The 72,089-nt window shown below is 37.5% G+C and overlaps 2 protein-coding genes and 1 non-coding gene across 3 annotated transcripts; all 3 read left to right on the top strand.

The window, feature by feature from the left end:
• The first annotated feature begins 44,961 nt into the window (after positions 1-44,961).
• Positions 44,962-45,068, top strand: LOC127077077 (small nucleolar RNA R71). Its single transcript, XR_007787061.1, has one exon. It is a non-coding gene; the product is annotated as a small nucleolar RNA R71 (small nucleolar RNA).
• A 1,807-nt stretch (positions 45,069-46,875) lies between these two features.
• LOC127137296 (probable fructokinase-6, chloroplastic) lies at positions 46,876-47,724 on the top strand. The gene is made up of 3 exons (XM_051063766.1): positions 46,876-47,103; positions 47,223-47,420; positions 47,536-47,724. Exons 1-3 carry the CDS (start codon positions 46,915-46,917, stop codon positions 47,722-47,724), a joined length of 576 nt encoding a protein of 191 aa, XP_050919723.1. The 5' UTR covers positions 46,876-46,914.
• Positions 47,725-48,536: 812 nt separating this feature from the next.
• LOC127075331 (ribonuclease H2 subunit A-like) lies at positions 48,537-49,680 on the top strand. The gene is made up of 5 exons (XM_051016822.1): positions 48,537-48,793; positions 48,875-48,962; positions 49,060-49,180; positions 49,359-49,438; positions 49,608-49,680. The coding sequence occupies exons 1-4, from the start codon at positions 48,638-48,640 to the stop codon at positions 49,363-49,365; spliced, it is 372 nt and encodes a 123-aa protein (XP_050872779.1). The 5' UTR covers positions 48,537-48,637; the 3' UTR covers positions 49,366-49,438; positions 49,608-49,680.
• The last annotated feature ends 22,409 nt before the right edge of the window (positions 49,681-72,089 follow it).

Below are 72,089 nucleotides of genomic sequence, written 5' to 3'. Positions count from 1 at the left end.
ATTTCATTATATTTTTGCCCACGGGTTTAATTATGCATGAATGGGTGAAACCTATGCCTTGAATGTTTAATCACATGATTTCTAAAATGTATGCCGCAGGGTTTGAGGTTTCTGAAACCATACTGTTATCCATGAAAAAAATGCTTATCGTGTTTCACTAACCCTTTTGTTGAGTTTTTGTGAGGGCTCACAGACTCTTGCAGAGATGGTTTGCGTGGTTTTCCCACTTTATTTGTGGGATACCCCCTGGAGGTTCATTCCAATTACCTGTACTGACTCACCTTTCTTTGATGGCATTAACTTGGGAGATCCCTGGGTTTCTTACTCCTTTAATTGCTGTTACTTCGGATCTTTATCCGTGTGGTACTTTTACCTCTTTTCCGCATCTTATCGCTTTCTTAGCTGGAAGACCTCGATAGGAGGCATTTGTTTTCTTTTGTTTATTTACTTCTGAGCCCTTTGTTGGCCCATTTACTTTATACATGTTTGTTTTGTATGTGTTCGTATCCCTGCAGGTAGCGCGGTTCCTTCGTCAAGGACTGCCTTTTGCCCTTGAGCATCCCAAACCCTAAAACCCAAAGCAACACGTTAACTCCTTCTACTACAGGCGAGTAAGTCTCCAAAGGTCGAGCATCCGGTAGATTGCGTAGTGACGTCGTTCGTCCAAAACCCAATCCATAACCCCGTAGTTAGCCGAACTACAATTTGCTCTGATTCTCAGGCCAGATGAGATACGTAGGCATAATAAGCGATGTCTTAGCGAGCACAATTACCCAACCCATAGGTCAGCCAAGCTACGAAGACTCTGATTCTCATATTCAGATGAGATACGTATGCAGTGGATGCGATATCCGCGCGGGTCATTTTCATTTAACCCTTTTTTTTTTGGTAAACAGCACAAGATAAACTCACACCCTTTAGACAAGAACTACAAAATTGGATCCCGTAGAGTACTACGGATGCGTAGGGGTGCTAATACCTTCCCTTCGCATAACCGACTCCCGAACCCAAGATTTGGTTGCGAGACCCCGTCTTGTCCTTTCCTTTTTCAGGTTTACTTCGAGCGTTTCCTTTCCCTCCTTTGGGACAAATAACGCACGGTGGCGACTCTTCTGTCATTTTCTTTCGCCGGTTGTTTTTTCGCGTACTGTATTTTTCAGGTTGCGACACATACATAAGTTCCTATAAGCATGATGACACTGGTCTACGGTTGAAACAAGGCTAATCACGCCAACAATTATGTTATCATTCATTTGTTTTCATGTGTAACTTTCTTGCTTGTCATTGTAATATTCACTCTTAAAAACTTGTTTTTGCAACAATGAAATGAATATGTATGTTTTAAGACAATCCAATCGTGTTCACTCTTATCTTACTTTTGTTTAAAAACGAAACTTAGAAGGAGAATGATGAATATAAGGTACAATAGCTCATTGCATGTATGCTTTTGAATAAACACCTTGCTGATGATGTAAGGCATTGCTTAAAATCCCCAAACAGTGGAGGTATAAGGATGATAATCCCTAGTCAACCCCTTTGAGCATAGAAGTAGGAGTTTTCTTCAAAAAAAAAAACTCACATCTTAAACCCGAGGCAGGGTAGTCTTCAGCTAATTTGACCACATGTTCAATTCTTAAAAGACAAAGTAGGGAGTGTCCCATTTGAGGATCAACCACATCCTAGGGAGCGTCTTGTCTAAAGGACAACCACAAGAGTTCTCTCACGAGATGTCGAAATCACAAATCCAGTGGTTGTCCCTCGCCAACAAAACAAGTGAGACAATCACAAATCCTTTCAAACCAAATAAACAAACGTCACACGATTTGTTCCATAAAAAAAACTCTAAAAAGAGAGAGAAAGTCGAAACTTGAAAACAAGTGGCTTAGGCAAAAATTAGGGTATCTCGTTGGACTGTAAGCAAAATAAAAATCAGTCCAGGCAAAATAAGGGAAGTTAAAAAAAACAGAAGGGGAATCGAAAACAAAATCCTCAACAAGAACAAATTCGTGTGACAACACACACAAAAACAAAGAGGCAAGTGACTGTCACTCCCAAAACCTAATGGGTTCTCTTACTACCACTCTCATCATTCCAAGAGACGAACGTCTGTGTCAAACTAGTTAAACGTACGACTGAAGGGTATCAAGAAGAATGGGCGGGCTAAATAAATTTTTGAGCCATAAATCCTTTGTTTCTTAAACCATGAACCGTCCCACATTACAACCCTCAAAAGTCCTAATTGAAGCAAGTTCTATTTTGAAAGCATATTGCATTGGAGCTTGTGTCAAAACTGACTCCTATTTGTTTTGCTAAGTATCAGTATGACTTTTGTAACTAGTGATCCATTCACTCTATGTCATCTTTTCAGTGGACATACTTGGATTTCTAAAACTGACATAAACATAACATTAGCATAAATAGTTTTACTTGTGAACGAGCATTGACATCAAGAGCGTTTTCACAATGAGCATGACTTGAGAAGTTTTGGTCACCCAAAAGTGGCAAATTTCCTGAGGACTCCGATGAGCAAAGGTCATCCCCCTAGATTAATCTCACCAGGGGGAAAGGCATCTGATAACTCCGTTGAGCAAGCCACTTCAAGATTCGGTCAGTCTTGGACAACCACGTCGAGATTAGACAAATCTCTCCAAAGGCAGTTGGCCAGGGGCATTCCCTCAAAGATCAACTAGTCAGGGGAAAAATCCATTCAAGGTTTCATACCAGGGAAGACCACCTCAAAAGCATGAGAAAGTCAAAACACTCCAAGAGATGGATAAATAGGGGTAGACAGACCCAGGACGCTGAGGTATATCAGATCAAGATCACTCTACCCATGGTTTGCTTCATAGCTTGTAACCGGGGCAGTCCATGTAGATACCTAACATATTGGGGTAGGACTGGCCATGGAGAGGAAGCATTTCCTTATATTTTGGATTTTCTTTCTCAGATGAAGCATGGGGCATCAGTGTTGGTGTAAGCCCTAGAGGCCAATACTTTTGGTACTTGTATCGAATTATTTATTAATAATAAAAGGCATTTTTCTTTATTATGTTTGTTTAATAAAGTCCCTGGAATAGATAGTCCATTTAATGTATCAAGTATGACTTAATCATGAGATCACATTAAACATAAGGACACTATTCTTAAAGTGTCCGTAGTCAAGCTTTATTATGAAACGGGATAACATTAAAGCATGGAGACTATTATGTTTGTAGACTGATGATCACGTCTCATGGATCATGGATAAAGAGTTATCAAGTCTTAAACATAGGTATGAATATTAAGAGTAATATTCATACTGGATTGACCCGCTATGAGAATACTATATAGAAAGTTATGCAAAGTGTCATAAGTTATTCTCATGGTGATAATAGTGTATACCACTCTTCGACCTGAAACCACTATGGATCCTAGATGTATAGTCGAGTGCTTTATTGCTGATCCAACGTTGTCCGTAACTGGATAACCATAAAGACAGTTGATGGGTACTCCACGAAGCATGCTGAGGGACATGAGTGTCCTAGATGGAATTTGCCAATCCTGCTTAACAGGATAAATGTCTATGGGCCCAATATTGAACTGGACAAGGGTGACATGGTCTATACCTTGTGTTCAATATAGACATAAGGGCAAAGGGGTAATTATACACATAATTATTATCACAGGAGGTTTTGTCAGATCACATGACATTTTCGTGACTTGGGTAGCAGTGATGTGTTGCTAGATACCGCTCACTGTTTATTATGTTAAATGCGTGATTTAATATAATTGCCAGCGTCGCGAAAACCTATAGGGTCACACACAAAGGACGGATTGATGAGAGATAGAATAATTAAGGAACATCGTAAGGTACGGTGTACTTAAGCTGAATACGAAATATGGTAAGGTACCAAATACTTAAGTGATTTTGGCATATTATGAGATATAGGCCAAAATGCACTTAAGTGGGCTTTTTGGCTTGAAGCCCACACAAGTGGTTCTATAAATAGAGCTCTTCTGCAGAAGCTTTGTAAGAAAAGACAACACAACTGAAGAGTTGGAATTTCGTATCTCTCTTTCCCTCACTCAAAGCCTTCAGTCACAAACAGCTAGCACTGCGATTGAAGGAATCCGTTCGTGTGGACTGAGTAGAGACGTTGTCATCATTCGACGTTCGTGATCGCCCCGTAGATTTGCCTCAAAGGATTCGATCATTATCAGAGATCTGCACCAAAGGTTTGAATCGCCACAAGAGGTAACGATTCTATCACTGATCATGCTCATTCGTAAGGATCACTAAATGGAGAATTTTTTATATTCCGCTGCGCCATGGATGGCAATTCTCCTTCAATCAGAATATCCAGACCAAGCTCACTATGTCAGCCAAGTTCAAAGCAAATGTCGGGAAGTCATGCTAAACACATCATCTCATAATTTGTCAACAATGAGCCTTGAAGCCAAGCAAAAATATTTCTCAGTTCCAACCATTCTTGACCCACCTCAAGGACATTTGTTGAACTATCCAAAACAATTGCATCAATCATTATGCACCAACCTTGTTGCTTCACTCATACATATCATGCGTCATGCATAACATGAAGCCCTTCCCCAACAAGAATAATGAAGCCAAGCCTCACTTGATACCTTCCAAAATTAAAGCCTACTTGGCAAACCCAAAAATCTAATCATCATCAGATCCAACCTGATCCTGTCCAAACCAAAAAACCGTAAAGCCCAATCGTTATTGGCACCTCCCAAAACAAATCTCTATCAAAATCCAAAAGCCCAATCATTATTGGCACCTCCCAAAAAAATCTCTATCAAAATCCAAAAGCCCAATCGTTATTGGCACCTCCCAAAACAAATCTCTATCATTAACCATAAAGCCCAATCGTTATTGGCAACTCCCAAAACAAATCTCTATCATTAACCATAAAGCCCAATAACTATTGGCATCTCCAAAACCGAAAGCCCACTCCATATTAGCCATCACTAGAAATAAAAGCCCACTTCGCTGGCATCTTCATAAACTCAAATCCAATCAACATTGGTACCCAAAAAGTCTCACCTCCCAAAATGGAGATCAATCCAAAGACAATCAATATTCATCTTGCATTACCACATGCACTGCATACAATAAACACACATGACCTTCTTTCAAAATAAGGAAGTTGCATATCAAAAAGTTCTCACAAAAAATGAGAAATTTCATTGACATGCATCATATGCATACATAACATAATAAGTCCTTTCCATCAACCCTTTGATAAGGACATAACCTGACTTTCTATTTCCTTCAACCCTTTGACGTAGAAAAATTACCTTTCCGTCAACCCTTTGACGATGACAAACTCTTTTCCGTCAACCCTTTGACGAAGACAAATTACCTTTCCGTCAACCCTTTGACGAAGACAAATTACCTTTCCGTCAACCCTTTTACGAAGACAAATTACCTTTCCGTCAACCCTTTGACGATGACAAATTACCTTTCCGTCAACCCTTTGAGGAAGACAAATTACCTTTCCGTCAACCCTTTGACAATGACAAACTTTTTCCCATCAACCCTCTGATGACGACATTTTATTACAATACCTTTCCGGCAACCCTTTGACGAAGACAAAGTCTTTTCCTTCAACCCTTTGACGATGACAGTTTCTTTTCCGTCAACCCTTTGACGAAGACAAATTACTTTTCCGTCAACCCCTTTGACGAAGACAAGTTAACTTTCCGTGAACCCTTTGACAAAGACAAATTCTTTTCCGTCAACCCTTTGACGAAGACAAATTACCTTTCCGTCAACCCTTTGACGATGACAAACTCTTTTCCGTCAACCCTTTGACGAAGACAAATTACCTTTCCGTCAACCCTTTGACAATGACAAAATTTTTCCATCAGCCCTCTGATGACGACATTTTACAACAGTTTCTTTCCGTCAACCCTGTGACGAAGACAAATTACCTTTCCGTCAACCCTTTGACGATATCAAATTCTTTTCCATCAACCCTTTGACGAAGACAAATTACTTTTCCGTCAACCCCTTTGACGAAGACAAATTACCTTTCTGTCAACCCTTTGACGAAGACAAATTCTTTTTCGTCAACCCTTTGACGAAGACAAATTACCTTTTCGTCAACCCTTTGACGATGACAAACTCTTTTCCGTCAATCCTTTGACGAAGACAAATTACCTTTCCGTCAACCCTTTGACGATGACAAATTTTTTCCATCAACCCTCTGATGACGACGTTTTACAACAGTTTCTTTCCGTCAACCCTGTGACGAAGACAATTACCTTTCCGTCAACCCTTTGACGATGACAAACTTTTTTCCATCAGCCCTCTGATGACGACATTTTACAACAACTCTTTTCCGTCAACCCTTTGACGAAGACAAATGACCTTTCCGTCATCCCTTTGACGATGACAAACTCTTTTCCGTCAACCCTTTGACAAAGACAAATTCTTTTCTGTCAACCCTTTGACGAAGACAAATTGTTTTCCGTCAAACCTTTGACGAAGACAAATTCTTTTTCGTCAACCCTTTGACGAAGACAAATTACCTTTCCGTCAACCCTTTGACAAAGACAAATTACCTTTCAGTCAACCCTTTGACGAAGACAAACTCTTTTCCGTCAACCCTTTGACGAAGACAAATTCTTTTCCATCAACCCTTTGACAAAGACAAATTCTTTTCCATCAACCCTTTGATAAATACAAATTCTTTTCCTTCAACCCTTTAACTAAGACAAATTCTTTTCCGTCAACCCTTTGACGATGACAAATTACCTTTCCGTCAACCCTTTAACGAAGACAAATTCTTTTCCGTCAACCCTTTGACGAAGACAAATTCTTTTCCGTCAACCCTTTGACGAAGACAAATTCTTTTCTGTCAACCCTTTGACAAAGACAAATTACCTTTCCGACAACTTTTTGACGAAGACATATTACCTTTCCGTCAACCCTTTGACGAATTCAAATTATCTTTCCGTCAACCCTTTAACAAAGACAAATTACCTTTCCGTCAACCTTTTGACGATGACAAACTCTTTTCCGTCAACCCTTTGACGAAGACAAATTACCTTTCCGTCAACCATTTGACGAAGACAAATTACCCTTCCGTCAACCCTTTGACGAAGACAAGTTACCTTTCCGTCAACCCTTTGACGAAGACAAATTACCTTTCCGTCAACCGTTTGACGAAGACAAATTACCTTTCCGTCAACCCTTTGACGAAGACAAATTACCTTTCCGTCAACCCTTTGACGATGACCAACTCTTTTTCTTCAACCCTTTGACGAAGACAAATTACATTTTCCGTCAACTCTTTGACAATGACAAATACTTTTCTGTCAACCCTTTGATGATGACACCCTTTTCCATCAACCCTTTGATGACGATGTTCCAAACCATTTTCCATCAACCCTTTGATGATGATCTTCACCAACAATCTCTCATTGGAAACAAAAATAAATCCCTACAAAAATCCAAATACCTAGTTGCAATCCCACATGCATTGCATGCATCACTTCATGCATAATTTTTCCCGAGGAAACGAAAAGTTCCACTAAAGCCCAACCATACTTGGCACAATCCATAGACCATGCATTTGCATACCCTAGCAGCCCGAGCATACATCGACTTTCAGCATACATCGACATTTTACATACATAACATTACATCATAACATACTTTACATACTTGGGCAAGTATGTTTAGCATAAGTTGGATTCAAGCCTTTCTCGAAAGTGCAAGGGTCCCCGTGAACAACCCCAATAGTTTTCCCCAAAGTATCTCTTTTTATTTTCCTTTTGAAAATATTATTGCAAGCCTCCTTGTTGCCTTTCGCACGAGAGAGTTTACCTTTATCAACTTTGCATGTTAAGCAAAAATGAGAGATTGGACGATTGACCTATTCTCTTATCGTTTGTCTTATAACACCTGATGTAGGTTTGACAAGTCCCAAGTGGTAGCCATATTTCAAAAAATTCATCCCCGCCGTTGTGCCTGAGGGATATAATGAGTTTTTCGTGCCTACCGTAAAACTTCCTCTACCTTGTGTATGATAACCACCATATATATTCACCTGCCTTTTACAAGTACTCTTGTGCCTTTTGCACACTTTCAAAAATCAAACCTTCCTAACCGTTGCTAGGGATTGACACTTTTCAAACTCAAATCTTCCCAACCGTTGCTAGGGATTGATATTTTTCAAATTCAAACCTTCCCAGCCATTGCTAGGGATTGACACTTTCAAAATTCAAATCTCCCCAACCGTTGCTAGGGACTTACACCTTTAGATTTTAGGTATTCCAGCCATTGCTAGGAAGCGTCACTGAACTAAAATTTCCCCAATCGTTGCTAGGGACTTATACCTTTAGATTTCAGGTATTCCAGCCATTGCCAGGAAGCGTCACTGAACTAAAGTTTCCCCAACCGTTGCTAGGGACTTACACCTTTAGATTTCAGGTATTCCAGCCATTGCTAGGAAACGTCACTGAACTAAAACCTCCCTAGCCGTTGCTAGAGATCTAAACCTTTAGATTTCAGGTATTCCAGCTATTGCTAGGAAGTGTCACTGAAATAAAACCTCCCTAGTTGTTGCTAGGGATCTATCTTTAGATTTCAGGTATTCCAGCTATTGCTAGGAAGCGTTACTGAACTAAAATCTTCCCAATCGTTGCTAGGGATTTTCACTATCTTTTACATAAGAAACTTATCCCCAAGGAAGTCATATTCCCTCTCATCTTTCTTCTTGACCTTTTATCATGAAGCTTTTCTCTTTGTTTTCCATTTGAAGAGATATTTATGTTACACACCATAACATACATTGCATATCATACACATCATGGCATAACCATCATACAGCTGACCCATGTCCTCCCCACATAATACCATAAACTATCCTCAACAGATGATTTCATATCAAATTTATTTTCCATCCCATGAACAACCTTCACAAATATCCATCACTTCATATCACATTCATTTCATTCCCAGTAGGGTGAATTTTTGGATATTTTTATTTATTTAATCCTCTCTTACCTTGGATGTGTGGAAGTCGTTGCTATCTAAACATTCAGGTTCGAGAAGATTAAATAGGGGCAGCTGTCATACCCCAAAATTTACCCTACCCCGATACAATTTTCATCTGATCCATGACCCTACTGCACATGCATACATTCATTATTTAAAAAAAAAAATTTAAAAATTATTTTTAAAAAAAATTTTAAAAAAATTTTAAAAAAATTGGGTAACCGGTTACCCTAATTAGGGTAACCGATTACCCAGACCAAAAACTGCTTTTTTGGCCATTTTGGCACTGTGTAACTGATTACCCTAATCAGGGTAATCGATTACACCTGCGCAGACAACAGAAATGGCTCTATTTTTTACACAAAGGACCCTTTGGTTCACCCCCTTCAACCCCTTTGCTTCCCCTATAAATAGAGCACTATCCCCACTCATTTTTCAAGCTTGAAAGCCACAAAACCTCTATCCAAATCACATTCAAGCTCCCTCTTTTCAACCTAAACCCTAACTCACCCAAACCCTTTTTTCTTCTTTGAACTACCCAACCACCATGAAAAAAATCCACAATCTCCACACAACCAAAACAGTAACAAATTCTAACCTTCACTTACATAATCATTCACCATCACCATATAAACATACAACTCTCTTCCCTTCCATTTTTCTACCACAACAACCATAGCCACCCTCTTCCAAGCTTTTTGCTTCATTCTCAAACCCAAACACAACAACAACCTAGTTTTGACACCATAATCTTGGTAATATTTTGGACTCAAACTCCTTGATATTTTTGGTTTTGTTTTGTGTTTGAAAAATGGATTTTTACTCTTGGGTTGTGTTTTGAGAGAGATTTGAGTCAACTTTGAGACAAGTGTTTTTGTTGGGTTTACACCCTTTTGGGGATTTTTTTGCTCTTACTACTTTTTATCCACCATTTTCAATCAAACTTTGTTTCTTGTTATCATTTACATTTATTTGGTTGATGAGATCTATTAGATAAAACCTTCAATGTTTCAAACCTATTAATGATTGATCAATAGATCCTTCATGATACTTTGAGGCATTGATAGGTTGCCTCTATTTCAACCATATTTGGGTCATTTGATACATAGATGAAACCATTTCCTTTACATTTTTTCTTGTTATCATTTAACATTTATTGTTAACTTGTTGTTACATTTATTTGGTTGATGAGTTCTATTAGATTATGACCATGGTTGTTTAGAGTTGATTGAATCTTCAATACTTCAAACCTATTAATGGTTGATCAATAGATCATTCATGATACTTTGAGGCATTGATAGATTGCCTCTATTTCAACCATATTTAGGTCATTTGATAGATAGATGAAACCATTCTCTTTACATTAACTTGTTATTCTATTTGCTTATTGTTATCCTACTAACCACTAACCATTAACTACTAACTTCTAACATTTACATTATTGCACTTTACTTCCTTGCAATTTATTTTATTGTTCATTAAGTACTCATTATCATCATCATTGTACAAACTCATCATGCATGTTTATTTACTTGTTATTTAATTTATTGTCATCATACATTAAAAATAACAAAAATATGATAAAATGATAAAGACAAAAAATATTCACTCCACTCTTAATCAACTTAGACTTAGAGGATTTCATCTTTGGACCTTTGCTTGGAGGCTTTTCATTACTCTTTGTGATACTTTGTAAGCACTTGGATTTTCATCTGTAACTTACATGCATGTTGTAAGGATGGCATCATGGCACCACCTTAAGGGGACATGTTTGTAAGACCATTATCATTTTTTTAGCTTAGGTCACTTTTGCACACAAAAGGCTTTCTCTTGGGCTACCTTACAATGAGACTCCTTAATTTCTTGTTGGTTACTTTGCATTCATGTTGCATAAGCCAAATTTCATAATTAAATAAAACAAACCATTGATTCAACGTCAAGTGGCATTTTTATAATCAAATTCAAAACACTTAATAATTACGATTATTATTGTGCGTCACGAGCCTTAAATGGTGGAGAATGAGTGAGAATGAAGCATTCCTACCCTTACTCTTATTATTTTGGACGCAAGACGATTGGCTTGTTGACTAGAATAATCACCTCCGCCCATAGACTTTAGTACAAAATAATCACAAACATTCTTTCATAAAACCCTTATTGAAGGTAAAAATAATACAACTCATCAAACTCATTTTTGTGCCTTAGGGCATCATCCCGAAAACCCTTTTTTCAAAGGTAAAATCAACCAACACACAAACATTTTCTACTCCGAACTATGGAGCTCTAATTCCTCATCCCCGAATGAGTGATACGTAGGCACAAGGGCCTCAATCCTTCACTAGCACTATAATAACAAAAACACCCCCTTCTTTTCACACATTCTTTTGAAAATAAAACAATAATAGATGAATCCCATGTATGTAAAATAACCCAAATGGTTCCCATGGAGTACCATGGACGTAAGGGGTGCTAATACCTTCCCCTTACGTAACCGACTTCCGAACCCAAATCTCGGTTGCGAGACCGATTCCTTATTCTCTTTTAGCACTTTCCGTGCGCATCTCTTTTTCGATGGTTTTATCGACTATTTCTCCTTTCCTCTCCGATAGAGGTAAACTAAATAAAATTCGGTGGCGACTCTTCTGACTTTGCCTCTCGTTGGCATCTCTTTAGTTCCGGTTTCGTTATCGTGAAATCCCGGTAGCGACAACGTTATTGTTGGTGTTGTTGTTGCTGAATTGAAACTGATTGATTGTTGGAATTGTTGGGAAAATCTGGAATTACTAAAGAAACTTGATGCTGATGTTGACGTGGTTGAGAACTTTTCTTGACATGAGGCCCTCTCTGCCTCCCCACTGACACTGAATTAGTTTCTCCCTCTTTCCTCTTAGAAAAACTTCCACCATACTTCTTGCTAACTGACGCCTCCTCTTTAGTCAAACGTCTTTCATATACTCATTCTTCTAGCCTCATCCCCATGTTTACCATTTTGGTAAAATCATTAGGGGCACTTGTAATCATGCATTCGTAATAAAATGAACTAAGTGTTTTCAGGAAAATCTTAGTCATCTCCTTCTCTTCAAGAGGCAGACTTATCTGAGCGGCCAATTCTCTCTATCTTTGAGCATATTCTTTGAATGTCTCTTTGTCCTTCTGAGACATAGACCTCAATTGGTCCCTATCAGGCGCCATATTAATGTTGTACTTATACTGCTTGACAAAGGCCTCACCTAAGTCATTGGAAGTACGAATGCTAGCACTATCCAGGCCCATACACCATCTTAGGGAAGCTCCGGTTAAATTATCTTGGAAATAGTGAATCAACAATTGATCATTATCAGTTTGAGTAGACATTTTCCTAGCATACATAACAAGATGGCTCAGCGGGCAAGTATTCCCTTTGTACTTATCAAAGTCTAGGACCTTGAATTTCACCGGAATCTTAACATTGGGGACAAAACAGAGTTCAACAGAACTCTTCCCAAACAAGTATTTCCCTCTCAGAGTCTTCAACTCTTTGTGCAACTCAAGGAATTGATTCTTCATCTCATCCATCTTCTCATAGACATTTGGACCTTCAGACGACTCATAGTGGAAAATAGTTTCCTCAACATGAGAAAGAGTGTGGACAACAGGAGGCGGCACAGACATGACCGGGGTAGATGCCGGTAGAGAAACAAATGTGGGTGCATAAGCATGAAGTTTGATGGCATTCCGCAAGGGAATCCAGCAAGCATAGCAGGAATGGATTGGTTTGCAGCAACAACTTGAACATTTGAAGAAACAATCTCAGAAATAACAGTCATCCGAGGAGGAGGAGGAGTTGCAGGAGACGGTGACGGCTGATTCTGAGCAACAATCACAGATTCCATTAACGCCGTAAGTCTGGCGATCTCATCCTTCAGCTCTCTGTTTTCTTGCTCTAGATGCTCCATTATCTTCGGTTAATTAGCACGAGTCTTATAGCGGTGAGTCAGCTTGGCTGAATGCATAAAAGAAGAACTGATAAGACATCTGGCGGAAGAAAACCTGTTGGGCAAATGATGTATGAAATGCAATGTTTTAATTGTTTTTAATTTCAAGGAAATATATGAAGTCCTATTTATAAATATATAATAATAACAATTTGATTAACCATAAAATATATTTTTATTCGTAAAATTGGAAGGATTACACTGAGTATATTTTCAGAAACCAAAATACAAATACAAGAGAAAGGGAAATTATCATCCTAGGATCCCTAGCGTCTACATCAGATGATATGACTATGGGTGCATACTTCCTTCAGATGCGTCAAATCTAGGACTCAAAGGATGTCTTCATCTGAGCTTTCTCGAGGACAAGCTGATCAATAATCTTCTTCCAAGCACCAGAAGGATGAGGCATACTAGAGGAAGATAAACCCTCTGGCTCTCTCTGTCTCTTCATTGCTCGGTCTTCAAAAATATCAATAAGTGCATCCTTGTCTTTCGACTCAAGCTGCAACTTTTCATGCTTTCGGCTCAAAGCATGGAACCGTTCTTCCCACATATCTCTCTCTTGCTTCATCTTGACGAGTGCGTCTTCCAACTCCTCTACATCTTGGTTAGGGAGAGTTGATGGCTCAGCCACAACCATAGATAAAGGTCTTTCATAAGCGTACGACATCTTCAGCTCCAAAGATCTCTTCTTCGCCCAAATAGCATAAGCTTCCAAAGCTACACAGTTGTGCGGACCAAGCTCGGATGTTCCCTTCCTATGCACATTATACCAAGCATGTACCATCCTTTTCTTCAAATGTTAGGGATCTTTACCCTCTTGATAAAATAGACCCTCTAACTAAGTGTTATTAGGCTTACCTCTCAAGGGGAACCCAAGCTGACAATGAGCCAATATTGGGTTGTAGTTGATTCCTCCTTGTGTACCAATGAGAGGCACATTAGAGAACTCACCATAACTATCAATAACATCCAAGCTACCCAGTGCAGAATCATACCAAACAATATCATCATTAGTGAGAGACATGAGTCTCTAGGACCACCGTAGACATTGTTGGTTCTCCATGAAAGCAAGCATCTGAGGCAAGTGCGAAATAAACCACTTGTCCAGAAGAGGAACACAACACACAATAGTCCCACTACCTTTAGAATTCCTCAAAATGAAAAGATAAATACATGTCACCCAACAGAGTCGGAACATAATTCCCAATCAAGAAAATTCTAATGGCGTTAACATCAACAAAACCATCAATGTTAGGGAACAAGGTTAAACCATAGATGAGCAATACCAAGATAGCTTCAAAAGCATCCATGCTACCGGCTTGAGCAAAGACAATAGCTTTACCAATGAGAAACTCATAAGTCAACCCCAGAATTATTCCTTTCTGTACCAAATGAGCATCAATCTCAAATTGCTTCAAATGAAGAGCTTCAGCTATGATATGAGGTCTCGGGATCTCCTCCAATCCACTGAAAGGTACTTTGTCAAATACGGGTGTACCCAAGAGATGGGCATACTCCTCCAACATGGGCACAAGCTGATAATCTGGAAAAGTGAAGCACCGGTAGAGAGGGTCATAGAACTGGACCAAAACACTCAGAAGTCCTTCAACCACATCAATAGATAACACAGACAAGAGCTTCCCATGACGCTGCTTGAAGTCTAAGGGATCTAATACAAAGGATGACAACTTCCTTAGCTCTTTCAAGTTAGGACATCTGAAACTGTACTTCTTAGTGTTCCTGCAAATAAGACCTTATTTCCTTGAAATTTATTTTCTATGATCAATGTCATGATGTGCATGTATGCATGAATGCAACAATCACACACAAGGAAAACACAAACAAAGGTCAAGGGATGGATCAAGTCATCAACAAGATCAATCATCCATTTTGGTGAATTATGGTTTTCACCTTATCAACACCCAAGTTCCATTGATATTGACAAGACTTGATCGGATGAACCGAGATCAAAGGGTTTGTTATAAGTCACGAGCATGAATTCAGGTTAAGAACCATCCCAAAGGAGTGTACTAAGGCTAAAAACCTGTAAATCATGCTCTAAAAAAGTGACCAAAGTCTTAATCCAATCTATTGGATATTACAGATTAGGATGACTGACTCATCAACCCATAATATTTTCAAGAGAAACTCGTCTGAGTGTAGTATCGTGTAACAACTGTTATCAAGTCTACACTTGGACAGTCTTTGAACTACATCCTAAATAGGCCAAGTTAGGTTAAATGTTCTACGATCCTCAGCTTCTCAGACCCCAGATTTAGAGAAAGTAATGCCTATCCACAAATAACTTGTGTGACATCATTAACTCCAAAGAGGTCTCCACTAAGTAGATGGGTCTCAAGCCAACTTGTTAAGGACTACTCCATACAAGTTGAACATGACTATACCATCCTCATATCTTAATTGCACTGAAGATCGGGTTAGAACTTATCTCACCACTCAAAGATCACCAAGCATAAAAGACAGATCATATCACACAAACAAAACATACAAACATCAAATATACAAATATATACACACAAAAAGTAGGCTAAACCCACTGAGGACTACTCCCTAACAGAGTCGCCACTTGATTTTTGTAACGGTAAATTCATGACCATCAAGCTATGGATAAAATTAACGTCAATAAAACCAGAGTCTCCACCGCACTTTTTATGTGTTCCAAAGGAAAAGGGAAAAGTATGTGTAAGACCCCAATTTTGACCCTAAGATCCCTCATGCTATCTCATCATATGCATTGGCATTGGGATCACACCTTGGCATCCTCCTTACCCCTATTTCATGGGTTTGCATTGGGAGATATCACCAAGAACATCTTGATTGTATCGTACTTTGTTTTTCACTATTTACTAACCAAAATACCAAAAATATGTAAATGTATAGTTTGTTGCTTTTGTAGGTAGTGTGCATGCTCACCTATGCTCTATCAAGCCCATATCTAGGGTTTAAGACCCTAAATGTAAAGAGTGAAATCAAGAATTGGTTCACATTGGCATTAAGAATCATATATGGATCCCCATGATCTTCACATATCATTTTGATCAAGAAATCATCAAGAGTTTGGAGTTTGTTTACCTTGGAAACCCTAATTCATCTGGATATCTTGTGTGACTTCTTCAACAAGTTTCTTCAAAATTTGATCAAATATTTCAAGGGATACTTAATATTCCATCATCCTACACATATATTATCCTCCGTGAGTCCCAAAGGCCAAGAGAATATCAAGCTAGCAAGTTGGTTCAAGAGATACTTCATATTCCATCATCCTACACATATATGATCCTCCATGAGTCCCAAAGGTCAAGAGAATATAAAGCTAGAAAGTTTGTCATATGAAAATGATTCCAAGAGAAAAGTTACTGAAAATTAAATTTAAAACAACTTTCATTTTGAAGTAAAGATCTAGATTTTCTTCAAAAGTCATTTTTTATGGTGAAAGATTATAGGCCATTTTGTTTGAACCCTAATTTGGAGGTCAACTTCACAAGACCATAAATTGCTCAATTCTTATGATATGAAAGCCATTCAAATTCCATGATCCAACTCAAGATGCCTACTTCAACTTTTATGTTTGTAGGAAGTTCAAATTCAACTTGAAAAATCATGTGCAAAGAGGAAACATTATAGGTCACTTTGGGCCACTACCATTGAACAAATGATTTTCGTCAACTTCTAAAATGCATAACTCCTTCATGCCAAATACAAATTAGGTAAAATTTGTTACCAAATTTAAGAGGTTTAAAAGAGATACAACTTCTATGAAGGAACTATTCTCATTTGAAGTCCATAGAAAAAGTTATTCAAGGTGGAAGAAGTGAACATTTGACTTGGGACTTAGAAAATTTTCAAATATATTGGATTTCCCAAAATTCCACCTCAAAATTCATCATGATCCAAGCTTCAAATGAAAAAGTGTCCATGATGAAAGTTATTCCCCTTGATCTCACCTTACCAAAAAGTCCAAGATCACCTTATTTGGCCAAAGAATGAAGGACTTGCGCATGGGTGCAATGTGAGTAACCATTTGGATGATTTTCACTTCCACATTTCATACACGATTGCATGGCCACATGACATGATTTTAGCATTATACACAAGCAATTTTGGACCTGAATACATCACTTGATGGACCTATCACACGCCCATGCAAGCATGCAAGAGAATTACTCAATTTTTTCCATTTTTGGAAGTGCGTGGAAATGAATCTCCTTGGCTATAAATATAACCCTCATTGCTCAGAATTAGGGACCTCATGCCCAAGCTTTGAGCCTGCAATCCAAACCCTCTCCATTACAGAATAATCTTGAAGGTTTTATTTAAAATATCGAGTTTCAAATCTCCATCTGTTTTGAGATTGAAACTCCAAGAGTACAGACCATTTCTTGATCCTAATCGCTTTCAACAAGCTTCTGAAGCAAGGCCATACACAATTGGAATCAAGATCGAGCAAGTTTGAAGCTCCATTGAAGGTGAATTTTCAGAAACTTCATCCCTTCGATTCTCTCTCAATTAATCACCATTCTTTGTGATTTTTGTTTGTCTGAAGTCCTATCAATTATGGCAAGAAGATTGAGTTACTTTGAGGTAAAATCGAAGCAACTCAGTTCATGATCCTCAAAATTCAAATCCTTGTATCTTTTTATATACTTGGAATTGGAGAAAATTGAGGCAAGGTTCGTGCTCCTGATCATTTTTTCTTCAAATTAGTGTATTCACTTTTCATTTTCAATGGAGTTGACCCTGAACCAGACCGGTGGTGATCACCGAAGGAGATGTCCGGAGCTAGGGCTCCGGTGGTGCGCTTGATCAATTCAGGCCATCTGATCTGGTTCTCATGTTCTAATCTCACGCGTCCAAAGTGATTACCATGTGTGTGCACGCATTGACTGCAATGTTTGATGGAAGCGCGCGCTTGGCCATCAGATCTGCCACCTCAATTAATGAGGGAGATCTGATGGCCCTTGTTTTTTTATTTTCTAATTTTTTATTTAATCCTTTTATTTTGATTAATTCATATCAATTTCATTTTTAATTCAAAAAATATGGTACTTTCATCAAAAATCTTTAAATATTTTCCTCTATCATTATCTGAATTAAAATTATTTTTTGGATTAATTTTGATATTTTTCATGAGTTAATTGTTTTTGTGCATATTTTTATTTGTGTAAAAATACTTCTGACTTTTTTCAAAAATTATGAATTTTTTTGTCTAAGGTCCTTTGACCTTGTTTGACCTAGGATAAATCTCTTGGCCATTTATTTGGTGTTTTAAAGAGGTTTTAGGTTTTGACCAAACTAAATTTAATTTAAATACATTTTTAATTTGATTTTTAATTGATTAATTCTGTAGAAATTATGTTGAGTCATTTTTATTGACTTGTGAAGTTTGACTATGTGCTTGGGCTTTGGTCAAGGTCGATTTGACTTTTGTTGGATTAAAATCATTGGATTTAGGGGATTGATGAAATGTACATTTAATCTCCCAAAATGAATGAATGATTTTAATTTGATAAAATTCCTCCTATGACCAATTTGTGTTTCTCTAATTTCCCCTCCCTCTTCATCTTCAATCCCATTCTCTCCCATCCTCTCCATTGACCAATGAATTCTCAATATCCTAAGACTAATTGGTTCGTCAATAACTTTATGTTAAATGAACAAATACAAGCATGGATAAGATAGGTTCATCCTTTCATCTTTTTTCTTTTTGTGTGTGGTATGTTTTAGGAGTATGGTTCATTATATCATATCTCTAACATACATTAACACCAACATTTCTATTTCCCAACCTCAGATAGTTGTGACTTCTACATAAGTCCAATTACGATTGCTTAACATAGAGCTAAAATTTGACCCTAAAGGCATAACATTCTAGTAAGTGAGATTGTAAGTCTCCCCCCTTTCATGGTATTGTGTGGAAACTTGGCCTTTTTTCCTTCCTTTGGAAGATGTCTTGGTTCAAGTATCCATGCTTGTGAATAGAGGGTTGAGTGTTCTCCAAAGAATGACTTAACCAATTGAAAAGCAAAACATCACTAACATCTAATCAGCTAACATTTGACTAACTTTTATTATTATTGCTTTTATATTCAAGTCATTTACTTTATACAATTTAAATTTAAGTCATTTACCATTTCATTTGTCATTTACATATCATTTAACTTGTTTATATTCATGTCATTTTCACTTTGCTCACTTGAGCCATACATTGTGATTGTGTATATTTGTTTGTGTATTTTGTTTGTGTATTTTGTTTGTGTATTTTGTTTGTGTTTGTGATCTTAGGACCTTAAAATACTTAATAAACCACAAAAACCCTAAATTGCAAGGAATTAATACTTTATACAATTTTATTTCGTTTGTGTTTGTGATCTTGTGTATTTTATTTTGTTCAGGTATAGAACTCATCTCACAAAGATCACCAAGCATACAAGGAATTAATATATCAAGCAATTCAATCATTACATACAATACAGTAATCCCAAATTGCACAAAAATATGTCACAAAAATAATATACAATACAATACAATAAATATGTGAAAAGTAGGCAAAACCCACTAGGCAAATGTCCCCAGCAGAGTCGCCATTTTTCTGTAGCGGGGTATTCATTACCTTTATATTTATTTACTAAATCAAAAGTAAATCATACAAGTCGAGTCGCCACCGCACTTCTATTTATCCAAAGGAAAGGTTAGAAAGCGAACAAAAACCGAGAAGTTTTATCGAATCAAAAACTAATAAAAATGTCAGAGGTCGGGGTAAGCGGGTTGGTTATGCAATGGGAAGCTTTTAAGCACCCAAAACATCCTAGGTACTCCTAGGGAGCCCTTTTCATAATTGTTGTAAGGTAGGTTGGTATTTGTGAAATATTATTTGTGCAAACATGATTGGGGAGATGAGAGAAGAATATACAAATTATTTACAATTTGGGTGTTTGAATGGATGAACCCATTACCTATGTACCATCTTAAAAAGATTAGGATCAAAACCTCGTAGTTCGGGGTAAAAATCTTAAAACAAATTGGTGAATTGATTGGTCCAAAAGCCTTAAGGTCTTTTGTTATCCAAGGGAGAAAACTCAACCTAAAACCACAAATCCACCATGTGAGGATAGCTTCAACATGCTAGTGAGGGGTTAACCTTATAATAAGCACAGAAGACTCATTGTCCATCACTAAGGATATAGGTGAGTATTATATCAACCTCAAGGATAACTCAAACCTAATAGCTAAAGGTTATGAAAAGTTTTTGATAAGAAAGTGGCCATTGAAACCAAAAAACATTTGAATGGGTTATATTTACCAATGAAAAGTATTTACAAAATATGGTCAAAGTTGACTTAAAGGTTCAATTCAAAAGAAGTGTTATGAAAAGAAAGTTTGAAAATCAAAAGCATAATGCTTAGGTTTCTAATGTTTGAAAGCAAATGTTAATGTTTGCACAAATGTTTTGGCTTGGGTTAGAGTGGAGGGAAGAAGAAGAATGGCTAATTCCTAAGCATACAAGAGATGAAGGAAAAGAAATGAGACCACAAATGGAGTTCCCTTCTTAAGATCATATTGATGATCCAAGTAGCTCCCATCCTTTGGAATAAGCAAGCAAATAAGTGTATACTCAAGCAATCAATCAAGCAAGCAAGCTCTTAGGAATCCTCCAATGGCTCTTATATCTCTCACTTTAGAAGCTCGTGACAATGGTTCTTCACTTAGGCTCAAGTTGGAATCCCTAGCACAAGAACACACACATAAAAAAGTTCTACAAAGTAAATAAAGAATGGACAAGAGGGAGCTCAGAGAATAGGTCCTTTCAATTCCTCTTCAACATTAAGCATTCTAGAGGCAAGAGGCCCAGTTGCTCTTTGACTTTTATAGCACTCTAAAGGCATAAGGCCTAGTTGCTCTTTGACTCCATTTTTGCATAGGGAATGTCCTAAAGTCTAAGTCTTTTTGTCCATTTTGCATTTGGTCCACAACAATCAAAACAAAACACAAGCATAATAATATGTACACAATTATGTGCTCAAGTGAGCAAAAGACAAATTGCATTAACATAAACATGTGCTCAAATGAGAAAAGGGCAAAAGCAAATGAATAATATGTACAAGAATAGTAAATTGCATAAATGTAAAGTGCAAGAATTAAAGGTTAATGGTCAATAGTTAGTATTAATGTGCCATAAGGCAATTTAGCGCCATGTTAAGCAATCGTAAGTGGACTAATGTAGTAGTCACACCTATCTGAGGCCGGTCAATAAAAATATAGGCAACAACACAAGTTAGAGATCTTGATTAGTGAATCAAGCTCCTACAACTTGCCATGCCAAAAGAAGATGAGAAATGATCTTGTATTGATTTAGGTTCTTTGCTTGATTAGGAAGCAACCTATCCTCAATGCAAAGCCATTTACTTGATCTATAATCAAGATGAATTAGATTTGAATCAAGGAAGGTTAAACCTCCCATATATCAAGGCTAACCACCAATCTTTAACTCATTGAACAAAAAAAAGAAAAAGAAGAAGAAGAAGATGATGAATAAGAAAGTGCATTAATGGAAATCGAATGAGATCATCAACATACATTGATCAAAGATAGATGGAATCAAGGTCAAACATTAATAAATAGAAGCAAAATGAAGCTTAGAAGTCAAGAAACAAATAAAATATTTTTGGTATTTTTGGAAATTAAAATAATACTTGAATTAAAATAAACAATTAAAGGTCAAACTTCAAATCCATTTCAAATCAACTTTGAAAAGTCCAAATGGATCATCCTAAGTTCAACAAGGTCAAACAAAGTTTGACAAAAAATTTCAGCATTTTTTAGAAACCAGAAACTATTTTTAATCAATTAAAAATGCATAAAAATAGCCTAATTGAATTAAAATCTCAAATAAATCTCAAATCAATTAATAAATTGATGAGAATATTTTTCATAGATCCATCATCATTCAAGGAGGTTGAGAAAATATTTTTGTATTTTTTGGATATTGAAAACTATTTTAAATGAATTAAAAATAACCAGAAAGGAGAAAATTCATAAAAAATATCAAATGATGAAATAAAAAATATTAAAAATCACTTTTAGAAACTAGAAATTAAAAGAGAAATAATGCAATTGGTCTCACATTTTTTGGACCAATAATGAGTGAGATATGATTTTTTGAAATGAAATGGAATAAAAGAAATAAAATGGAAATTAAAATCAGAAAAATAAAAATATAAAAAAGCGTGAGGCATTGGATCAAGAGTTCATTAATTGAGTTGGCGCATCAGATAGATCTAAGCGCGCGCCTACCAAACATGCTAGTCAAACGAGCCACATGTTGCCATTAAAAAAGTCATAAAAAGAAGTGGTCCAGATTAAATCTGGAAACAAGATCGTGCGGTCAGGATTTGATCTGGAGTTAGGACGGTGGTGTACACCACCGTCTTCTCCGGCGAGACCTCCAACGCCGGTGAGAGTTGCAGACATGGCAACCTCCATCAAATGCCACGCTCTATACAACAATAGAAAGCTGGGATGATGTACATCACCTCTGTGCCATCTATTTCCACTCTAGACATCCATGGAGAGAGGAATCAGATATTGAAAAAAATGGTGTTCAACTGAAACTTGATGGAATTTCAAAATTCAAAGCACAGTTATGTTGCCTCTGATGAGAGGACTTCAGCCAACCCAGTAAATGCAATAAACAAGCTATAAACAAAGAGTTTCGAAGAAAATAAGTTTGGATATCCACCTCTGAAATTTGGAGCTTGAGAGCACGATTCTTCAAAGCTTTTGCTTACAGTATGATCTCAGGATGAAGATGAGCAAGGTTAAGGAACTATAGATCTAGAAATCAACCAATGTAGCTGAAATTTAGATATGAATTTTTGAAGAGAAAGAGAGAGTTCCTTTAAGTGAGGCGATGCAGGGATTCTTGCAGCATAACAGGCGCCTTCAAGTTGCCCTATTGTGAAGCCATGCACTCCTACATATAACAATTGGCAAGGTAGAAGCTTGAACAAAGCATGTGCATGGATGAAGAGGGCCTCCATGCATGGGCCTGTACAGGCGCATGAAGGGCCAATTCTGATTGGAAATGATTGTTGGTATCATATGGAATTAAAATGGACGTGCATAAATGATGTCATGAGCTTGTGCAATGTGTTTTCAATAATTTTCCAAAAATGCACCAAAATATTATCCTCTTCGAAAATGCTATTTCCAAAAATGAAACATAGCCTTATGGGTAATGGTTGGAAAGCTCTTGGAATGAGGATCAATTGTTATGTTGATAAAAAATTCATTTGGAATTTAGAAATTAGTGAAAATTGATCATGAAGTGCAAGGTGCAAAACATGTGTATGTGAAAATTTCCAAAAATGGTCAACTTCAAGCCCTTTTTCTTCAATGATGCAAGCTCCAAATGACACAACCTTAAACATATAAGTTGTATATCTTTTCAAGATAATCAATTTAGACTAATATTTTGCATCATTTGGATTTTTTATTAGGAAGTTATGGGCACATGAAGTTGGACTTTTTCACATTTCAATGCCTTTGGTCCAAAGTGACCTATAATGTTTTGCATTATCATATGTATTTATTTTAGGATTATTAAAAGTTTCTCAACATAACAAATTAAGTAGACATCTTAAAATTTCCAATGCATTTGATCCCACCTCAAAATCATGAAAAATGAATGAGTTATGCTCTTGGGAAGTTGACCCAAAATTAGGGTTTCAATCAAAATGACATATAATGTTTTGAAATGGATGATGACCTTCCAAGCTTCAAATCAATTTTGATGAACATTAAATTTGTTCATATGGTTCTTAAGAAAATGTTTTCTCTTGGGGTCATATCCATTTGACAAACACATGAAAAGTTAGGTTATAGTGTACTTCAAAATAGTCAGATGAATTGACTAATCAACTTCTCAAGTCCATGCCTCAAATCTTAATGAATTGATGATTGAGGACACTCAAATAAGCTCAAATATGCATGAAATGATGAATGAAATAAATTCCCTTGATTTTATTTGATCATGGGTTGAGGTTGCTTCATGGGCAAGGCATAGTTGATGCACAGATGAATTAGGGTTTCCTTGTGAAACAAGCCTCAAGCCCTTTGGTTTGATTTGATCAAAATGATGATTTGAGATACTTGGGAGGCATATTTGATGGACGAGAGCTTTGGGAACCATTGTCATGCTTGCTTTCATCTTCACCTAGCCATATCAATGAGCATAGGGGCCTCTATGAGCCTTGGATCTTGTGAGTGCTCAAGCTACAAAACAAAAGATGTTAGTGACATATTTTTGTGCTTTTGGTTAGTAAACAAAAATAAGAAAAGCAATAATATACAATTCAAGCATGCTTGGTGATCTCAAACCAACTCACAAGTGTTCCCACCCAAGGTTAGGAGCCAAGATGCTATGATCCTTGAGGCAAGATGCAAAAATGCAATGTTATGATGCCATGAGGGATCTTAGGTTCAAAATTGGGGTCTTACAATATGCAAAAGAACTTGGCAAATGCCAACTTTTCTGAGACCAAGTTATTATGATTTGAGCTTTCATCTGATGCAAGTATTGGGATCCACATGAATTTATCTTCTACATGGTCTTGATGCAACTGTTACTTTGAATCTGTGTCTAATGCCTTATTCTGAGCTAATCAAGGAGTATGTCATCTGATACATGAGGAGACAAAGACGACTATTAGCTGTGAAGTTGCTTGCTTGGATGTGGCCATCTTTATTTGATGCCTTGCTCTTCAAATTGCTATTTGCTTATTTATATTTCTTCATTCAAAGTCCAAAGGGAAAGTGGGTTTTCTATATGGCATTCTTGTCTGTTGAATTGCATCCCATTGGTCGGATCTTTTTAACTCTTAACTTTTAGTTTTATGCTTAGGATTAGTCTCTTCATCTTCTCCCACTTCTTAAATTTCAAAATCTCTCCCCCTTTTCAAAATCTTCTTTGCTTGTGATTTCAAAACTTAGACTTTATTGAAAAATTAGAAACTTTGGCCATATGCCATTTCATTTTTAAACTTTTTTCTTAAATCAAACTTGTAAATGAACTTAACCATATTGACCTAAAATTTCAAAAGACAAAAAGAACTAACACTCATTCAAACTCTTTTACGCTCCTTTGTGCCTCTTGTAAACTTAATTTTTGATTAAAAGCAATCCACTCATTTTGAAATTGGTACCACAAACTATGAGGTTTTGATCCCTCATTTTTATGGTGGTACGTAGGCACATGTCCGGAGGTCTTGTCAAACACAAAAATATGATTAATGAATTCTTTTCTCGTCTCCACACTCTATTTATTGCAAACGTCTTTTATACCAAAAAACACATACACACAATAAAAGGGCTCCGTAGAAGTACCTAGGACACTTTGGGTGCTAACACATTCCCTCTGTGTAACCAACCCCCTTACCTGTAATCTCTGGCATTTTATTAGTTTTGATTTGAAAACTTCTTATCTTTGGGTTTTGTTCGTACTTTTCCCTTTTCCTTTGGAAACAATAAAAGCGCGGTGGCTACTCTGGTTTTACTGACGTTAAGTTTATCCATAGCTTAATGGTCATGAATTTACCGCTACAGTACGAATAAAACCCAAGGTTAAGAAGTTTTCAAATCAAAACTAATAAAATTCCAGAGATTATAGGTAAGGGGGTTGGTTACATAGAGGGAAGGTGTTAGCACCCAAAGTGTCCTAGGTAGTCCTAGGGAGTCCTTTTTGAGTGCATGTGTTTTTGGGGATAAATGATGTTTGAGAAAAAATAGAGTGCGGGGATGAGAAAAGAATCCATTGATTATATTTTTGTGTTTGACAAGACCTTTTGTCTTGTGCCTACGTACCAACATGAGAATGAGGGATCAAAACCTCGTAGTTCGTGGTAAAAATTTCAAATTAGTTGATGAATTGATTTTAACAAAAAGTTTAAGTAAAAAGGAAAAAAAGGCCAAAGTTGTGAATGGGGTTGTTAGTTCTTTTTGTATTTTGAAATTTAAGTCAATATGGTTAAGTTTATTTACCAATTTGCTTAAGAAAAGATTTTTAAAAATTCTTTGGCATAAGGCCAATGTTTCTAATTGTTAAAACATGTCTAAAGTTGAAATCTCAAGCAAAGAAGTTTTTTGAAAGGAGGGAGAGATTTTGAAATATAAGAAGTGGGAGGAGATAAAGAGACTACCCTAAGAAAAAATTTAAAGTTAAGAGTTGAAAAGATCTGACCAATGGGATGCAATCCAATAGACAATAATGTCATATAGAAACCCATTTTGTCTTGGACTTTGATCAAGCAATGAGCAATATCCAGACATCATAAAGATCAAGGAATCAAATAAATAATGCCACATCCAAGCAAGCATTCTAATAGCCAGAAGTCTTCATTGTCTTCCCATGTATCAGATGAAATATTCCTTGATCAATGTAAAACAAAACATCAGACAAAGATCATAACAAAGTAACAATTAGGCACAGAGACAAAATAGCAGACGAAGCAAAGAGATCCAAAGTCTTGCATCAGATGAAAGTCAATTGTCAAGAATAGCTCAGTCTCAAATGTTGGCATTGGCTAATTCTTTTAGCAATGGGAATGATTCCTAATCCTAAGTCCAAAAGTTCAGATCAAGTTCAACAGTCCACCAAATGTTTTTTAAGGTTTTTCTTGTTATTAAATTTTTTAAGGTCCTAATACCACTAACAAAACCAAAAGCAAGCAAACAAATATATACAATCACAAGATATGACTCAAATGAGCAAAGTGAAAATGACTTGAAACATAAACAAGTTGCATGAAATGTAAAATGACAGATGAATGGTAAATGACTGAAATTTAAATTGCATAAAGTAAATGACTTGAAAGTAAAAGAAAAGTGAATAAAAGTTAGTCAAGTGTTAGTTAAATGTTAGTGAAGAGTCTTGGTTTTGTTAAGTCATTATTTAGAGAACTGACAACCATTCATTCACAAGTATGGATCCTTGAACCAAGACATCATCAATGACAAGGGCTCCAACTTGGATAATTCAACAAGTATGCCACTAGCTCTCATGAAATGAAAAAAGGTCAAGTCTCCACACAATTCCATGAAGAATGGAAGACTTACAATCTCACTTACTAGAATGTTATGCTTTGATGGTCAAATTTAGCTCTATGTTAAGCAATTGTAATTGGACTTATGTAGAAGTCACAACTATCTGAGGTCGGGAAATAAAAATATAGGTGTTAATGCATGTTAGAGATTTGGTACACAAAACTAAACTCCTAAAACATACCACACACTAAAAGAAATGGGAGGGACCTATCTCAATCATACTTGTATTGATTCATATGACACAAGGTCATTGATGAATCAATTAGCATTTAGACATTAGAGATTTCATTGGTCAAAAGAGGGACTGGGGAAGAAAAAGGATGAAGATGAAGAGGGGGGGGGGGGAATAGAAACACAAATTGATCATGAGAGGTATTTCATCTGATCAAAACCATTCATTCATATTGGGAGATGAAATATACATTTCATTTTGGTGAAAGTCCCATATTTTTTGGATTAAAAATGGATTTATTATGAATTAAACAAAATAACACAATTAAATGAAAAATCAGAAAATGTGAAAAGTCAGGGGCCATGAGATCTCCCTCATTAATTGAGGTGGTAGATCTGATGGCCAAGCGCGCGCGTTCCACAAACATTTCAATCAACTGCGCCACATACATGGTAATCAAAAGCAAGGGACGAGATTAAAATGTTTTGAATGGATCAAAAGGTTGAGAGAGTGTCAACGCACCACCGGAGCTAGGGCCCCAGTCATCTTATCCGATGGATCTCACCAGACTGGTCCACCATAATCCTTCACCAAAAGGAAAAACAAGGACATGGTTTTAAAGAAAAAATGCTTAGGAGCTCGAATCTGGCCTCAATTTTGTCCAATTCCAACTATATTGAAAGATACATGGATTTGAACTTTGAGGATCATGAATTGAGTTTCTTCGATTTAACCTTAAAGCAACCCAATCTTGTTGCCTATATTGGTAGGACTTAAGCAAACCAACAATCAATCAAAATGGATGAGATATGAGGGAGAATCTAAGAAGAGAAGTATCTGAAATCTCACCTTTGGGGAGCTTCAAATCAGCTTGATCTTGCTTCCAATTTGGCTTAGCTTGACTCTAGAAGCTTGCAGGAGATGATATTAATGATTAAAAATCTTAGTTGGAGTTTCATCATAAGCATTAACATTGAGATCATACCTTGGCATCCCCCTTACCCCTTTTCATTAGGTTTGTTTTAGGGGAGATCACCAAGCACTTTGTGATTATATCATACTTGTATTTTATCATTTCACTAACCAAAATACCAAAAATATGTCTTTGCATTTGTCTAACTCTTTTGTAGGAAGGGCATGATTCCATTGATTCATCAAGTTCACATATAGGGTTTGAGACCGTTATGAACAAAGAGAATAACAAAGAATTGATCCAATAATGATTATGAGCATCATATATGAGTCCCATTGATTCCTACATGTTATATTGATCAAGTTCTCTTCAAGAGTTTGAGGGTGATGTGCCTTGGAAGCCCTAGTTTGACTGGGTATCTTGAGTAACTTCTCCAACAAGCTATCTCACCAATTGATCAAAATGATCAAGGGACACTTCAAAATTCATCATCTTATGCATATATGATCTACCATGAGCCTAGAAAGTCAAGAGAATTAGAAATTAGCAAGTTGGTTGATGGTGGTTGGCCAGATGGATTCATCTCATCAAAACTGGGTCGCCCTAGACCCTATCTCCTATACTTTTCACCATATGAAAATGATTCCCCAGATAAACCTTACTCTAAATGGAATTCCAAACAACTTTCATGTTGAGACCTAGAGCTAGTTTTGCTTGGAAAATCATTTTCTATGTTGAAACATTATAGGTCATTTTGTCTAAACCCTAATTTGAAAGTCAACTTCCCAAGGCCATAACTTGCTCAATTTTTATGAGATGAAATATTTACAAGTTGCACAATCAAATTTAGTGTTTCTACTTCAACTTTGATGTTTAGAGTGGGAGCTAATTCAAATTTATTTAGAATTTGATATGATGTTACATTATAGGTCACTTTTGACCTATACCATTGATCAAGTGATTTTCCCAAACTTCAAAAATGCATAACTCTATCATTTCAAATCCAAATGACATGAAATTTGTGATCATTTTGAAAGTATTTGAGAGATCTACAACTTTTATGAAGACACGTTTCTCATTTGAAGCTCATATGAAAAGTTAAGCAAGGTGGAATATTGAGACATATGACTTGACACTTAGAAAAATTTTGATATGTCAAAAATTTCCAAACTTCCACCTCAAATTTCTCCAAGTTCCGAGCTCCAAATGAAAAAGTGTTGAACATGAAAGTTGTTCCTCTTGATCTCACCTTTCCAAAAAGCTCAAATTCATTCATTTCGGACAAGGAATGCATAGGCTGCACATGGCATGAACATGGTGACATCACTTGGCAAGGATCAAACTTCAAATCCAAATGCACACTTGCCTTGCAATCCAAGCCCAATTCAGACTATCCAACATTCATTTGTGGACTTATGGAATTGATTTTATGGGCCTATGTGCGCCCATGCATCCATGCATCATCAATGACCAAATTTGGAAAGTGATTTCAAGTGTGCAAATATCAATGATTTCAGCTATAAATCAAGCCACAATTGCTCAGAATTTCACACACATTCGCGCCAGCTTTGATCCCCCATCTCAAACCCTCACTTTGCAAAGGATAAACCTGAGAAATTCATTTGAATTTAAGGTTGAATTTCCACTGTTTTGAAATTCAAATCTCCAGGAATCCACAGTCTTGTAAGCTTCTAATACTTCTTCTGCAAGCAAGTGGAGTGAGATCAAGCACAAGAAAGATCAAGATCAGTTGAATCCAGACCTCCATTGAAGGTATTTTCCAGAAATTTTGATCTTTTCGATTCTCTAAAATTCTTGCTTAATTCTATTGATTCTTTGGTTTTCTAAAGTCATACCAATGTAGGAAAAAAGATTGAGTTGCTTTGAGGCCAAATCAAAGCAACTCAATTCATGTACCTCAAATTTCAACTCCATGTATCTCTCAATATACTTGGAGTTAGAGTGAATTGAGGCCAGATTCGAGCTCAGTTTCACTTTTACTTTGAAATCATGTCCTTGTTTTTAGTTTTGGTGATGGTTGATGGTGGACCAGTCCGGTGAGGTCCAACAGAGAAGAAGACCAAAGCTACAGCTTCGGCCATGCGCTGGCATGTCTCACTGCCACAGGATCCTCCTGATTTGTTTTAATCTGGAGCGTGCGTTTTAAATACCAATGTTGTGGTGGGCTGACTTGAGACCATGGTGGAACGCGCGTTTCTAGCCATTTGATCTGCCACCTCAATTAATGAGGGAGATCAAGTGGTCCACCTTTTTTCTGGTATTTTAATTTTCATTTTTATTGCATTATTTTCAATAATTCATACTAAATTCAATATTGATCCAAAAAATATGGGACTTTCACCAAAAAAAATTCAAATATTTTTCTATTTCATATTCTGAATTAAAATTATTTTTTGGATCATTATTAATATTTTTCATGAATTAATTGATTTTTCATTTGTTTTTAATTATTTAAAAATATTTTTAAATGTCCAAAAATTATGAAATTTTTTCTCCAAGGTCCTTTGACCTTGTTTAACGTATGATAAATCTCATGGCCATTTATTTGATATTTTGATGGGATTTTAGGAATTGGACATACCATATTTAATTTAAATGCACTATTATTTTTAATTTGAATAAATGCCAAATAATTTTTTTGACCAATTGTGATGACTTGTTTATGTTTGACTCTTGTTATTGGGCCTTGTTTCAGGTTGATTTGACTTTGTCAAGTTAATATCATTGGATTTAGGGGATTGATGGAATGTACATTCCATCTCCCAAAATGAATGGAGGATATTAATTTGGTAAAAGTCCTCCTTTGACCAATTTGTGTTTTGATTCATTCCCCTCCCACTTCATCTTATTCCCTTTATTCATTCATTCATTCCATTTGGCCTATGACATCTCAAAGTCCTAATGCTAGTTGATTGAAAAATTGACATGAGTATGGATGAGATTAGGCCACACCTTTTGCATATTCTTTTTTGTGTGTGGTATGTTTCATGAGCATAGTCCATTATACTATGTCTCTAACATGCATTAACACCAAAATTCTATTGCCCGACCTCAAATGGTTGTGACTTCTACATAAGTCCAATTACGATTGCTTAAGATAGCGCTAAATTTGGGACATAAAAGGCATAAGCATTCTAGTTAGTGAGATTGTAAGTCTCCCCTTTTTCCTGGTATTCTGTGGAAACTTGGCCTTCTTTCCTTCCTTTGGAAGATGTTTTGGTTCAAGGATTCATGCTTGTGATAAGTGGGTTGAGTGTTCTCCAAAGAATCTCTTGAAAGAAAAATCAAAACAATACTAACTTCTAATTAATTAACTACTAAATTTTAATTTCAAGCTTTTACTTTAATGCAATTTACTTTTAGGACGCTATTTCATTTGCCATTGTTCATATTATTCTAATTGTTTATATTAATGCAATTTTCACTTTGTCCATTTGGACCATATTGTGTGATATATTTTGTTTGTGTATACTTTGCTTTTTTGTGTGGTGTTTGACCATTAATGTACATAATAATAACAAAACCCTAAAAAACTTTTGAGTGGACTGTTGGATTGATCTTGGACAAATGGACTTAGAATCTAGGCAACCTTCCTATGCTAATGGACTTTGCTAATGCCAACTTATTGAAGAACCAAATGCTTGTAATTTGAACTTCATCTGATACATCTTTGAAGACCTCTCTAAGTTCATCTGTAACATGATCATTGTGAAGCTGTTATTTTGAACCTGTGACTTGTGAAATTCATTTGTTGCATGGGTTATTTTGGAAAAGATCATGGAATGGATAAGCTTGGGTGTGGCCATCTTTATTTGCTTCCTTTCTCTTCAAGATGATATAATTGTGCATTTGTGTGTTGCTTGATTCTAAAAAGTCCAAGGGAATTCTGGGTTTCTATTGACATACTTGTCTATTGGATTGCTACCCACTTGGTCAGATCTTTTCAACTCTAAACTTTTAATTTTGTACATAGGATAGTCTCTTCATCTTATCTCCCATTTCTTTAATTTCAAAATCTCTCCCTCCATTTCTCAAAATCTTCTTTGATTGAACTTATTTTGTTCCAAACTTTGACCTTTTTGCAAAAAGATAGAAACTTTGGCCTTATGTCATTGCATTTTCAAACTTCTTTTCTTAAATCAAACTTGTAAATAAACTTAACTGTACTTGACTTAAACTTTCAAAAAGCCAAAAATAACTAACTCATTCAAACCATTTTAGGCCTTTGTGCCTTTCAAACTTAATTTTTGTTAAAAGTAATGCATCCACTTTAAAATTTGTATCACGAACTACAAGGTTTTGATCCCTCATTTTTATGTTGGTACGTAGGCATAAGACCGAAGGTCTTGTCAAACGCAAAAATATAATTAACGAAGTCTTTTCTCATCCCCCATTCTATTTGTTTGTAAACATCACTTTATACAAAATACCTATGCACACAAAAAGGGCTCCCTAAGAGTACCTAGAACACTTTGGGTGCTAACATCTTCCCTCTGTGTAACTAACCCCCTTACCTGTGATCTCTGACTTTTTATTAGTTTTGATTTGGAAACTTCTTAGTTTTGGGTTTTTTTAGTACTTTTCCCTTTTCCCTTGGAAACAATAAAATCGTGGTGGCGAATCTTGTTATTTGATCTCTATCTTGTCAATAGCTTGATGATCATGAATTTACCGCTACAGAAATTAAGTGGCAACTCTGCTGTGGAGTAGTCTCCAGTGGGTTTAGCCTACTTTTTGTGTGAATATATTTGTATATATGTGATGTTTGTATATATATATGTGTGATATAATATGCTTGTTATGCTTGGTGATCTCTGAGTGGTGAGATAAGTTCTAACCCGAACTTGAGTGCAATTAAGATAGGAGGATGGTATAGTCATGTTCGACTTGTGTGGAGTAGTTCTTAACAAGTTGGCTTGAGATCCATCCGCTCAGTGGAGACTCCTTTGGATTTGGAAATGTCACACAAGTATTTGTGGTTAGGCATTACTATTTCTAATTGGGTCTGAGAAGCTGAGGACCTTATAACATTTAACCCATCTTGGCCTATTTAAGACATAATGCGGAAACTGTTCAAGTGTAGACTTAATAATAGTTGTTACGCGATACTGCACTCAAACGAGTTTCTCTTGAGAATATTATGGGTCGATGAGTCAATCATCTTAACCTGTAATATTCGATAGATGGAATTAAGACTCTAGGAACGTTTCAGAACATGATCTATAAGTTTTTATCCTTAGTTCACTCCTTTGGGATGGTTCTTACCCAGGCTCCATGCTCGTGACTTGCAACAAACCTCTGATTCTTGGTTGATCCAATCAAGTCTTGTCAATATCAATGAAACTTGGGTGTTGATAAGGTGAAAACCATAATCCCCCAAGATGGATGATTGATCTTGACAAAGACTTGATTCATCCCTTGACCTTTGTTTGCCTTGTGTGTGATCCCTTATTTGTGATTGTTGCATTCATGCGCATCATAACATTCTGTCCATCTTTTCTGGATTTCAAGGAACTAAGGTGTCATTTGCAAATATTTTCAGACCATGGATTGTGGACGAAGAAATACTAAGAAGTACAGTTTCAGATGTCTCGACTTGAAAGAGTTAAGGAAGCTAGCATCTTTTGTATTAGATCCCTTGGACTTCAAACAACGTCATGGGAAGCTTTTGTCCATCTTGTCTGCTGATGTGGGTGAAGGACTCTTGAGTGTGCTAGTGCAGTTCTATGATCCTCTCTACCATTGTTTCACTTTCCCAGATTTTCAGCTTGTGCCTACCTTGGAGGAGTATTCTCATCTTTTAGGGATACCTGTTTTTGGTAGAATTCCTTTTAGTGGATTGGAGGAGATTCCCCGATCTAGTATTATTGCTGAAGCTCTTCGCTTGAAGAAGTCTGAGATAGAGGCTCATTGGGTGAAGAAAGGAGGGTTATTTGGTTTGCCATCTGTTTTCCTCATCAAGGAAGCTACTACTTTTGCTCAAGCTGGTAGTGTGGATGCTTTTGAAGCTATCTTTGTGTTGCTCATCTATGGATTAGCTTTGTTCCCTAACATTGACGGTTTTGTTGATGTTAACGCCGTTAGACTTTTCTTGATTGGGAATCATATACCTACTTTGTTGGGTGATATGTATTTGTCTTTGCATCTAAGGAATTCTAAGGGTGGTGGAACGATTGTCTGTTGCATTCCGCTTCTATACAAGTGGTTTATTTCGCACTTGCCTCAGGCGCCTACTTTTGGGGAGAACAAACAATGTCTAAGGTGGTCTTAGAGACTTATGTCTCTCACTAATGATGATATGGTTTGGTATGATTAGTCTTTAAGAAGTTTGGAGATTATTGATAGTTGTGGTGAATTCTCTAATGTGCCTCTCATTGGTACACAAGGAGGAATTAACAACAACCCTGCTTTGGCTCGTCGTCAACTTGGGTTCCCCTTGAGAGACAAACCTAATAACATGTTGTTAGAAGGTCTTTTCTATCAAGAGGGTAAAGATTCCCAATATTTGAAGCAAAAGATTGTGCATGCTTGGCATAATGTGCATAGGAAAGGAAGATCCGAGCTTGGTCCGTGCAATTGTGTAGCTTTGGAAGCTTACACTCTTTGGCTGAAGAAGAGAGCTTTGGAGTTGAAGATGCCTTATCCTTGTGAAAGACCTACGTCTATGGTTGTGGTTGAGCCATTAACTCTCCATAACCAAGATATAGAGGAGTTGGAAGACGCGCTCATCAAGATGAAGCAAGAGAAGAATATGTGGGAAGAGCGTTTCCGTGCTTTGAGCAAGAAGCATGAGGAGTTGCAGTTGGAATCTAAATAAAAGGATGCACTTATCGAGCCACTTGAAGATCGAGTGACGAAGAGACAGAGAGAGCCAAAGGTTTCATCTTCTAGCATGCCTCAGCCTTCCATTACTTGGAGGAAGATTGTTGATCAGCTTGTCCTCGAGAAGACTCAGATGAAGGCTTCTTTTGGGACCGAGATCCGTCACATTCGAAGGAAGTACGCGCCTCCAGCCAGATCTTCTGACATTGTTGTTAGGGATCCTTAGGATGACTAGTCTCCTTTTCTCTTGTATTTTTCTTTTGGTTTCTGAAATTGTACTCAGTGTAATCCTTCCAATTTATATAAATAAAAAGAGATTTTTGGTCATATCAAATTGTTGCAATTGCCATTTAAATATTATATATTTGCAAATGATATAGCAAGTTCCTTGAAAATAAAAATAATCAAGCATTACATTTCATACATCATTTGCATAAGCAGGTTTTCGCCAGGTGTCTAATTGATGTTTCTTCTGTGCTTTAACCAAGCTGACTCACCGGTACAATACCCGAGCCAATCATCAGAAAATCATGGAACTTTTAGAGCAAGAGAACAAAGAGTTGAAGGACGTGATCGCCCGCCTGACTGCCATGATAGAGTCAGTTCTTGCTGCTCAGAGTCAAGCTTCTCCAACGCATGCAACTCCTCCTGCAAGGACTGTTATTTCAGAGGTGGCTACCTCTACCATGCCTGCTGCTGCCGCCCATTTCGTGCCGAATATGCCTGCCGTATTCCCATGGGGAATGCCGCCCAACTTTGTGCTCGAAGGCTTTGCACCTACTTTTTCTTCCATGCCGACATCTAGCCCGATCATGTCCGTGCCACCTCCCGTTGTGCACACTTTTCCTCGTGTAGAAGATACCATCTATCATTCCGAACCATCTAAGGGTCGGGATGTTTATGAGAAGATGAACGATATGAAATATCAGTTTCTTGAGCTGCATAAGGAATTGAGATGTTGAGAGGTAAAGATCTGTTTGGGAAGAGTGCTGCTGAGTTGTGCTTAATGCCCAATGACAAAATCCCAGTGAAGTTCAAAGTGCCTGACTTTGAAAAGTATAAAGGGAACTCTTGTCCGCTCAGTCATCTTATGATGTATGCCCGCAAGATGTCAACTGATCACCGTATTCGCAAGTGCACGAATCGCGTCAGAGTAATATAAAAGAATATCGATCCCACAGAGACCAAATCGTCAATCTATCGATTACTATTGTTACGATGTTTATCTAAGGCGGTATAAAAGAGATATTGATTTTGCAAAATAATAGTAAATAAATGAGGTAATAAATGCAGTGCAGATAAAGACATGTTTGAATGTATTTCACGTCAGCTAAACGATGTTTCGATTGTCTAAATAGAACTACTTATGGGGCAATATTTTCTACTCTTGAAAAGAATCCATTTAACAGGAACTATCGCTTTCGCGTATTCAGAACCGAGTTTACCCTTAAATTAAGGCCTTTTATTGTCACTTATAAAAGGTGCGCAGAATGCTAAAGTAGTAAACTTATTTTTAAGAAATAAGACTCGTAAACTTAGTTGAAAAGTGATTTTGATTTGGAAAGTGTTACCCAAGGAGTTTCATGATTTTAAATCTATCAACGCATCCGAAAACACTTTCAAAAATTGGTTTTCCTTAAAGTGATAAAAATTCCTAGTTAACTAAGCCAGGGTGCTTTCGCACTCCTTGAATAGTTAAAACTAACAAAGTTTGTTTCAGAAAACTCAAGTTAAAAATCAAAACAGCCTTTAAAGTATTTCTACAGATTCAATATGTGAAACATCTCTTTAACCACGATCCTTACATTCTAACCTCTAAAAGATTTAGCCAGACATGGTAATACAAACAGACACAACGATATTGGTCATGATGAAAAATTGTTTTTAGAATGTAAGGCATAAAGAACGAGTAAAGCGTGGACAGGAATTAAATAAAGTAAAATGTGGACAGAAATTAAATAAAGTAATGCGTGGATATAAATTAAATAAAGTAAAGCGTGGGTAGAAATTAAATAAAGTAAATCGTAGACAGAAATTAAATAAAGTAAAGCGTGGACAGAAATTAAATAAAGTAAAGCGTGGGCAGAAATTAAATAAAGTAAAGCGTGGACAGAAATTAAATAAAGTAAAGCGTGGACAATTAAAATAAATAAAAGCGATAAATAAGAACCTGATCAAAATGGAGGCTTTAAATCTGGTACATGGAAAATAAACCTTCGACTCTGAAGACGACAACAAAATCGAAGTGCTCCAAGTCGATCTCACTAAGGTGCGATAACCCCCGATGTGACGGATTACCGCTTTACAAATGATAAATATAGTCTTAGTTTTGTAAACTAAGTTGGATGATTTGGAAATGAAATGGAATGACCTATTTATAGAGGAATTCAACAGCTTGCAAAGACCATTATGCCCTTCAACTTCTCCTTAGTGGGAACGTGAAATACAAAGGTGGCGCCCGCCACCCCTTCATGGCGCCCGCCATGTGTGGAAATGGGAAAGATCATGGGAACGTGGCATTTACCTCCTGGTTGAGGGATGATGAGTCATGGCTTCTCCTATAGCGGCCGCCATGTGCAACGCCATGTGTACAATATTTGCCGAAAAACCCTAATTTTTGGTCTTTTTGCTTCGTTTCTTCTAAAAGGGTTCCGAAAGAGCTAAATATCTGAAAATAACATAAAAAGAGCATAAACCAAGCAAAATGATAATAAAGTCCTAATAAACATGTGAAATCCAAGTCAAAAATACGGTGTGATTTAGTGTGATCAAATTCTCCCACACTTAAACCTTTGCTTGTCCTCAAGCAAAAACTCTTTATAGCTCGTGTAAGAAAAACAATATCAACCAGAGTCAATTCAAGGCAAAAAAGCTTATAAGTTCATTCAAGGAATGTATCGATAGGTACTAACGAATCGAACTAAGGATATTGTAGTGACACTTCCCGCAAACGCGGTCATAGGCTTCGTTCCTCTACAAATCAATCCACATTACCCCACCATACCTAGGCCTTCTTTTCGTTTTCTTCTAGTCCTTTTCATTCAGGTGCAATCACATTAAGCCCGTTATCCATACATACTCATAGTAAAGTGACCGGTTAGTGATTGTGATCTTAAGCATGGGGCTCTGGTACATAAGTTGGTGTAACCCCTTTATTTAACCCAATTTGCAGTTGAGGGGGATTGGATCGTAATCCACCCTACCAAGTTCAGCACCAGATACCTCTGAACCAACCAACAATAGGCATATTATTTTTTTATTTTTCTAAGCATGGGGCTCTGGTACATAAGTTGGTGTAACCCCTTTATTTAACCCAATTTGCAGTTGTGGGGGATTGGATCGTAATCCACCCTACCAAGTTCAGCACCAGATACCTCTGAATCAACCAACAATAGGCATATTATTTTTGTATTTTTCTAAGCATGGGGCTCTGGTACATAAGTTGGTGTAACCCCTTTATTTAACCCAATTTGCAGTTGTGGGGGATTGGATCGTAATCCACCCTACCAAGTTCAGCACCAGATACCTCTGAACCAACCAACAATAGGCATATTCTTGTATATATATATATATATATATATATATATATATATATATATATATATATATATATATATATATATTATTTTTCTTCTACATGTTTCGCATATGTCTTTATTTTGATGGGTTAAATGACAGTGTGAGAGCCACCTAGCCCGGATTTTCATATAACTTGAGAACAAATCAGGAATTTTTATGATCATTCACTTATTTTCATCGGTCCCCTATGTAGAGCATGCTTAAGCCAGAGCTGACTGCAAGGATAAACTACTTAAGGACTTATTTAGAACAAAAATTGGGGCCACAACATATGGGGTATCAGGATCGACTCTTATAATCATGAAGCCTACGGTGTTAAGACAATATCGATTTTTAGAAAAAGTTTTCCCAAGTATTTTACATCCTGTCATAAACCTGTCTTATAGCCTGAATATTCAAGATGCACTGTTTTCTTTGCTCAGAATTTTTTTTTGGTAAGGTTAAAGAAATGGGAGAAATGCGGATACACTACACAGAAGACTCGTCAAACACATGTTATTTATTGAAAGAAAAAGCAAACAACTAAAACACACAAAACATAAAAAATAAAGGAAAGTGATAAAAAGCGATAAAAATCTCCTCCCACACTTAAACTGAACATTTTCCTCAATGTTTCGATATGAGATAGGGTAGGAGTAACCTGGAAGAGAGAGAGAGAGAGAGAGAGAGAGAACTATGGGTGATCACCGGTACCGTTACCGTCACCATCCTGGTCAGGATGCCTGGATCGACGACGTCTGCTACGAGTACTAATTCCTTCCTGCAACTGGCTAGAGCAACCTAAGAGAGACCCTTGGGTGGCCTCGATAAGTGGGAAGTGACGCTCATTAGCCAGTCGCTGGCGATGCTGCTCATTAGTGATCGCAAGTAAGGACTCAGTGATAGTCCGATGTGCTTGCTCACTACGCTGCTGGGAAGCTACCATAAAACTCATATTATCTGTCAATTGTTGGTTTACGGTATTCAGAAGGGTGTCACGCCGTTCCTCACGAGCCAGGTGCTCGCGCCACATCTCCTCAGTGATGTAAAAATCGGGAGTGGTACCAGCAAAATGGTAAAAGGAAGAAGGTGCAGTGTGTGCAGGTGATGCAGTAGGAATATCATGAGCAGGTGACTAGTCGCGTCGGTCATAGGGCTCGTAGGTCAACGAGCTCAAGAACTCCAAAGTGAGGTTCTTGTAAGTCACATGCATCAAATCAGTATACTCATCCCATTGCAACTGATTGCACAAATGTATGACACTAGGCTCAATGCCTAATGCCTCCATGCAACTCGAATCAGGATATCTGGTGGGCATCATTGGATGCTGGGAAAGCATGGCGTAGCGCTGCTCCTGAACTGGGTCACGAAAGATCACTGGCATAGTGACGAAATTTTCCATCCTGAAAAGTTAGGTTAAAAACAGAGGACACTTGAAATCGCAAATATTGTAAATGTTAGTCTAAACATATATATATAACAAATAAAAATATAAATTGAAATAGTAAAATTAAAGCAAAGGAAAAGAAATCATGGGTTGCCTCCCATGCATCGTTTGTTTAACGTCGTTAGCTTGACGATTCAAACTTTATATATCAGAGGTAGGAACTGGAGGGTCGATCAGAGTATGGCCAGGGCATTCTGTGGGGATGTCACCTCCTTGGCATTGCTTCAGTCTTTGTCCATTTACCACAAATGGATTACAGGAATTGTTCCAGATTTCAACTGCTCCAGATTTTAGGATTTTGGAAACCTTGAAGGGGCCTGTCCATCTCGAACGTAGCTTACCTGAAAAAATTCGTAATCTCGAATTGAAAAGGAGAACAGAGTCGCCTACATTAAAGTCCTTTTTCACAATCCTCTTATTATGTCATGCTTTGGTTCGTTCTTTGTATATAATGGCGTTCTCGTAAGCGTTCTGGCGGAGTTCCTCCAATTTGTGGATATCGAGGATTCGCTTCTCGCCAGATGCTAGGTAATCCAAATTCAGGGTCTTGATGGCCCAATATGCCTTGTGCTTGAGTTCAAAAGGTAAGTGGCATGACTTCCCGTAGACCAATTGGTATGGTGTAGTTCCAATAGGGGTTTTGTAAGCAGTTCTGTAAGCCCACGGTGCTTCTGTTAGCTTTTTAGACCAATCTTTTTTGGATATAGAAACAGTTTTCTCCAAGATCTGCTTAATCTCTCTGTTAGATACTTCCACTTGACCATTAGTTTGGGGATGATATGGTGTTGCTACTCTGTGTTTTACTCCATACTTTCTTAAGAGTTTATCAAATATCCTAGATATAAAATGTGATCCACCGTCACTTATGACAAGTCGTGGTACTCCAAATCTGGGAAAAATGTTATTTTTAAACATCTTGATGACCACTCTTGTGTCGTTAGTGGGTGCGGCTATAGCTTCTATCCATTTGGAAACATAGTCATCTGCTACCAAAATGTACTTGTTTCCCATCGAAGATGGAAAAGGTCCCATGAAATCAATACCCCAAACATCAAATAATTCCACTTCTTGGATGTTCTTCAAAGGCATTTCGTCGCATCTTGAGATGTTTCCAGCGTGCTGGCACCGGTTACATTGGACAATATAGGTATGGACATCACGCCGTAGTGGTGGCCAATAAAGATCAGCTTGAAGGATTTTAGCGTATGTCTTGGATATGCTTGAATGTCCACCATAGGGTGAAGAGTGACAATGCTCTATGATATTTCTGACTTCTTCTTCTAGGACGCAACGTCGAAATATGTTATATGTTCCTCTTTTGAAAAGGAGTGGTTCGTCCCAATAGAAATGCTTTATATCTTTAAAGAACATCTTCTTCTGTTGATAGTTGAGGTCATGTGGTATGATATCAGCGGTTAGATAATTCACAAAATCAGCGTACCATGGTACTCTGCTAATTTCTGAAACTGTCCCATGGTTGTGTCTATAAGGATCAAGGGGAACGATATCTAACTTAGCTATCAATCTGTCATAGGTGAAATCATCATTTATAGGTAAATGGTCTGGCTTCAAATGCTCTAGTCTGAAAAGATGGTCAGAAACTACGTTTTCTGTTCCTTTTTTGTCTCTAATATCTAAGTTAAATTCTTATAGCAAAAGGATCCATCTGAGTAATCTAGGTTTCACATCCTTTTTGCTTAGAAGGTAACGGATAGCTGCATGGTCTGTATAGACTATAATATTAGATCCGACAAGATAAGACCTAAATTTATCAATTGCAAAGACCACAACTAGGAGTTCCTTCTCTGTTGTTGTATAATTTAGTTGAGCGGCATCTAGGGTTCTACTAGCGTAATATATTACATGTAATTTCTTATCTTTTCTTTGCCCTAAAACAACTCCTATAGAAAAATTTCTAGCATCACACATTATTTCAAAGGGTTTAGTCTAATCCGGAGTTTGTAAAATGGGTGCTGAAATTAGTGCTTGTTTTAACTGATTAAAGGCTTCAATACATTTTTCATCGAAAATGAATTCAATGTCTTTCATCAGAAGGCCAGTCAGGGGTTTTTTTATTTTAGAGAAATCTTTGATGAAGCGTCGGTAGAAACCAGCATGTCCAAGAAAACTTCGGACTTCTCTAACTGTCTTAGGAGGGTTAAGGTTTTCTATTACTTCTATCTTTGCTTTGTCGACCTCAATTCCTCTTTCAGATATTATATGTCCTAACACTATGCCTTCTTTAACCATAAAGTGGCACTTCTCCCAGTTTAACACAAGGTTAACTTCTACACATCTCTCTAGGATTTTCTCAAGATTAATGAGGCAATTCTCAAAGTCAAACCCACACACCGAGAAATCATCCATAAACACTTCCATAACTCCGTCGAGATAATCCGCGAAGATTGACATCATACAATGTTGGAAAGTAATTGGCGCATTGCAGAGTCCAAACAACATTCGTTTGTAAGCAAACGTTCCGTAAGGACAGGTGAAGGTTGTTTTCTCCTGGTCCTCGGGGTGTATGGGTATTTGGAAAAATCTAGAATATCCATCCAGATAACAAAAGTAAGAGTGTCTGGAAAGACGCTTAAGCCTTTGATCTATGAATGGAAGGGGGAAATGGTCTTTCCTAGTTGCCTTATTGAGCTTCCTATAATCTATGCACATACGCCATCCACCTTCTATACGTTTAGCTACATGCTCGCTCTTCTCGTTCTACACGTCTGTGATGCCTCCCTTTTGGGTACCACATGTACAGGACTTGCCCATTTACTATCAGAGATCTGATAAATTATACCAGCTTCTAGCAGTTTAAGGACTTCCTTCTTTACCACCTTGCTCATTACAGGGTTGATTCTTCTTTGATGTTCTCTGGAAGGTTTTGAATCTTCCTCTAGCGAGATTTTATGCATACACATGGATGGACTTATACCTTTTAAATCAGAGATGTTGTACCCTAAGGCAGAGGGGTATCTTCTTAAAACATTCAAGAGTCGGTTTGTCTCGTCTTGGTTTAAGGTGGCACTAACTATTACTGGGAGGTTCATTTCTTTATCCAAAAACTCATATCTTAGGTTCTTGGGCAGTTCCTTAAGTTCTTGAGCTGGTTTTTGAGAATTTGGTGAAAGGTCTGGCGTAAGATCCAAACATTCGTTAGTGTGAGGTTCTGTTTCCTCTAGCTCATCATCCTTTTCATTCGGGTTTGAAAATGGTTCGATCTTAGGTTCTTCTTGTTCAAATTCCCTTATGCATTCATCTATGATATCGATCGCGTAACATGCATCTCCTAGGATTGGTGCCATCAGGAATTTTGAAAGAATAAACTCGATCTTTTCATCCCCTACTTCGAAAGTTAATTTTCCTCTTTTAACATCTATTATAGCTTCGGTTGTTGATAAGAATGGTCTACCTAAAAGGATAGGGATATCGTCGTCTTCTTGGATATCCATGACCACAAAGTCTGTTGGGATATAAAGTTGACCGATCCTAACTGGGATGTCTTCTAAAATGCCTACAGGAAACTTAACAGACCTATCGGCTAATTGGAGGTACATCTTAGTTGGTTGCAATTCTCCTAAGTTTAACCTTTTACATACAGCTAAGGGCATTAAACTCACACTAGCGCCTAAGTCTAGGAAAGCTTTGTCGATCACATGACTCCCTAAAATGCAAGGTATAGAAAAACTACCAGGGTCTTTCTCCTTCTTAGCAAGTTTATCCTCGGAAATAAAGTTGCATTCCAAGGGTTTTGGATCATCAAGCCTAGGCTTGTTGGTTAAGATGTCTTTGAGAAATTTGGCATAAGACGGAATTCGGGTGATGGCTTCGGTGAAAGGAATCTCTACATGAAGCTTCTCTATTACTTTTATAAATTTTTGGTATTGGTTATTGATTTTGGTTTGTTTAAGTCTTTGCGGATATGGGATTGGTGGTTTGTACGGGGGTGGTGGTTTGTAAGTATTATCCTTGGCTTCTCCTTCTTGGTTGGTTTGTTTCTCGGGTTCTACCGGTTCCTCTTCTTGGTTGGTAGGTATATTTTCTTTAGAAGTTTTGGACTCGCTCATTGCTGGGTTATGAGGCCCTACATAAGCGGTCCCACTTCGTAACGAGATAGCGTTAGCTTGCCCTCAAGGGTTTGGTTGAGGTTGTCTAGGGAATTTTCCTCCAGGTGTAGTCTGTGGGGCTTGGTTTTGTGCTACCTGTGAGATCTGGGTTTCAAGCATCTGTTTGTGAGTGATTATCTGATCAACCTTGGTTCCTAATTGCATTATGAGTTCGTTTACGTGAATGTTCTGGTTTAGGAATTATTTATTTTGCTGAGTCTGGCCTGATATAAAGCTCTCCATGATTTTCTCAAGGTTAGACTTCTGAGGCACAGCTTACATAGGTTGATTTGGTTTTTGGGCTTGATAACCTTGCGGTCTCTGAGGTGCATGATTTTGGATATGGTTCTGGTTTTTATAGGAAAAATTCGGATGATTCTTCCATCCAGGGTTGTAAGTGTTTGAAAATGGGTTACCTTGGGCGCAATTCACTTGGTCGGTGTTCAGGCCGTTTAAAAGGTTACACTCCGCTGATTCGTGTCCTTTAGATCCACAGAGTTCGCACTCTGTGTCAACTACTACTGCGATGTTAGTGTTTGTAGACATATGTTTGACCTTAAGGGCTAAAGCGTCCATTTTCTCCTGCATCATGTCCATAGAGCTTATCTCATGTATTCCACCATGGGTCTCCTTTTTCTCTATTGATGCTCGTTCAGTTCCCCATTGGTAATGGTTTTGGGCCATATCCTCAATTAGGTCACAAGCTTCCGGGTAAGGTTTGTTCATCAGCGTGCCACCAACGGCAGCGTCGATGCTCATCTTGGTGTTATAATGGAGTCCATTGTAGAAGGTATTAACGATCAGCCATTGTTCTAGGCCATGGTGTGGACAGACTCTTAATAGCTTTTTATATCTCTCCCAGGCTTCAAAGAGTGATTCTCCTTGGTTTTGAGTAAATCTAGTTATTTGGTTTCGAAGAACAACAGTCTTACTAGGGGGAAACTATATAGCAAGGAATACTCTCTTAAGGTCTTCCCAGGTAGTTATTGAATTAGATGGAAGTGAATCTAACCATGAACGTGCTCTATCTCTGAGGGAGAAAGGAAATAATCTCAAACGGATTGCATCAGGTGAAGTGTCGTTGGATTTAAAAGTGTCGGCCAGTTATATAAAAACTTTAAATGTTGATTTGGGTTCTCAGTAGCGAGACCCGCGAATTGGTTCTGTTGCACTAATTGCAACAAAGACGGTTTTAGTTCGAAATTGTTGGCAGGAATGAGGGGGTTTACTATACTCGAACTAGGTTCCTTGTCAGAGGGTTGGGAAAATTCCTTAAGAGGTCTCCGGTCGCGATTCTCGGCCATAACTTTCTTAATTCAGATGAGTAAGAGGCGCGTACGAGTGTAACGTTCAGGTTCCGCTAAAGGATCTACTAAATTTTGGTAATACGGGTTCTTGACATTTACCGGCTAATAATGCCTTAGCCTAGACGGTGTAACAATAGGGTATGAAATTTTACGAAGTTGGTCCCCGGCAACGGCGCCAAAAACTTGATCGATGTATTCGCAAGTGCACGAATCACGTCAGAGTAATATAAAAGAATATCGATCCCAAAGAGACCAAATCGTCAATCTATCGATTACTATCGTTACGATGTTTATCTGAGGCGGTATAAAAGAGATATTGATGTTGCAAAATAATAGTAAATAAAGGAGGTAATAAATGCATTGTAGATAAAAACAGGTTTGAATGTATTTCACGTCAGTTAAACGATGTTTCGATTGTCTAAATAGAACTACTTATGGGGAAATATATCCTACTCTTGAAAAGAATCCATTTAACAAGAACTGTCGCTTTCACGTATTCAGAACCGAGTTTACCCTTAAATTAAGGCTTTTTATTGTCACTTATAAAAGGTGCGCACACTACGCCAAAAATGACTTTTAACAGCGCATCTTAGACAGCGCTTTTAAAAGAAAGCGCTGTCTAAGGTTAAAATTAAAATAAAACACGGAAAATGTTCCAAAAAAATAATGAAAGCGCTGTCTAAGGGGGGGTCTTAGACAGCGCTTTCTAAAAGCGCTGTCTAAGACCCCCCCTTAGACAGCGCTTTTAGAAAGCGCTTTTAAATATAGACCTTAGTCAGCGCTTTTGATAAAGCGCTGTCTAAAGTCTTTAAATTAAAAAAAAATTAAAACCAAAAGCGCTGTCTAAAGTCTTTATTCCCTCCATGTCACGAAAAAAAGTTATTCCCTCCCAAATCCTAAAAATCCTACATTCTTCTCCCAAACCCTCAATCAGAGCTTGCTTCTCTTTCTCCCAAATCCACTCCCCCTTCTTCCAACCCTCAATCAGAGCTTGTTTATCCTGTGTGAAAGATTCTTCCCCTAAACCCCATTATATGTGCGAAAATGGGATCCGAAGCTATGGTTCCAGAATGGGCATCGGAGCCTTGCATAATGGGAATCGACGAAGCCGGAAGAGGTCCCGTTCTTGGTCCTATGGTCTATGGCTGTTTATACTGTCCTCTCTCCTACAAGAAAACCCTAGCTACTTTGAGTTTCGCCGGTACTTTCTCAATCAACTTCATTCTCTTTTTTTTCTGATTATTTTATAATCAATTAAATTGGCACCAATGATATTTTGTGTTATTTAATCGTAAGTAAATATTTGGTTTTGGTTACAACCAATCTTCGACGGTGCCCCTAAGTAAGTAATTTTTCTTGTTTGGCATTACTGTATTTTAGTTTCATGAATCAAAAATCTTAAAGTTCTCTTCCAAACTCATTTTCAACATAAATAGGTTGGTGAGGATGAATTTGGATATATGCTTGCTGATATACTCAAGGAAAATAATGTAAACAACCAAGGGATGCGTTTTGACCCTGGTGCACGTACTGCCTTAGCATTTGTTACACTGAGGAGTGACGGAGAGCGAGAGTTCATGTTTTATCGTAATCCCAGTGCTGATATGCTGCTCCAAGAAGATGAACTAGACTTGGACTTAATCAGAAAGGTGAAAATTAAAACTTCAAAACATTGGTCGAGTCTATGTTCTTCCAACGTTTTCCACTTTAACTCTACCTAATTCATATATTATTGTTGTAAAATTCTTCTGTTATTTATTTCTGGCAGGCCAAGATCTTTCATTACGGGTCGATCAGTCTTATAACAGAACCATGCAAATCGGCACATATAGCCGCTGCAAAGGCAGCAAAAGATGCCGGCGTATTTCTGTCTTATGACCCTAACCTGCGGCTTCCTTTATGGCCTTCTGCAGATAGTGCTAGAGAAGGGATTCTGAGTATATGGGAGACTGCAGATATCATCAAGGTTCTTTTATTCTTTAGTTTCCATTTTCTTGTTCCGTTCCATTGTTTAGAATACGAATTACAGGGTTATGTCAATACCTTCTCTAACAAAACCAATCTGATAATTGTATTTTCAGATAAGTGAAGAAGAGATTTCATTTCTTACAAATGGTGAAAATCCATACGATGACGCCGTTGTACGAAAACTTTTCCATCCAAACCTCAAGCTACTGCTTGTTACTGAAGGTTCAGAAGGCTGCAGATATTACACCAAGATATGCCTTCCAAAAACCCTACTCCTTCCGGCCTCAATTAAGCAAAAGTAATTAATTATCTTTGTTATTAATCAATCTGCATTGTTTGACATCTATGTTTAAGAAATTAATTACTAACAAAAAAAATCATGCAGTGAAAAATTATTAGTTTGAAATTCTAATAACACTTATGCTTCTAGTTATAGTGTATTATCGACAAGACGACAACCATGATTTTAAACCTTTTCCATCTGCCATATTGCTATGAAGGATTTTAAGCTTGCCCATATCCATCATTAATAACATCTGTCCTATCTATTTCTTTGCAGGAGTTTAGTGGTAGAGTGAAGGGAATGAAGGTGGATGCAGTTGACACAACCGGAGCTGGTAACGCGTTTGTGGCCGGAATATTATCACAATTAGCTACAGATCTTTCATTACTTCACGTGAGCATTGTTTTTCTGTCTCAAAGAAGTGTTCAATTTAAAAAGTTTTCATTGCATTTTACTGTCTTAAAATTTTAGCTTACTATTTCTATGATATCTTCCTGGTTATTTTTATTCAATATACATTATTTTTTTCTTCTTTGTACATAACTTTCTAAACATCATGTGGTTTAAACTTGCAGAAAGAGGAACAACTGAGAGATTCTCTCAAGTTTGCCAATGCTTGTGGTGCATTGACTGTGACTGAGAGAGGTGCAATACCTGCATTGCCCACAAAAGAAACTGTTCTGAATGCCCTGCTTGAACCTGTATTGTAATTTCACATCCCCATATTTATTTTTCTTTGGTGAATTTTAAGAACTTATTTAGTTAATGCAGTAAATAAGGCCCAAGTGTTTTAATAATTTGGCATATGCTTTTAACCGAGGTAAAATCGGCTACTGAAAGAGAAAATTGAGGCTTTTGTAACTTTTATTGTTAAAGTACTTGGGTAGTAATGTTAAGCAGATAATTGAATTATTAGAGATGTAATGTAATGTATGATTTGTGCTTTTCAGGTTTATATTGATACGGTCGGAGATCCAGGGAAATATGAGGCAAAAATGTCTAAAAATTTCCCATCTATCAAATTTGTGGTTGCTAAGAAAGCTGATAGTCTTTATCCTGTTGTCAGTGGTGCAAGTATAGCTGCAAAGGTATTTAACTCTCTTCTAAAACTACATCAGTATACTATAATGTTTTATTGTTTACTTAAAATCTTTAATCCAACCTTTCAGGTTACGAGGGACCGAGCTGTAAGAGATTGGGTGCTCGATGAGACTGCTGATAATATACACAGGAACTTTGGTTCTGGATATCCTGCAGGTGAGAGTGTCATGAGTACATCGCATATGATATTGAGTATTATATTGATTTACATTGTAATTATAATAAATATGGTTTTGTTTCTTTGTTAATGTAGATCCCGCAACCAAGTCTTGGCTAGAAAATCACAAACATTCTATCTTCGGTTTTCCAACATTGGTTCGGTTTAGTTGGGGAACTTGCAGCACTTATTTTAAAAGTGGTGCTGAAGTTTTATGGTAAGCATGCTAAATGCTTTCTTAATCTTTACTGAAATCTGTGTATAGCTCGCTTCATAAACATGCTTCCTTCTATTACGACCTCTCCTTCCCCGGACGAGCTTCCTTCAACTTGTAAAAACTCTCCTTCAACTTTATTTGTTCTCTCTGTATGAATCTAACCCTTTCTTTTTCACAGGTCTTAAACCCTAACTATTAAAGACTTTGTTTGTTCAAAATTTCTCAAACCTCAAAGAATTTTTGAACCTTTCATTACTAGTAAGTTATTTTTTTCCATTCGGTAATGTTATTCCTAACAAAAAATGGTTATTTCTACTCTAGTTTCTTATTTAATAAATTTTTCTTCTTCTATTTTAAATTTTGCTCTACCTTGCTAATTGGTACTACTTTCCCTATTCTTTCCATGATATTTTCGTTTTGAATGCAGGGGATGAAACATAAAATGAGTGTTAAATTGGTTTTAAATTTGGGTGGTTAGAGGTTTTCATTATATAGAATGCCAAGATGAGAAGCTTTTGGTATTTCTTATGACATGATACTAATTTGTGTGTTCGACAAGGATCAAAATGGTTTCATCACTGCAGCTGAGCTCTGTCATGTTATGACAAATCTCAGCTAAAAGCTGAAATATGAAGAGGTTGACGAGATGATTCGCGAAGTTGATGTTGACGGTGATGGTCAGATCAACTATGAGGAGTTCGTTAGAGTCATGATGGCTTATTTGTTTTTAAAATAATGTGTTTCAAATATTGTGTATAATTAAATTTTGATTTTTAATGTCAATAACGGCTGAATGCTTGCCCTTGGTCTTATAGGAATAAATAAATTTGGGACTGCTCTAGTTTTATTATGTAAGTGTCATGCTACTATCACTTCCCTCAGCGTGGTTGATACCCATAAGAGGTCTTTGGTACTAAGTACATGGTAGTGCATTTTTTAGATTCTATTTATTGATCACATGTTCTTGGGTTTACTATTCTATTCTAATTATGTGTATTTTTATTGTGTTAGTCGGAAGAGTTTAATTTTGAGTACATGGCAGTGCATGTCCCCAAGAGCAACACTGCAACTTTTCATTTCTTCACAAAGAAATTACGGTACAACAATGATGCTGAGGAGGAGAATGCTTATGTCATAAGGAAGCAACTTAAGGTATATGATCCTATAATCCAATTCACTATTTACTTGATGGTTGGTCACTAGTCTGTAGGGAATGATAATTTGCTTTTCAACTAGCTAAATTCCTTTTGATGCAATGTGTTACTCTTATATGGATGAATGTTCTTAGTATGTATTTGGTAACCGTTATGCCTGTTGTATTGGAAGACATATTCAACTTCAACTCTAGTATATTATTCTATTAGAAAGCTCAAAAGAACTAAGTAAGAAATATGAGATATGTTGCTCCTGTGATGGCTATGTAGTATTGAAGATCTTTCTACATTTTGCTACAAGTATTGGTCATGAAAGAGAGAATCATCAACATATGCTCCAAATAATAATCATGTAATGTTGAATTGTTTTATGCTTTACATTCTAATTATTTTATAGTCTTCAAATAATAATATTATTTCAATTATATTACTTTTATTTTGCAGATTATGAATGATGATATTGATGAAGATTTTCAATCCATTGAAGATGAAGAGATTAAATTTTTAAATTTTTTTAATAGATGATGGTCATTTTAAAGATGTTATTTTGATTATAAATGATAATTGACATTAAGATATATACAATGAAGATGTTATTTTGATTGTGAATGATGTTTACTTTATGTTAATGATGTTTTTATATTAGGTTTTTGTATGACAAATTGATGCGCCCCAATGGTTTGGACGTGTCATTCGAATTCTTAGCACCCGCGACCGTCAACTTAGGTTTAATCTTAAGTAGACCGGATACCGTCAAAAATTGGTAGAAAAAAGGCCAAAATGGCATATATAAAATGTGATAATTGTCTGTCAAAATCTGGTTGAAAACAGGTAGAAATTCTGGTTTATAAACCTGGAAAAAATGTGGTTTAAAACAAAAGCTTCAAAAAATTTCGTATACCTTAGACAGCGCTTTTGTAAAAAGCGCTGTCTAAGGGGGGATTAGAAAGCGCTTTAGGCAAAAGCGCTGTCTAAGGGGGGGGGGGGGCTTAGACAGCGCTTTTTGAAAAGCGCTGTCTAAGGTATACCTAAAAAAATTAAAATAGGAGGGTCTTAGAAAGCGCTTTTGGCCAAAGCGCTGTCTAAGGGGGTGGGGCTTAGACAGCGCTTTTCAAAAGCGCTGTCTAAGGTATACCTAAAAAATTTAAAATAAGAGGGTCTTATAAAGCGCTTTTGGCCAAAGCGCTGTCTAAGGGGGGGGGGGGGGCTTAGACAGCGCTTTTAAGATTTAAAAAAAGCGCTGTCTAAACCTTTAGCAGCGGAGGTTTAGACAGCGCTTTAAAGCGCTGTCTAAGGCTAAAAAAAGCGTTGTCTAAGGTCTTGTTTGTTGTAGTCGCAGAACGCTAAAGTAGTAAACTTATTTTTAAGAAATAAGACTCGTAAGCTTAGTTGAAAAGTGATTTTGATTTGGAAAGTTTTACCCAAGGAGTTTCCGGATTTTAAATCTATCAATGCGTCCGAAAACAATTTTAAAAATCATTTTTCTTTAAAGTGATAAAAATTCCTAGTTAACTAAGCCAGGGTGCTTTCGCACTCCTTGAATAGTTAAAACTAGCAAAGTTTGTTTCAGAAAACTCAAGTTAAAAATCAAAATAACCCTTAAAGTATTTCTACAAATTCAATATGTGAAACATCTCTTTAATCGCGATCTTTACATTCTAACCTTTAAAAAATTTAGCCAGACATGGTAATACAAACAGACACAACGATATTGATCATGATGAAAAGTTGTTTTTAGAATGTAAGGCGTAAAGAACGAGTAAAGCGTGGACAGGAACTAAATAAAGTAAAGCGTGGACAGAAATTAAATAAAGTAAAGCGTGGACAAAAATTAAATAAAGTAAGGTGTGGCAGAAATTAAATAAAGTAAAGCGTGGACAGAAGTTAAATAAAGTAAAGCGTGGACAAGTAAAATAAATAAAAGCGATAAAATAAAAACCTGCTCCAAATGGAGGCTTTAAATCTGTTACAAGGAAAATAAACCTTCGACTCTGAAGATGACAACAAAATCGAAGTGCTCCAACTCAATCTCCCTAAGGTGCGATAACCCCCCGATGTGACGAATTACCGCTTTACAGATGATAAATATAGTCTTAGTGTTGTAAACTAAGTTGGATGATATGGAAATGAAATGGAACGACCTATTTATAGAGGAATTCAGCAGCTTGCAAAGACCATGGTGCCCTTCAACTTCTCCTTAGTGGGAATGTGAAATACAAAGGTGGCGCCCGCCACCTCTTCATGGCGCCCGCCATGTTTGGAAATGGGAAAGATCATGGGAACATGGCGGTTACCTCCTGGTTGAGGGCTGATGAGTCATGGCTTCTTCTATAGCGGCCGCCATGTGTACAATATTTGCCGAAAAACCCTAATTTTTGTTCTTTTTGCTTCGTTTCTTCTAAAAGGGTCCCGAAAGAGCTAAATATCTAAAAACAACATAAAAGAGAGCATAACACAAATAAAATGATAATAAAGTCCTAATAAACATGTGAAATCCGAGTCAAAAACACGGTGTGATTCAGTGTGATCGTCAACTCAGACAGATAATGATCAATTGCATATTCACTACTTCCAAGATAGTCTAACTGGTGCTGCACTCCGTTGGTACATGGGGTTGGATAGTGCAAGCATTCACACTTTCAACGACTTGGGAGAGGCTTATGTGAAGCAATACAAGTATAATGTGGACATGGCGCCGGATAGAGACCAGCTAAGGTTTATGTCTCAGAAGGACAAAAAGACATTTAAAGAGTACGCGCAAAGATAGAGGGAGTTGGCTGCCCAGATCACTCCTCCTTTGGAGGAGAAAGAAATGACAAAGATCTTCTTGAAAACTCTGAGTTCATTTTATTATGAACGCATGATCGCTAGTGCCCCCGGTGATTTTACCGAAATGGTAAATATGGGGATGAGACTTGAGGAAGGGGTCCGTGAAGGACGGTTGTCAAAAGATGAGGCGTCAACAAGCAAAAGATATGGTAGCAACTTTGGTAAGAAGAAGGATAGTGAGACCAATGCAGTAATCAGTGGGAGGCAGAGGAGGCCTCAGATCAGAAGAAATTAACCACCCCGTCAACATCATCATCATCAAGTGTCATCAGTAATTCATATATTTTCTAATCAACAGGCAACACCAATTCAACAATAACAACAACAACGTCAGCAACAATAACCGCAACAAAGAACGAACACCTACAATAACAACAATACGAACAACAATCATCATCAACAGAGCTTTGAGAGGAAAAATGTCTCTTTTGACCCAATTCCTATGTCGTACGCAGAGTTGTATCCCTCGCTAGTTCCAAGAACTTAATTCAACCGAGGAACCCACCGCAGATCCCAGAACCACTTCCCTGGTGGTATAAACCTGAGCTCCGTTGTGCTTTTCATCAAGGAGCACCCGAACACGATATTGGAAACTGTTATCCATTAAAGTATGAGGTTCAAAAGCTTATGAAGAGTGTTATGGTGTCCTTTGAGGACCGCGCGCCAAATGTGAAAGCAAACCCTTTGCCCGCTCATGGGAACTCTTCAATGAATATGGTGGATGGTTGTCCTGGAGAATTCAAGGTTTTTGACATCTGATTTATCCGAAGATCCTTGGTGCAGATGCACAAGGATAGTTTGGTGAGTGACTGTGAACATGACCATGATTTGTGTTGTTTGTAGTGTGTGTCACCCAAGAGGATGTGTTGTAGTGAAAAGGGACATCCAACGTTTGATGGATGAAGGCATGATCCAAATTGTTCAATCTCGTCATGTAGATGATGACGTCAATGTCATAGTGCCCGTTTTCAAGCAACAAGAGCGGTTGGTAATTCAATATGATAGCAGTAACAATAAGAATGTCAGTCAAAGATCAGTATCGCCGTTGGTAATACGGTTAGTGGGCCTAGTCCCGTATTCATCTGATAAGGTTGTAGCGTACCAGTAAAATGCTACAATGATAAAGAATGGTCAAGAGGTCCCTTTACCTACGACTAGTTCAGTAGTGAGCATTGCCGATGTAACGAAGGTGACCCACAATGGTCGAGTGTTTGGGCCGGTGGTCCCAGAAAATAAAGAGGAAACGATTGTTGGTAAGAAGATGGAGGTGCCTAATGTAGATCCGGTTGGTTGTTGAAAGGATAAGTCTGGTGAGTCCAGCAACTTGAAGGCCAATGATGATGATGAGGTACTTCGATTAATAAAAAGGAGCGAGTTTAATATGGTAGAGCAGTTGCTCCAGACTCCCTCAAAAATCTCTATGTTGTCTCTGCTTTTGAATTCCAAAGCATACAGAGAAGCACTACAAAGAGTTCTTGAACAAGCATATGTAGAGCATGATGTTACTGTGGATCAGTTTGATCATATCGTGGCTAACATCACTTCATGCAATAATTTGAGCTTCTGCGATGAAGAACTCCCTGAGGAGGGAAGAAATCATAACTTGGCTTTGCATATTTCAATGAACTGTAAGGAAGATGCTTCGTCAAATGTGCTTGTTGACACCAGTTCATCATCGAATGTGCTTCTGAAGTAAACTTTGTCAAAATTATCTTACCAAGGAGCGCCTATGAGGTATAGCGGTGTAATCGTCAAAGCCTTTGATGGTTCACGCAAGACAGTAATTGGTGAAGTGGACCTTCCAGTCAAGATAGGTCAGAGTGATTTTCATATTACTTTCCAAGTAATAGATATTCACCCGGCCTACAGTTGTTTATTGGGAAGGCCATGGATTCATGAGGCAGGGGCTGTTACCTCCACTCTGCATCAGAAATTGAAATTTGTCAAGAATGGTAAGCTTGTGATTGTTGGAGGAGAGAAGGCGTTGTTGGTTAGCCATTTGTCATCTTTCTCGTATGTTGAAGCTGGGGATGAGGTTGGAACTCTGTTCCAAGCCTTGTCTATTGCTGCTGAGAAGAGAGTGGGGGCGCCTATGTCCTCGTTGAAAGATGCTCAGAAGATTGTGGAAGAAGGTGTTGTTGAATAGTGGGGGCGCATGGTAGAGGTCTCCGACAACAAAGGCAGAACCTGTTTGGGGTTCCAGAAAGGCTAATCAATTTCAAGATCTGAAGATATGCAACTTAGCTTCCGTAGCGGAGGGTTCATTCATGACAATGAACAACACTTAACTGTCGTGCTAGAGGATAGCGAAGAGGAAGACTGTACCAACTTTGTAACGCATGGAAAGACATGCAACAATTGGCCTGCCGTTGATATTCTTGTCATTTTGCATCGTTCTAAGTAATTGCTTTAATATTTTAAAATCCTTCTCCTATGCCTAAGGGAGAAGTGAACATTGTTTGGGCATTTTAATTTAATCATCAATAAAATTAATTCTATTCATCCACGTCTATGATGTCTTGTTTTTACTTTTTGCTTTATTCTGAAAATGGTAATCACAAAAAACATAAATAAACGATATAATTGTCCATCTGCATAATATTTGGTCACAAATTCACTTCTCTAAAATCAAAATATCAAATCATTATGCAGGTTGGTTTCTAACCCCATTGAATATAATGATCCTTCTCCTTCTCCAAATTTTGAATTCCCTGTGTTTGAGCCTGAGGAGGAAAGTGATGTAGAAGTGAGTGATGAATTGTCTCGTCTTCTTGAGCAAGATGAAAAGATTATTCAGCCCTTTGAAGAGCAAATTGAGCTAGTCAACTTGGGTTCCGAAGATGATGTGAAGGAAGTCAAGATTGGATCTCGATTGTGTCCAGATGCTAAGAAGGGGTTGATCGATCTTCTTCGAGAGTATTCAGATGTGTTTACTTGGTCCTATCAAGACATGCCTGGGTTGGATTCTGAGATTGTGGAGCATAGATTGTCGATGAAGCCAGAATGCCCGCCAGTCAAGCAGAAATTGAGAAGAACGCATCCTGATATGGCTGTGTAGATCAAAGAGGAAGTGCAAAAGCAGATTGATGTTGATTTCCTTGTGACAGCTGATTATCCGCAATGGGTGGCCAATATTGTGTTTGTGCCGAAGAAAGATGGAAAAGTCCGTGTAAATGTTTAATTGGCTGCAATATATGGTAAAACACTAGATGGTTACTAATGTCTTGACTGATGTCATGACATGTATGTGTGACTACAGTGTAGTTACTGCAGGACTAGCTAACACAGGATTTATTGAATGTCAAACTGGATGCTGTGACATTCATACCTGTCAACAGATACTAAGGAATAGAACAGCAGGTGTTCTGTTAGAACTTAGTATTTATTTCCAGTCTGGTTATCAAGGAAAGACCAGACCTGACATAAGGCCTACTGACTGAATGTCAAACTGGATGTTATGACATTCATCATTGACAGCAGCTGCTGAAGATTAGACAGAGTGGTGTTCTGCTATACTTCAGCATGTAACTTAGTTTGTTCTTCAAAAGAATAACAGAACTAACTTAAGGCCAATTGTGTAAATGTTAAGTTGGACACTTTGACATTTATTAATGTAAGCTGTCACTGTAGTATGGTCATTTTGATCATGTACAGGTCAGCAAAATTGTACAGTCTGTTTTCTGGAAAAACAGACACAGCATATGGACCTTGATGTCAAGCTGAATGTCGTGACATTCATGCCTGATAGCATATGCTATATTGTAGGTTGTTCAGTTTTCTGTTTCGGCTTTTTCTCAGGCTATTCTTCAGGAAGTCAACAGCTTAGAGAAAAACCAGGAAATCAACAACCAAGCTACAATCAATGAACCTAACAAATAGCTTATTTGTTAGTAACCTAAATGTTGAATTTATGGGAACTTGTGTGACCTTAAATTCAGGAGAATACAGGTGCAAAAGCCCAGGATACTGCAATATAAAAGGAAGGCGTTCCTTCATTCAGTTTCAGGGATTTTTAAGGCGTGAAGATTTTGTGTGTCCATCATACTTCACTGCTGTATTTTTGTGAGTCTTGTATTAGACGTATCTTGTAAGCCAAGTCATTATCAAGTAGATGATAGCTTTGGCATAGGGTGTTCATTGAGTTGTAAGTGTTGTGTCACTCAAAGCTTTTAAGCGTGAGTGCTGTGTATCTTGATTAAAGCTGTGAAGCACAATCAAGAGTTGTTTGAAGTGTGACTTCAACTTGTCTTTAATATTGTTTAAAGATAGTAATCACTGAGGTGATTGAGGGGGAGTGAGTAGGAACTCTGATCTTAGGTTAAGATTGAAATTGCATTGGGTAGGGATTAAGTGATAAGTTGTAAACGGGTGAGTTTAGCTTTGAATTGATACTACTAATAGTGGATTTCCTCCCTGGCTTGGTAGCCCCCAGATGTAGGTCATGTTGGACTAAACTGGGTGAACAATTACTTGTGTTATTTACTGCACTTACTGTTAAGTTCTGCATAATCCCTGTCTGTGCAGAATTGGATGTCATAACAACCAGTGTGACATCCAAAGTCTGATAACTAGAATTTCAATTGGTATCAGAGCAGGCACCCTGCCTGTGAATTTCTGGGTGAGATCTAGGGAAGCTACTTTCTAGTACCATGGACAAGGATTTAGGACACTCAAACAGACCACCCATGTTGGATGGCTCTAATTATGATGACTGGAAGCCTCGTATGATAGCCTTCTTAAGGTCTCTAGACAGCAAAGTCTGGAGAGCTGTCAACAAAGGATGGGAACATCCAATGAGGACAGGTGAAGATGGAGTCAGTGTGCAGATTCCTGAAGAAGAGTGGGACAAGGAGCAAGAGGCATTAGCTCTTGGAAATTCCAAGGCCTTGAATGCATTGTTCAATGGAATCAGCAAGAACATCTTCAGGCTGGTACACCACTGTGAACTAGCTAAGGAAGTTTGGGATACCCTCAAGGTAACTCATGAAGGTACTTCCAAGGTGAAGATGTCCAAACTTCAAATGCTGACCACCAAGTTTGAAAATCTGAGGATGAAAGAGGATGAGACTATTCATGACTTTCACATGAATATTCTTGAAATTGCAAACACCTCTGGTGGACTAGGTGAGAAAATGGCTGAAGAGAAACTTGTAAGAAAGATTCTCAGGTCCTTGCCTAAGAGATTTACTATGAAGGTCACAGCCATAGAGGAGGCGCAGGACATCTGCAACATGAAGGTGGATGAACTCATTGGTTCCCTCCAAACCTTTGAAATGGGATTGGGTGAGTATGCTGAGAAGAAGAACAAAAGCATAGCTTTTGTATCTAATGCTGAAGAGGAGTCAGAAGCAGGATATACTGGAGGTGATGAAAGTATATCAGAAGCCTTAGCCATGCTTGGGAGACAGTTCAACAAGCTCATAAAGAAATTTGATCAACAGGGTAGACCTAATGTCAAGAACATCCCGTCTGACATAAATAAAAGATCAACTTCTGAAGAAAAGGTCAACCAAGGCAAGGGAATCCAGTGCCATGGATGTGAAGGATATGGTCATATTAAGGCTGATTGCCCTACCTTTCTCATGAGGCAAAGGAAAGGGCTATCTGTCACCTGGTCAGAAGAAGACATTGAGAGTGAATCTGAAGGAGAATCGGCCAAACATGTCACTGCTTTGACCAGTGTTTGTGCCTCTGAGGATAACTCAAGTGGAGATGAGCTCACCTTGGATGAGCTTGCTGTCTCATATAAAGAATTATGTGTTAAAAGTGCAGAAGTTTGCATCCAAGGAGAAAAGCATAAGAAACTCATCAAAGAGCTAGAAGCTGAGAAACTAGAGCAGCTGAAAGTCATAGAGGGTCTGAAGGGTGAGATTTCTTCGCTGATCTCTAAGCTAGACCAAATGACCAAATCCATCAAAATGTTGAATAAGGGATCTGACACCTTGGAAGAGATCCTGAAGACAGGACAGAAGTCTGGAACCACATCTGGTTTAGGCTTTGGGAAAAGATCCTCAGCTGAACGCAAACGCCCAAAGGCTAAAGTTCAGAAATCCAAAGGGAAGTCACATCCAAAGTCACAACATCGAGGAACCAGAATGAACAATCATCAGAAGAAGAAATTCAAGAGATGGAAATGTCATTACTGTGGTAGATTCGGTCACATAAAACCATTCTGCTATAGGCTGCATGGTTACCCAAACCAGACCCCTCAAGGTAGGCCTAAGAAAAAGGTGTGTACGCATAATGTCCCCATTAAGAAACAAACATGGGCGGCTAAGCAGACACCTCAGGTCAATCCTAAGCAGCTGGCATCTAAGATTCACTTCTCGCCTGAGAATCAACAGTGTGTTGCTAACCTTGCTCACACTTCTTCAAGGGGACATATCAGACAAGATTGGTACCTTGATAGTGGCTGCTCAAGGCATATGACTGGGATGAACAACCTAGTGGTGAATCTACATCCTGCTAACACCAAGTTTGTGACATTAGGTGATGGAACTAAAAGAGAAGTCATGGGTGTTGGGAAGCTGGACTGTCCAGAAACTCCAAAATTGAGTGATGTATTGTTAGTAAAAGGACTAACTGTGAACCTCATAAGCATAAGCCAGCTGTGTGACCAAGGATACAAGGTGGAATTTACCAAGGGAGGATGTGTGGTGTTGAATGGGTGCAATCAAGAAGTGATGAGAGGAGATAGATCCAAAGATAATTGCTATTTATGGAAATCTAAAGACTATTTCAACCTTCCCAAATGTCCTTTGGCCAAGGGAGATCAGGAAGGGAAGTTGGGACATGGAAGACTTGATCCCCTTCAGGTAAAAGGAGTGAAGAAGAGCAGTTCCAAGGGAGCTATGAGAAGAGTCTCATATCTGCCTTTAGGTAAAAGGACAGACTGTGGAAAGTGTCTGATCAAAAGTAATGAGCCCTTGGTTCCCATTGGTCATCATGCAACTGATATGACAGCAAGGGACAGACAGAGGTGTGTATTATTGACGTCTGCAGAAACTCAGTACCTAGCTTGTGGTAGCAAGTGGTCATCTCTAGTATGGAGGAACCTGATGCAGACGGAGTACAATGTCACTCGGAATGTCATGACATTGTAAATTACTAAGTGTGAAACTAGTAAGGGCAAAAAGGGAATGCGTGCGTCTGAAAAGTTATAGCAACTAATGAAGTTAGTTAGCTACTGTTTAATAAGTCAAATTATTAAACAAAAAATAGTGAGCTCTGAGTGGTCAAAATATAATAGACCTTACTCTTGCATAAAGCGTTTCATATTCAGTCGCTTCATTCTCCACTCGTGCAAACCCTCGTCCAAAGAAACGGTTCATCTTCCCTCTAAGATTTTCAGCATGGCTCGTCAATCCGATACCTCCTCCTACACCACCATGTCTGATTCTCTCAGCACCGAGTCTTACCACCCTACCCGGGAGGATCCAGTTGTTGACGCAGCAACTTCGTCCCATGCAATAAGATCTAAGGAAACGGTCACCGGGTTTTCATCAGAAATCGCTCTTGATGAACACACAAGGGAAGGGTCAAGGTATGTACATAACTCCATTGCTACTATCGTCACTCAGATACTATCTGGTAATCGAAATGTTCCTGGGGTTTCTGTTCCCTTGAACACAATCATTCCTGATATTACTGCATGTCAAGATAAAGCTGTAGTGTTGAGGAAAAATGTCACTGACAATGTTGAGCAACCAGATGCTCATGAGGGGTCAAAGATTGACAAACCCTCAGGAAAAGTGAGAGGTGAGAAGGCCAATGTTACTCAAAGTGTTGAGGACAACCCTAGAGCTGAAATGATTAACGTGGAAGAGCTCTCGGACAATGAACTTCTGGCTTCAGTTGTCCCTAGGATAGCCAAGAGAGTTAGGTCTAGAAGGGAGAAAAAGACTGTGGAGCAGAAGTCCCCCTCCAAGGAAGTTGGTGAAACAAATCCTCACAAGCAACTAGAGTCAGAGAGTGCACACAAGAGGAAAGGCTATGGACCTACAAAAGCTTGGAGCAAAGAGGTGCCCAAGAAGTTGAAGACCAAGGCTGTGGTGGTTGAGTCTGAATCTGATGTCCCATGTGATGTCACAACATCCATGTCCAGGAAGAAGCCTTCTTTCAGCAGGCTGGCAGCCAGTGTCCCAGAAGTTCCCATTGACAATGTGTCCTTCCACTTTGCCTCCAGTGTTAACAGGTGGAAGTATGTATACCACAAGAGGCTGGCATTGGAGAGAGAACTGGCTCAGAATGCATTGGAGTGTAAGGAAATTGTGGATCTCATCAAAGAAGCAGGACTGATGAGAACTGTGAGTAAACTCCCTAAATGCTATGAGACCCTAGTGAAGGAGTTCATTGTTAATCTGTCTGAGGAGTGTGCTGATGGGAAATCCAGAGAATTTAGAAAGGTCTATGTGCGTGGCAAGTGCGTGACCTTCTCCCCTTCAGTGATAAATCTGTATTTGGGAAGACCAGATGAAGTGCAGCCAGAACTTGAAGTGACTGACAACACTATCTGTCAAGTCATCACTGCAAAGCAAGTCCAGAAATGGCCTCTCAAAGGGAAGCTGGTAGCCAGCCAACTAAGTGTTAAGTATGCAATACTTCACAAAGTTGGAGCAGCCAACTGGGTACCCACTAATCACAAGTCAACTGTGTCTGTGGCATTAGGGAAGTTCATCTATGCAGTGGGAACCAAGACAAAGGTGGACTATGGCACTTACATCTTTGATCAGACAATGAAGCATGCTGGGAGTTTTAGTGTGAAGGGACCCATTGCTTTTCCATCTCTCATATGTGGAATTGTGCTGAATCAATTTCCACATATCCTGACAGATAATGACTTTGTGAGGAGAAGAGAGAGTCCATTGGCTTTCAGCTACAAATTGTTCCTGGGCAAGCATGTCCCTGACATTGTCTTGACGTCAGGAGAAACATCCAAAGCTGGCAACCAACCAGACAAAGTTGATGTTATTGCAGTTCTCAAAGAGACCTGCAAAGAGCTGGAGGCTAGAAAGCATGCTCTGGAAAAGCTCATCTTGCAATTGGAGACTTCTGCTGAGGACACGGATGGAGCTGATAAGCAAAGCTCTGAGGAGGAGGAGGAGGAGGCCAGCTTTGAAGAGGAAGCTGATGATGAGGCTGAGGATTAAATACTTGTCTTTCTGTGTTTTCTGTCATTTGTATCACTCTAATTACTATTTGTGGATCTGTAATTTAAAGTGTTACTTTGGCAACATTTTTGACAAAAAGGGGGAGTGACAAGTGATACCCCAAGACAACAGAAGTTTACTTTGTTAAACTTAGTTAAAACAGGTTCTCATTCTGACAGATTGAAGTTTTCCTCTACTGCAGCTTATGTGTGATGAAGTGTGTATTTAGCTTCTGTTTGTATGCTGCTATGTGTGTGAAGTTTTTATTTAACTTCCTCCCTTGCAGCAATTGTGTGTGAAGTTTTTATTTAACTTCCATGTGTGTGAGTGTGCTGCCACTCTGGGTGTATTAGCTAGTATTATTTCCTGCTAGGTGTGTGATTCCGCTGCCATGAACTCTGTTATGGGGATCAAAGTGTTTTAGCCAAAAATTTGCCAAAGGGGGAGTTTGTAAATGTTTAATTGGCTGCATTATATGGTAAAACACTAGATGGTTACTAATGTCTTGACTGATATCATGACATGTATGTGTGACTACAGTGTAGTTACTGCAGGACTAGCTAACACAGGATTTATTGAATGTCAAACTGGATGCTGTGACATTCATACCTGTCAACAGATACTAAGGAATAGAACAGCAGGTGTTCTGTTAGAACTTAGTATTTATTTCCAGTCTGGTTATCAAGGAAAGACCAGACCTGGCATAAGGCCTACTGACTGAATGTCAAACTGGATGTTATGACATTCATCATTGACAGCAGCTGCTGAAGATTAGACAGAGTGGTGTTCTGCTATACTTCAGCATGTAACTTAGTTTGTTCTTCAAAAGAATAACATAACTAACTTAAGGCCAATTGTGTAAATGTTAAGTTGGACACTTTGACATTTATTAATGTAAGCTGTCACTGTAGTATGGTCATTTTGATCATGTACAGGTCAGCAAAATTGTACAGTCTGTTTTCTGGAAAAACAGACACAGCATATGGACCTTGATGTCAAGCTGAATGTCGTGACATTCATTCCTGACAGCATATGCTATATTGTAGGTTGTTCAGTTTTCTGTTTCAGCTTTTTCTCAGGCTATTCTTCAGGAAGTCAACAGCTTAGAGAAAAACCAGGAAATCAACAACCAAGCTACATTCAATGAACCTAACAAATAGCCTATTTGTTAGTAACCTAAATGTTGAATTTATGGGAACTTGTGTGACCTTAAATTCAGGAGAATACAGGTGCAAAAGCCCAGGATACTGCAATATAAAAGGAAGGCGTTCCTTCATTCAGTTTCAGGGATTTTTAAGGCGTGAAGATTTTGTGTGACCATCATACTTCACTGTTGTATTTTTGTGAGTCTTGTATTAGACGTATCTTGTAAGCCAAGTCATTATCAAGTAGATGATAGCTTTGGCATAGGGTGTTCATTGAGTTGTAAGTGTTGTGTCACTCAAAGCTTTTAAGCGTGAGTGCTGTGTATCTTGATTAAAGCTGTGAAGCACAATCAAGAGTTGTTTGAAGTGTGACTTCAACTTGTCTTTAATATTGTTTAAAGATAGTAATCACTGAGGTGATTGAGGGGGAGTGAGTAGGAACTCTGATCTTAGGTTAAGATTGAAATTGCATTGGGTAGGGATTAAGTGATAAGTTTTAAATGGGTGAGTTTAGCTTTGAATTGATACTACTAAAAGTGGATTTCCTCCCTGGCTTGGTAGCCCCCAGATGTAGGTCATGTTGGACTGAACTGGGTGAACAATTACTTGTGTTATTTACTGCACTTACTGTTAAGTTCTGCATAATCCCTGTCTGTGCAGAATTGGATGTCATAACAACCAGTGTGACATCCAAAGTCTGATAACTAGAATTTCAGTCCGCATGTGCGTTGATTATAGAGATTTGAATAAAGCCAGTTTGAAAGATGATTTCCCTCTGCCACACATTGATATATTGGTAGACAATACTGCAAAATTCAAAGTCTTTTCGTTTATGGATGGATTTTCCGGATATAATCAGATCAAGATGGCACCCGATGATATGGAGAAGACCACATTCATTACACCCTGGGGAACATTCTGTTATAGAGTGATCCTTTCAGTCTAAAGAATGTTGGTGCAACTTACTAGAGAGTAATGACTACTCTTTTTCATGATATGATGTATAAAGATATTGAAGTATATGTCGATGACATGATTGCTAAACCAATTGATGAAGAGGAACATGTTGAGCATTTGTTGAAGCTATTCCAGTGTTTGAGGAAGTATAAACTCCGCTTGAATCCCAATAAGTGTACTTTTGGTGTTCGTTCTGGTAAGTTGTTGGGCTTTATTGTCAGTGAGAAGGGTGTTGAAGTTGATCCTGCCAAGGTCAAAGCAATACAAGAGAGGCATGCGCCCAAAACTGAGAAGCAAGTCAGAGGTTTTCTCGTCCGCTTGAATTATATTTCCAGATTCATTTCCCACATGACTGCCACATGTGCGCCTACATTCAAGCTTCTTCGGAAAGATCAGTCTTGTGATTGGACCGAAGACTTCCAGAAAGCTTTTGACAATATCAAGGAATATTTGCTTGAACCTCCTATTTTGTCTCCCCTTGTTAAAGGAAGACTGTTGATCATGTATTTGACTGTTCTAGAAGATAGTATGGGTTGTGTTCTTGGTCCGCAAGATGAGACTGGAAAGAAAGAATTTTCAATTTACTACCTTAGTAAGAAGTTCACCGACTGTGAGACTCGGTATTCTATGCTTGATAAGACTTGTTGCATATTGGCTTGGGCTTCTAAGCGTTGTAAGGCCCTAATTTTGACCCTAAGATCCCTCATGGCATCGTGTTATTGCACAAGTGCATTGCCTCAAAGATCATAGCATGTTTGGCTCCTTAACTCTAGGGTTGGGACTTGTTTGAGTGATTTGAGATCACCAAGCATGCTTGTATTTCATGTTATTGCTTTTCTTATTTGATTACTAACCAAAAGAACAAAAATATGTCACTAACTCTTTTTGTTTTGAAGCTCAAGTGATCATGTGCTCCACAATGCTCCTAGGAGGCTCCTAAGCCTAATGCAAAGGCTAGATGAAGATGAGAAAAAGCATGACAATGGTCCACAAAGTTCCTAATCATCATATATGTCTCCCAATTATCTCAATTTTCCATTTTGATCAAGATAACCCAAAGGTCTTGAAGATTGTTTCCCAAGGAAACCCTAATTTCACTGTGCTTTGACTGTGCCTTGCCCATGAAGCAATCCCAACCTATGATCAAATTTAATCAAGGGAAGTTCTTCAATTTATCATTTTATGCATATATGGTACTATTTGAGGCCCCTCAATCATTTATTCATCAAGATTGGAAGTTTGACTTTGAAAAGTTGACCAATCAAGACATCTGACTAAGTTGAGGTTCAATGAGCTATAACTTTTGATGTGTTTGTCAAATGAAGATGACCCCAAAAGCACAAATGTTCCTAATAACCATATGAACAACTTTAATGTTCATCAAAAACACATTTGAAGCTTGGAAGGTCATCATTCATTTCAAAACATTATAGGTTATTTTGGCCAAAACCCTAATTTTGGGTCAACTTGCCAAGAGCATAAATTTCTCAATTTTTATGATTTTGAGGTGGGACCAAAGGAAATGGAACCCTAATGTTATGTTGGACAAAGTTTCATAATCCTAAAGGAAATACATGTGCCATGGCAAAACATTATAGGTCATCTTTGACCTAATTCATTGAATTTGAAAAAGTACCCAACTTAAAATGCCCATAACTTTGTCATAGAAAATCTAAATGATGCAAACTTTGAGTCTAAATTGACTATATTGAAAGGATCTAGAACTTTGATGTTGGAGACTTTTTCATTTTAAGCTTTTATCATGAGGTCAGAGGGGTTTGACCAACCTTACTTTTGGTTGACTTTTTCAAAGTGATTTGAACATGTTTTACACTTGGACTTTCCAAGCCAGTTTTGATCAATTTGCACATTTCAAATGGTTTTTTTCCCAACATGACTTTTATTCCTTGTTTCAAGAGCTTTCCAACCATTACTCACAATAGTCATTTGGATCTACCATTTGAGAGATTCGAATATTTCTTCATTTATGTGTATTTTTGACATTTTATGTTAAAATTTGAGATGCAAGCCTTTTCCATTCCATGTGCACGACCACATGCTTTCCATATGTGCTCAGCAAGTCCCTTCAACCATTCATGGGCCTCTCACACGTCCACAAAGGCCCATGCATTCAAAATTGCAATTCCCATGCACATGAGCAAAGTGTGATGTTCAGATGCATTTACCTATAAATAAGGGCTTCCTCTCCTTCATTTCGAAACCCTTTTGGAGATCCCACATGCTGCTGAATTGAAACCACAACCCTCACCAAATGAATCACTCACCATTTTTTCAATATTTTCGAGATTGAAATTTAGCAACATTAGTTGAGTTTCAAAGCTAGATTCCTTAGCCAATCATCTTCCTTATATTCAGAGATCAAAAAGGAGAAAAAAGATTGAAGGATTCGTGGCCAGAAACTCACCATTTTTGAAGGTATAAGCTCAAACTGTTTGGATCTGAAACTCACGATTCAATGTAGTATTCTTGTGTTTTTGTGGTTCTCTGAAGTCCTCATACTTGAGGCAAACTTTTGGTGCATTTAATTCTCCATTTCAAGATCAATCTGTGTGGACACCATGATTTTCTCCTTCATTTTTCTCTCAATATAGGAAGAATGAGAGGAATATAGTGATGATCAACATCACATAAGCTTCTTTCCATGCCCTTGTTTTTTATTTTTGATGAGATTCGTTTTCCTACAATTTCTGACCGGATTCTGCTTGGTTGATCGGAGAAGGTGGTGGTTTCCACCACCACCACCACGTGTATTGATCACAACCATTGGATCCCTCCCTCACGATCTAATCTTGTGCATCCTTTCTAATTACTTTTTTAATTCATTGTGTTTCGCTGCTGACTTGAGTTCATCATGCACCCTTAGATCCAGGCCGTGTAACACGCCATGTCATTTAATGAGACGGATCAGGTGGCTCAGCTTTTTTTTCTTTATTTCATTTTCTCTTTATTTTCTTTTAATTCATTCTATTTTCAATAATTCATAAAAAAATTCATATGAGGTCAGAAAAATATGAGACCAACTTAAAAAAAATTCTTGAAAAATCAAGTTTCATCTTATGATTTTTAATTATTTTTGTGACCTCATTTGATATTTTTTTCATGAATTATTTGGTTTTTAATGATTTTAATTCATTTTAAAATGCTTTCTGACTTTAGAGAAATACAAAAATATTTTCATAGCATCTATGGATCATGATAAGTCAATGAAAAATAGTCTCAACAATTTCTTGTTTGTTTTGAGATTATTTGAGATTGTAATTCATATTATGCTATTTTGGTTTGTTTTTAATTGATTTTAATTGCTTTCTGCTTTAAAAATTTGTGAGAAAATTAGTCAAAGTTTGTTTGACTCTGTTAAACCTATGAAAATTTAATTGGACTTATTGAAGTTGTTTTGAATTGAATTTGAGGTTTAACTTTGTTTGTTTGTTTTTTATCTGTATTTTCTTTTAATTCAAAAACTACCAAAAAAATATTATTGACTTCTTGACTTGTTATATTCATTCCTCTTCTGTTTGGTGTTGATCAAGGTTGAATTGATTCAACTTTGATCAATTTCATTGTATCTTGTGGTTTGAGAATCCTTAAGGATCATCACCTAGGGAGATGAAAGAATTTGATCAAGGATGAGTTATCCCTTGATCAATTGGGATTGGTTGTTGTCTTCTTACCCTCCTCCCTTTCATCTTCATCCCTTTCTTTCCCTCAATGGCCAATGAGTTAAAGTCTTGAGGTTGGTCTTGACAAATAGAGGTTTAATCTTCTTTGATCCAAACCAAACTCAACTTGATCCATGATCAAGTGAGTTATTTTGTGTCAAAGATAGGTTACTTCTTGGTCAAGCAAATAACCAAAAGTCAATACAAGGCCCTTCCCCTCTTGTTTGGCATGGCAAGTTTATGGAGTTTTGCTTACTAGTCATGACCTCTAACTTGTGTTATTTGCCTATATTCTTATTGACCGACCTCTGTAAGACCTTAATTTTGTCCCTAAGATCCCTCATGGCATCATAACATTGCATTTGCACTACCTCAAGGATCATTAACATCTTAGTTCCCTTTGCCTCTGGGTGGGACTTCTTGAGAGTGGTTTGAGATCACCAAGCATATTTGAATTGTATATCATTGCTTTTCTTATTTTGTTTACTAACCAAAAGCACAAAAATATGTCACTAACATCTTTGGTTTGTAGCTTAAGCAATCACCAGGTCAAGAGCTGCAAGGAGATCCTTTATGTAGAGATATGACCAAGGGAAGATGATAGCAGGCATGGTAATGGTTCCCAAAGCCCTCATCCATCAAGTATGCCTCCCTAGCATCTCAATTCATCATTTTGATCAAAGCAAGTCAAAGGGTTTGAGGTTTGTGCCCCAAGGAAACCCTAATTCATCTATGCACCACAATGCCTTGCTCTTGAAGCAACCTCAGCCCATGATCAAATACAATCAAGGGAAGTTCTCTAATTCATCATTTCATGCATATTTGAAATTATTTGAGTATCCTCAATCATCAATTCATCAAGGTATGAGTCATGGACTTGAGAAGTTGATCAGTCAATTCGTCTGACTATTTTGAAGTGCACTTAGACCTAACATTTTATGTGTTGGTCAAATCGAGATGGTTCCAAAATAAACAATATTCTTAAGGACAATATGAACAACTTTCATGTTAATCAAAAATTGATTTGAAGCTTGGAAGGCCATCTCCCATTCTAATACATTATAGGTCATTTTGACTGAAGCACTAATTTTGGGTCAACTTCCCAAGGACATAACTCATTCATTTTCTATGATTTTGAGGTGAGATTAAATGCATTGGAAATATTAAGATGTCTACTTCAAATTTTATGTTGAACAAAATTTCAAAATCTCAAAGGAAATACATGTGATAATGCAAGACATTATAGGTCAGTTTGGGCCAAATGCATTAAAAGGCAAAAAAGTCCAACTTCAAGTGCCCATAACGTCTTCATCAAAAATCCAAATGATGCAAAATTTAAGTCCATTTTGACTGACTTGAAGAGAGATACAACTTTAATGTTGGATATTTTTTTCATTTGAGGCTTGCATCATCAAAACAGAAGGGCTTGAACATTGGCCAAACTTAGAAACTTTGCCTTGACATGTTTTGCACATTACACTTTAAACTCAAAATTCACTAGTTTACACACCTCAATTGGATTTTTTCCCAACATAACAATTGTTCCTTACATCAAAACCTTTCCAACCATTACTTACATGATCATGTTTGGACTTGGCAAGTGGTATTTTCGAAGAGGAAAAGCTTTTGGTTCAATTATGCATAACACTTCAAAATCCCATGCACAAGCATTTGCCATTCAAATTACACGTCCATTTCACCTTGGTTTGATTTCAGATTGCATTTGGCTTTGGTTTTGGGCCTTGTGCATGATCATGCAAGCCCATGCAAGGATTGTCCAAATTCATGCACACGGCTTTGATCACATTCTCCTTGCTATTTCCTCTATAAATAGAGACCCTATTCCATTCAAAATAGACACCTGATTCAACCTGAATTGCTGCAGAAATCAAAACCCAACCTCTCACCAAAGAAGCAATTTCATTTTTCTCAAATTTTTTCAGATCCAAAATTCAACTACATCTTGTTGAATCTTTGGATCTAAAGCTTCTAGACCTCCATCATTTAGTTCATTGATCTTCTGTTTTGGCAAAGCAAGCAAGGAATCGAGCTTAAATCTCCAGAATTCAAGTTTATTCACCAGCTGGTATTTTCTTCGAAACTCATCATATATTGATCTATTTGCCTGGCCAAAATGTTTTCTGAAGTCCTCACTTGAGAGGCAAGCTAGTGGTAGCTTCAATTTTGTTTTTCTTTGATCTGCATTTTCCATACCTGAATCTTCCATCTCTGATTTCTCAATTTATAGGAATCTTGAGTGTGATTCAAGGTTACCGGGGTGATGTACATCACCCCAGCTTCATTTTGGTATAAGGATCGTGCAAATTGGTGGAGGTTTGAAAACCTGCAAATCTGGTCTGAATATGGAAGCTCACCGGAGAAGAAGGTGGCTCCGGTGGCCGCCAATTGCCTGTTTGAATCTGGACCGTGGGATCTCATTTCTAGATTCAATCTCAGCCTTTGATTGTTATGACCTTTTTTAATTCTTTGTGTGACGCGGTTGACTAAGGTTCACCATGAGCGCGCGCTTCAGGACCGTGTGATGTGCCAGCTCAATTAATGAGCCATCATCCAACGCTTCTCCTTTTTTCCAAATTTTAATTTCTGATTTTATTTTCTTTAATTCCCTTTTATTTCAAAAATTAATATCTTCTTTATTTTTAATCCAAAAAATATGGGACCAATTGCATTAGTCTCCAAATAAATCCTAGTTTCTATTTCTGATTGTTTAATATTTTTTATTTTGTCATTTGATATTTTTTGTGAATTTTCTCTTTTCTGGTTATTTTTAATTCATTTTAAATAGTTTTTGATATTCAAAAAATACAAAAATATTTTCCTAACCTATTTGAATGATGATGGATCTATGAAAAATATTCTCATCAATTTTTAAATTGATTTGAGATTTATTTGAGATTTTAGTTCAATTAGGTTATTTTTATTCATTTTTAATTGATTAAAAATAGTTTCTGACTTTTAAAAATGCTGAAACTTTTTGTCAAACTTAGTTTGGCCTTGTTGAACTTGTGATAAATTACTTGGACCATTCAAGGTTGATTTGAAGTGATTTTGAAGTTTGATCTTGCTTTTATTTTTAATTCAAGTTTATTTTAATATTGAAAATGCCAAAAATATCTTTGCTTATTGTTTGATCTCCAATCTTCATCTCATTTTTGATTTATCATTGTTTGACTTTGACTTTCAATTTCATTTGGTCAATACATTTGGATTGGTACATCTTATTTCACTTTATGCATTTTGATCTTTCCATTTCCATTATCCATTCTCCATCTCCTTCTTCTTCTTCTTTCTTTTTGATCAATGAGTTGAAGGTTGATAAGTTAGCATTGATTAGGGAGACTTAATCTTCCTTGATTCAAATCTAATTCATCTTGAACAATTGATCAAGTGAATGGTTTTGCATTAAAGATATGTTGTTTTCTAAATCATGCAAAAGGCTTAAACCAATACAAGATCAATTTTCTTTTTCCTTTTTTGGCATGGCAAGTTGTTGGAACTTGGTTCACTAATCAAGACTTCTAACTTGTGTTGTTGCCTACATTATTATTGACCGGCCTCAGATAGTTGTGACTTCTACATAAGTCCAATTACGATTGCTTAACATAGCGCTAAATTTGCCTTATGGCACACTAACTACTAACACTAACTATTGACAATTAACATTTACTTTTTGCTCTTTACTTTTATGCAATTTACTATTCTTGCACATATTATCCATTTGCTTTTCTCTTTGCTCACTTGAGCACATGTTTATGTTAATGCCATTTGCCTTTTGCTCACTTGAGCACATAATTGTGTATATATTATTATGCTTGTGTTTTGTTTTGATTGTTGTGAACCAAATGCAAAGAAATGGACTTAGTTCCTAGGACTTTCCCTATGCAAAGAATGGAGAATTGGACTTAGATTCTAGGACTTTCCTTATGCAAAATTGGAGTAAATGGACCTTAATGATGAAGATGGATTAGAGGGAC

The sequence above is a fragment of the Lathyrus oleraceus genome, chromosome 4 (assembly GCF_024323335.1).
Source record: "Lathyrus oleraceus cultivar Zhongwan6 chromosome 4, CAAS_Psat_ZW6_1.0, whole genome shotgun sequence".
Taxonomy (NCBI): Eukaryota; Viridiplantae; Streptophyta; class Magnoliopsida; order Fabales; family Fabaceae; genus Lathyrus; species Lathyrus oleraceus.
Note: the sequence above shows the minus strand (reverse complement) of the source record. Positions and strands in the feature narration are given on the sequence as shown.

Excerpts from the sequence above, each read along its gene's own strand:
- LOC127137296 (XM_051063766.1), top strand. The coding sequence starts at position 46,915 with ATGCTTGCTGATATACTCAAGGAAAATAATGTAAACAACCAAGGGATG. Across the intron at positions 47,104-47,222 it reads ACTTGGACTTAATCAGAAAG|GCCAAGATCTTTCATTACGG; the intron begins GTGAAAATTAAA and ends TATTTCTGGCAG. Across the intron at positions 47,421-47,535 it reads AGACTGCAGATATCATCAAG|ATAAGTGAAGAAGAGATTTC; the intron begins GTTCTTTTATTC and ends TTGTATTTTCAG.
- LOC127075331 (XM_051016822.1), top strand. The coding sequence starts at position 48,638 with ATGATTTGTGCTTTTCAGGTTTATATTGATACGGTCGGAGATCCAGGG. Across the intron at positions 48,794-48,874 it reads GTGCAAGTATAGCTGCAAAG|GTTACGAGGGACCGAGCTGT; the intron begins GTATTTAACTCT and ends CCAACCTTTCAG. Across the intron at positions 48,963-49,059 it reads TGGTTCTGGATATCCTGCAG|ATCCCGCAACCAAGTCTTGG; the intron begins GTGAGAGTGTCA and ends TTGTTAATGTAG.